Source organism: Oncorhynchus gorbuscha, linkage group LG10 (genome assembly GCF_021184085.1).
Source record: "Oncorhynchus gorbuscha isolate QuinsamMale2020 ecotype Even-year linkage group LG10, OgorEven_v1.0, whole genome shotgun sequence".
In the NCBI taxonomy this organism is placed as follows: domain Eukaryota; kingdom Metazoa; phylum Chordata; class Actinopteri; order Salmoniformes; family Salmonidae; genus Oncorhynchus; species Oncorhynchus gorbuscha.
In genome coordinates, this window is record NC_060182.1 from 33,534,067 (window position 1) to 33,595,014 (window position 60,948).

General features: G+C 44.1%; 1 protein-coding gene and 1 pseudogene across 1 annotated transcript; both read right to left on the reverse strand.

The window, feature by feature from the left end:
- Positions 1-9,030: 9,030 nt before the first annotated feature.
- LOC124045914 (5'-nucleotidase domain-containing protein 2-like) lies at positions 9,031-25,530 on the reverse strand. The gene is made up of 14 exons (XM_046365729.1): positions 24,992-25,530; positions 20,631-20,815; positions 20,428-20,502; positions 20,280-20,335; positions 20,110-20,203; positions 17,855-17,983; positions 17,281-17,341; positions 17,054-17,156; positions 16,493-16,594; positions 16,323-16,404; positions 16,149-16,235; positions 10,179-10,319; positions 9,941-10,005; positions 9,031-9,797 (listed from the first exon to the last, which is right to left on the reverse strand). The coding sequence occupies exons 1-14, from the start codon at positions 25,347-25,349 to the stop codon at positions 9,536-9,538; spliced, it is 1,800 nt and encodes a 599-aa protein (XP_046221685.1). The 5' UTR covers positions 25,350-25,530; the 3' UTR covers positions 9,031-9,535.
- Positions 25,531-34,290: 8,760 nt separating this feature from the next.
- On the reverse strand, positions 34,291-60,329 carry LOC124045915 (annotated as a pseudogene).
- Between the last annotated feature and the right edge of the window lie 619 nt (positions 60,330-60,948).

The window sequence follows — 60,948 nt, forward strand, 5'->3', positions numbered from 1 at the left end:
GTCAGGGAAGGGCCCATTAGGACAACAAAACAAGGTAGGATGTACACTGGTGCCATCCATTAGTGAAACATGAGCCAAGAATCAGGTTAACCTTTTTAACCACAGAGCTCCAAAAAATGTACAGTGTGAAGCAGATGAATCAATATGTTCTGGATTTGGACTCATTTACTGTACATGTAAATACATCAGGAGACCAATAACACTAAAACCCATCATGTACTTATTGGCCTTGTAAAGTTAAAGGGATACTCTGGGATTTTGGCAATGGGGCCCTTTATCCACTTCTCCAGAATCAGATGAACTCGTGGATACAATTTTTCTGTCTCTGAATGCAGTTTGAAGAAAGTTGCTAACTAGTGCTAGCGCTATGACTGGAAGTCTATGGGTATCTGCTAGCATGCTAGTAGATACCCATAGACTTCCAGTTATTGTGCTAATCCTAATTGGTTCACAAAAACTCTAACTTCCTTCATCCTGGACACAGAGACAAAAACATTGTATCCACAAATTCATCTGACTCTGGGGAAGTAAATAAAGGGTAAAAATCCTGAAGTATCCCTTTAACATGACTGTAAGTCGCTTTGGATAAAAGCGTCTGCTAAATGGCATATATTATTATTATTATTATGTACCGCTATATTCATAAACCATACCACTAATGACATTCAGTTAATATTTAGGTGAGGGCTACATAATTCACATACAAGTCCTATGGGACCTTATCAATAAAAAACTCCCTACCTGTGTATGCAGTGGCACCCGCGGGATATGTTCCCTAAAGTTCCCCCTGACAGTCCCAGATCCCTAGAGACACACAGACAGACAGACACAGACAGACAGGAGTCTATTAACAGCTGGCCTCAGGCTACTGTCCCCAGTGTCCGTGTGAATCCACAGGATCCAGGGTGAGAATGGGATTTCCAAGGACACGTTCCTGCAGCTGAGCTCATAGGGAAAGTGCATTTTAAAGAAGCCTTTGTTCCTTTAAGGGGCCAGATAGAACATCCTCATGAATAAACTGAAACCATGCGGGTTTCACAATGCTTTTCAAAAAAGAACATGGGGACATTAAGTAATAACAAACAAAATTCTGTTTTGGAAGGAGCCACATTGTCAACAGGAAAATCTTCCCACACAGTGACAATGATGATGACGATAATGATGTTGCTGAGCTGAGCCATAACGTAACTATGTTAAAAAATAATAGAAGACAGTCTGTTTTTGAGGGAGTGTCAGAGTAGAGCGAACTCACTCTGCCTCCTCCTGAGTGTCCATACAAGCTCCCAGTGCCAACACAGAAACAGAACAAGGAGAGCAGAGCAGAGTCACTCCTGGAAGCATAAGGGATGGAGGGACAGAGGATGGAGGGAAGGAGCGGTGTCCAGTAAGGTTACTGGGTAGAGTGGCTTAGGGGAGAGATATTTCAGAAACCCTGATATGCAGTCACTGTATTCTATTAGCTCCTCAGAGCATTTATTTATTATTTATTTTTATTTCACCTTTATTTAACCAGGTAGGCAAGTTGAGAACAAGTTCTCATTTACAATTGCGACCTGGCCAAGATAAAGCAAAGCAGTTCGACAGATACAACGACACAGAGTTACACATGGAGTAAAACAAACATACAGTCAATAATACAGTATAAACAAGTCTATATACAATGTGAGCAAATGAGGTGAGAAGGGAGGTAAAGGCAAAAAAGGCCATGGTGGCAAAGTAAATACAATATAGCAAGTAAAACAAAACGGATTGCAAAACGGATTGCACTGTGATAGACTGCATCCAATTTGTTGAGTAGGGTATTGGAGGCCATTTTGTAAATGACATCACCAAAGTCGAGGATTGGTAGGATGGTCAGTTTTACAAGGGTATGTTTGGCGGCATGAGTGAAGGATGCTTTGTTGCGAAATAGGAAGCCAATTCTAGATTTAACTTTGGATTGGAGATGTTTGATATGGGTTTGGAAGGAGAGTTTACAGTCTAACCAGACACCTAAGTATTTGTAGTTGTCCACGTATTCTAAGTCAGAGCCGTCCAGAGTAGTGATGTTGGACAGGCGGGTAGGTGCAGGTAGCGATCGGTTGAAGAGCATGCATTTAGTTTTACTTGTATTTAAGAGCAATTGGAGGCCACAGAAAGAGAGTTGTACGGCATTGAAGCTTGCCTGGAGGGTTGTTAACACAGTGTCCAAAGAAGGGCCGGAAGTATACAGAATGGTGTCGTCTGCATAGAGGTGGATCAGAGACTCACCAGCAGCAAGAGCGTCCTCATTGATGTATACAGAGAAGAGAGTCTGTCCAAGAATTGAAGGTATGGTGAGATTCGAAATGGTCGGTAATCTGTTTGTTGTCTTGGCTTTCAAAAACCTTAGAAAGGCATGGTAGGATAGATATAGGTCTGTAGCAGTTTGGGTCAAGAGTGTCCCCCCCTTTGAAGAGGGGGATGACCGCAGCTGCTTTCCAATCTTTGGGAATCTAATAATAATATAATATATATGCCATTTAGCAGACGCTTTTATCCAAAGCGACTTACAGTCATGTGTGCATACATTCTACGTATGGGTGGTTCCGGGGATCGAACCCACTACCCTGGCATTACAAGCGCCATGCTCTACCAACTGAGCTACAGAAGGACCACTCAGACGACACGAAAGAGAGGTTGAACAGGCTAGTAATAGGGGTGGCAACAATTTCGGCAGATAATTTTAGAAAGAAAGGGTCCAGATTGTCTAGCCCGGCTGATTTGTAGGGGTCCAGATTTTGCAGCTCTTTCAGAACATCAGCTGAATGGATTTGGGAGAAGGAGAAATGGGGAAGGCTTGGGCGAGTTGCTGTTGGGGGTGCAGTGCTGTTGACCGGGGTAGGAGTAGCCAGGTGGAAAGCATGGCCAGCCGTAGAAAAATGCTTATTGAAATTCTCAATTATGGTGGATTTATCAGTGGTGACAGTGTTTCCTATCTTCAGTGCAGTGGGCAGCTGGGAGGAGGTGTTCTTATTCTCCATGGACTTTACAGTGTCCCAGAACTTTTTTGAGTTAGTGTTGCAGGAAGCAAATTTCTGCTTGAAAAAGCTAGCCTTGGCTTTTCTAACTGCCTGTGTATAATGGTTTCTAGCTTCCCTGAACAGCTGCATATCACGGGGACTGTTCGATGCTAATGCAGAATGCCATAGGATGTTTTTGTGTTGGTTAAGGGCAGTCAGGTCTGGGGAGAACCAAGGGCTATATCTGTTCCTGGTTCTAAATTTCTTGAATGGGGCATGTTTATTTAAGATGGTTAGGAAGGCATTTAAAAAAAATATCCAGGCATCCTCTACTGACGGGATGAGATCAATATCATAAAAACTCAATTTAGGCAATGACAAATGCACTTGTTACCCCAAAGGACAACCTTGCCCAGGGATGGGTTGGGACCACAAAAATATGAACTCATCATGAAAAAGGGGCGGCAGGGTAGCCTAGTGGTTAGAGCATTGTACTAGTAAACGGAAGGTTGCGAGTTCAAACCCCCGAGCTGACAAGGTACAAATCTATCGTTCTTCCCCTGAACAGGCAGTTAACCCACTGTTCCCAGGCTGTCATTGAAAATAAGAATGTGTTCTTAACTGACTTGCCTGGTTAAATAAAGGTTAAAAAAATGTTTTAAAGAGGGGTCACAGTTGCCAAACTAATTTTATGCAATACTACAATTTTGCCATGGGGTGGAAAGGAAAAATAGCTGTTTTATAGCTAATTTCCTGCAATTTGACACATTATGCCATAGGGTGGAGAGAAATATTTGCAGTATGATATCCGAGTGAGACTGACTAACAAAACCGATTGTGGCCCCTGGGCCGGTAATTTGAACATGATAACAAGTTTGGATAGCTGGCCACTAAACGAACTTAGCAATCTAAAACATGTGAGCTGACATGGGCTAATTGACTGACTATCAGTGACTGACATAAGAGAAAAACTGCTGATGCACAACCAAAATGGTATATTCTACTTGTTTATTCTACTATTCTAACTCGCAGCATTTAGTTAAGACCCCAATCCCTGCCCTAGCCAAAGAGACACATGATGTGCACTTTGTTATGTCATTAACAAAAAGCCTCTCTCTAATTTAAAATTGCTTGGGTAAATCAGGTCTGGATAGCCTAATTCTTTAGATGATACAATTTAGGGAAAAGAAAGATCTTCTTTATGCAACCAGTGTTGCCATCTGGTGCTCCTGGAACGGATGTGTAGACTTCCCTGAGGACATAGGGTTATGGAAAGGGTCAGACATGCAGTCAGTCAGCCCTGCGGCCACACAGAACCATGACACTGAGACCATAATACACATCCTGAGTGTAAAAAAACATTATGTACATCTGCTCTTTCCATGACATAGACTGACCAGGTGAAGCCAGGTGAAAGTTATGATACATTATAGATGCACATGCTAAATTCATTTCAATCAGAAGGAGAGGTGACAGGTTAAAGAAGGATTTTTAGGCCTTGAGAAAATTGAGTCATGGATTGTGTGTGTGTGCCATTCAGAGAGTGAATGGGCAAGACAATAGATTTAAATGTGGGGTGTGAACGGGGTGTGGCAGTAGGTGCACCGGTTTGTGTGCTGCTGGGTTTTTTCAGGCACAACAGTTTTCCGTGTGTATCAAGAATGGTCCAACACCCAAAGGACATCCAGCCAATTTGAGTCAACATGGGCCAACATCCCTGTGGAACGCTTTCAACACCTTGTAGAGTTCATACCCTGACGAATTTACAACAATTTATGCGATAATTAGATACTCAAACTCTTTCTTTCACTTGGATTTCAATCAAAAAAATCCTTGCCAAGAGAGGAAATCACAAATCCAACTGTCAACAGCGAGATACTGGGGAATCTGTTTTTAGACGATGCCAACCAACTGTCAACCGACACAGTGGGCCAAGGGGAACACTGTACTGGCAGCCCATTACCTATGCTGGAGGGTCAACCTGGGAAAACACACACTGCTCAGCTCTGAAGCAGCCTGAAGAGGAAACATTCAGTATTCTTCCCAAATGGCACCCTTTTCTCAATATAGTCCACTGCACTTTGTAGGGAATAGGCTGCCATTTGGGACGCACCCCCAGTCAGGAAGCTCTTCACTCGGAGTCTCACAGAAAGTGTCTCACATGGTCGTCATGGATCGATAGACACCGAGACACACAGAAAATGTCACATCCAGAAAATGCCACATTTTCTTCGGTCCTATACATTGAGCACAATTATCCATGGCAGTGTATGGAAGGAGACATTAAGTCATTTAGTCAAGGAGATGTGTCCTACAATGGCGTGTATTCATGGATGCCAAGGGAAGGGGTACTCCCCAGAAAATGGACCAATAAATTGTTTTCAAAACATAAAATCATGTATATTTCATCTCTCTGTGTTTCACAATTTTCCTACAATTCGTAAGAGGCTGAGTGTATCTCACAGGAGAAAGCATCCAAGCGAGCGAAACAGCGCCCCTCTGTCTCTCTCCGTGTAGGCCATCTATCTGATGTCTGGTCCAAACAAGTATGACATTGTTGCCGTCCCTAGCATTGAATGCAAGGGAAGCCAGCGAGCATCTGGCCTCCCTTGACAAAAAAAGTATAAAACATTAGCCAATCAGCATTGAGCTAAACTGAGCGAGCTGTTGTTATCCTCCGGTGGCAAGCTACTGCAGCCAGCTAGCTAAAATTAGCCCTTTCCAAAATTAGCCATGGATTAAGATAGGGATTTGGACTCCATACTGGCCAATGATTTTATAACACGATTCTGATCCAACCTTTGTTGTGCCCCTGGCCTGAGAGGATGGAAGTTCAATATGTAGCTAGATGTACAGTAGAAGGCTAATGTTAACTAGCTAACGCTGCCCATGAATGAAAGTTTGGCGAGCAAGCAAGCGTTTTAGCCAGGTAGCCTAGGACAACAAAAAATAAAAGTGTCTACTGTATGACAGAGTGATTGACCGTTTCATCAACATGAAAGAGAGGAGGATGACATTGTCGTTTCTCAAGAAGTAGGGTGAGTCAACATATTTTTCTACTTACAAGAACGTGCACACACACACACACACAGAAATCCAAACCATGAGCCTCATCATATTTAGCTTAAGTTGATTAGTGATTTGTTGATGTTGAAATGGTGCTGGAATAGTGGAGGCAGCTCCTGTTTTCTTTGCGACTTGCTGGAACTCTCTGGTTCTAAATCAATAGTTGTTTAGTGGTCCAAAATTTCAGAAAAATGCACTTGCTTGATCATGCTGTAGGTCATGTAACTGTCTGTTACTGTACAGTCCATGTTGCATCAATATGAGTCAAACATTTATCCTACTGTTAAAATTGACTACACAGTGTAAATAGGATCATTTTTGTCACAGTCAGTCTCGTCCAAAACAGAGTTTTGTGGTCCCTAACATAGCCCCGGAGAGTCAGTCAGGTTGCACACCAGCAGGCTGAAGCTAATTGGTTAAATGCTTTGGCTAACTCTTCCCATGTGCGAACACACACACACACACACACACACACACACACACACACACACACACACACACACACACACACACACACACACACACACACACACACACACACACACACACACACACACACACACACACACACACACATCAAACCACACCCCAAAACCAACTTGCGTTTGAATTCAGTCATGGTCGCTAGCATTTCTTAATGAACCAAATCTAAAACATGCCAAATCAGGAAGTGCATTTGCCCTTTTAAACAAACTAATGACATGTTGTACCTCTACCTTGCTACATTGGGGATGAGCCCAGGCGGATGACAGATGAGAATAGCAGGCCAGTGGATCACTTAGAACAGCAGCAGCCAGTGGCAAATTTAGGGATGAGGATGATTTAGGTGGCCCAGACACAGGCCCAAAACAAGTTAAGCTACCCCAGTATCCCCTTGACCATTTTGGATTGAAAAACTAAAAAGACACACCAGATACAGAGACAGCAAAAGAAAAGTAGATGATGGAAAGAGACACCAGACAAGACAAAGATATAGCAACAGAAGATAAGGATATGATGGAGAGACACCAAATAAGACACAGAAAGTGGCACAAGAGATGGAGAGAGAACAGAGGTGGGTTGAGCACACATTAGACTGTATCACTTCAAGCTGTTCTATAGATTCTATTTCATTTTATTTATTTGCACAAATTATAACAGGTGAAATACAGACAGTGAAAAATTAAAACATGGTTTACAAAGAATTTACAGGTGAGGTGGAAAAGCCTTTAAAATTACTATTAAAACTATTGTTAACTGTGACACTTTTTACAACCAGGGCAAGATGAGAGAGGGGGATAGACAAGAGACAGCAACAGAAGAGGGCAGACACGAGGGACAGCAACAAAAAAAAAATTGCCAGGGGAGGATGCCCCCGAACCCCCCTACTGGCTTTGGTGAACATGATGAATGGCCTATAAGCCAGTTTAGTTCCATGATGTACAGCCCCTGTCAGCTCCATGACCGGGTCAATTCCCTTAGAACAGCTGAGACAAGGAGAATATCAATCAATACATCATACATGTCAGAGGAGATAACCTACGCATAACATGCTGCTACAGTCAAAATCAATTTAACTGACATGGGACACAATTAAAAGGCTAATGTGAACAACCCATTCTGACAGATACACCAGCTGGGTAACTACAGCAAGAGTCTTGGGGAATTAAATCAAGGAAGAATATGCCTCTGCTATTGAGAGTTCTGCTTGTGACAGCTCCTCCTTATATTGGTTTACTGGCATGCAACTTCCTAAACCACACCCTGATGTATGTGTTTTCATAAAGTTGTTGTTGTTGTTTACATTCATCTGACACTAATGCTACATGCAATATTTTTGCAGTGTAATTTCAGAAAATGTCCGTGATGCATCTACAGTAATAGTGGAATGATAGTGTTTCACAACATTTTACCCCCACAAATATTTTGCCCAAAATTGCATTCGAATGGTGCAGCCTTCTTATTGGTCAACAGACCGGCTCGTTGTCAACTCAACAACAGACCAGTGAATTCGACAACAAAATATTTTCTGGCCCCAATCAATTTGACAACAATAGTTTTGTTATATTTAGTACCTTTAAATTCAGTTTTAAGATGTATATTTCTCGTAGCTTTCTCCTCTGTGGCAGAAAAGATTAAAATAACTGCGACTCCCATTCTCCTTTGCTACAATTCATACACTCAGTATTAGAACTAGTATGATATTTAGTGGCTATATGAATACAACTTGGCTCCATGGCTTCTATGGAAATGTTCTAGCGATCTATAGAAGTGAAAACAACTGAACAAGAAATGTCGCAAAAAAACGAAACAATTTCAATGTTCAAACATGTTCACTTTCAAATTCTCACTCCATGCCCGTTTAAACTACACAAACACTCTCAAACGAGTATGTATCCTAATAAACCAGATTCAGTACGCAATAAAGCTTTAAATAAGTATCAAACACGCATGTTTTTTGCTTACCTCTTTCTTTGACAGGAGTGGCAGCCAGGAGTTTGCGAGCTTGCTTGGTCTGTCTCGTGCGCAGCTGAGGTGGCACTGGTACCCTCGCGCTGGTGGTGAGGTGCTGCCTAGCGACGTGCAACCACCAGCCAATGAGATCATTATGAAGAAAAATGTGCAAAATAGCCTATGCCTTCAGTTTATATCATACTAGGAGCTTCAAGAACATATGCCAGCTCTTGCCTGGGAACCGTTGTTTTTTCTTTTTTTCTGATGACAGCCGTGAAATTAAATGTAAAAATGCATTATGGAAACATTTCCTGGCAAAATACTTTCATGATAGTAAGTAGCCTAGACCTAGCCTATGTGATAGCTGAGGAAGTGGCAGACTTGGGAAAAGCTCTAATCCATTCAAATAGATGACTACCTCAAAGTTTCATACACATTTCTTAATTTATACATTTCATTCTCACGATGCATAATTCCATTTTATGGACATTCAACAATCATAGGCGACACATGCAACATCACCCCAAATGAAACTACTGGCCGCCTCGTGTTAGATCAGTGATAAATGTATTTTAATTTGGTCATATACTCTATTGAATGTATACAGGCACAAAAACAGGTTTTAAAAGCAGCTACGGTATTTTCAACATATATCATGAACAACATACATTACTAGCTATGTCTTCTCCATAGAACAGACAGTGTCCATTATGGGCACATGCTTTGTCTGTCTTTGCATGTCGGTCATCAAATGCAACCAGCTGTATTGTGTGCCAGTCTCACAGAGATGGGTGTTACCCATTAATTAATAACTAATAATGTACAATGAAGGGTGATTAAGGTTTATAAAGTGCAAACATATTCTTTTGTGTCTATGATTAGTTAACTTACATCAGGTCTGCCACAGAGTAACTCCTATATAGGCCATGATAATACTCACAGTGTTCACTTACAGTAAGAGCAATAACCTAAATGTAATTAATCTACAGTTCCCCCTAGTGGTCTGTTTTTTTATGTCCATGTTGAGAACCCAGTTCTGAGAACCCATTGTTGGCTCAGCGAATGTGGGCCATCTCCTCTAGGAAGGGGGTCTTCATGCAGCCAGTGCAGAGCTGGTCCATCCACAGGGGCGCCTCGTGCTGCAGAGGGGTGCGTCGGGGGTAGAAGGTGTAGGAGAGGTCGTAGTTCAGCAGGCAGCTGATGGAGGCCATGTAGACGTCTGAGAAGCGACACAGGCGGCGGGAGAAGTAGGTGGGGTTGTGACAGGTGCGGAAGATGCTGCCGAACTGGGGGTTGAAGAGGTTCTTTGTTCTTAGTCTGTAATAAAAAGGGACAAGAGAGGAAGAGATAATACAAATACAAGTGGGTCATTTTCAGGCTCTGCAGATATGAAATCCTAATCACTTCAATGTCCAGAGTAAAAGGTACTCAATTAGTACCACTAAATCCATCTGACCAACCTGAGCTCCTCTCTCTCCTTCAGCCAATCCTGCAGAACCTCCCTAGACTGTGAATCCCGATGCATCTACAAAAGGACATGACAAGAGTCAGCTACTCTATGGGAAGAACTTGACAATCATCCTTAAGATGTACAGATACCGCTCCTTATCAAATAATGAATTAAAAAGAGACCTTGTATGTATGTTAATATGGGGAGAAGGGAAAACATGCCAGTGTCTATTCCCCAGAGGAGTGTACCTGCATGCGTTCCAGCAGGCCTGTGAGGGCCTGAAGCCACGTGAGGCTCTGGGCATATTGTTCTGTGTTCACCACCTTGGTCTCCAGATCCAGCTCAGGCACAATGGCTCCCGTACGCCACCCATGACGCAGCATCAGATCCTTGAAGAGGGAGAATAGCATGTAAAGGACAGTAAACCAGCTCCAAGGTTTAATTAGTGAGTGAAATAATATAATACAATATAATCTTTTGTTCACCAAAGAGTGAGCTTGGGTTTCACCTCTCAGCAGGCAGCTTGAACACACATTTAATAATTGTTATAATTGGGTTTATAGGAGTTCAATATGTGTGTAGTATATTGGTTCCTAGTTTATCATTATCATCATTAAAAAATATGGACTTTATGAGCCGGAAGCAATACCTGCTAAAGCCCAAGGATGGCAGTCACCAGAGAACAACTTCCACAAGTAATGATTCGTCACCTCCATCAGACTCGCTCTCCAAATCGTCTAGTCGATTATGAGGTAAACTACGAGTCAAGGAAGAGAACAACATACAGACCACCCCAACGAGGGACCATGAGTAGAGGTCGCTGTGGGAGGAATTACTTTCTCTCATAACCAGACCTGCAGCAGTTAAACTCCTACAAAAGATAAGAGAAGCACCCGCTCTTCTTCCAGAATGCTCACAACGTGCCTGAAGCTAACTGAAGAGGAGAGTGACAAGTTGAGGTGTGAGATAATGGAATTATTAGGAAGAGCTAACCTCATCTGCTTCAATGAGTATCCAGCAGTTCAATTCACCTCCCAGGCTGCGTCGCAACATTGAGGATGGAGCCTCATTCTCATCGGTTGCCAACTCACCAGCACCCCACAGCAGGCACACCCCGACTCGAGGTCATCAAGATCAACGTCAGCCTGAGCTGGCATAGCTGGTGACAACCAGAGAGGACACACTGAGGTCACAAAGGCAGCGTCATAAGATCAAACAGCTCATTGAAGAACTCCAGATCAGAGAGCTCCCCGACCCAGACCAGTCATCATCGTCATCATCAACTCAATCAAATCCTCACTGTCGTGAGCCAACACCTACACCTGACCGCCGCCGTCACCCGACACCTGACCGTCGTCGTCACCCGACACCTGACCGTCGTCGTCACCCGACACCTGACCGTCGTCGTCACCCGACACCTGACCGTCGTCGTCACCCGACACCTGACCGTCGTCGTCACCCTACACCTGACCACTGTTGTCAGCCTATACCTAACAGCCGTCAGCATACACCTGAACCCCACTGTCAGCCACACCTGATCGCCATCGTCAGCCTACACCTGATCGCTGTTATCAGCCCTCACCTGATCACTGCCACTGCGAATACTCACCTGATCGGCGTTGTCACGTACCTGTCCGCTACCGCACACCTTCTCCGCCCAGCTGGGAACGCACCTACCGGAACCAACTCCTAACATCCCCAACTTCGTCAAATAAGACCCACAGGTGTTAGCCCTCGAGAATGTGCTGCCCGTAGATGCAACAGATTGCTTCAAGTTTCATATACTTGTTGACCACCTGAATTTGGAAGAGGCGTTGCTAATTGCAGACTCCTACAGCAACAGCACGTACCCATACAAAACCACCTTGGATTCCCTCACAGAACTGAATTGGCCAGCCCCACCAGTTTGCCCTCCAGCGTATCACAGGACTAATGGACAGTGATGACACCAAGGTATTCCAAAGACACCCATTCCAACCCTACTTCACCTGGCAGAGTGGCTTGAGTACGAGGTGAGTGTAACGACCGTTGGTGGAAGAAGGTGAGGACCAAGATGCAGCATGGTAAGTGTTCATCATTATTTTAATAAACTGAACACTAAATACAACAAGGAACAAAAGAAACAACCGAAACAGCTCTGTCAGGTGCAAAACACACTAAACAGAATATAACTACCCACAAAACCCATGTGGGCAAGAGCTACCAAAGTATGGTTCTCAATCAGAGACAACAGACAGCTGTCCCTGATTGAGAACCATACCTGGCCAAAAACAAAGAAATTCAAAAACATAGAAAAAATAACATAGAATGCCAACCCTAGTCACACCCTGGCCTAACCAAAATAGAGAATAAAAAGCCTCTCTATTGCCAGGGAGTGACAGTGAGAATGCAAGAAGATGGCACGCAGTTCAGCTGCGACCAAGGCAGGGACCACCCTGGCTCACGCAGAGATCAGCGTAAAGACAAGTCTTTCCCCAAGACCACCACCATCCTCCACGGAGGTGATGAGAGAAAGGACAAAGCCAAAGCCTGTACAGTACCAGTCTCCGGTGGAAAGGTCATGGGAGAAGCACTGCCTGTTCAGTACTTCTTTGTGAGCTCTGGTTCACCCAGGATGGCAATGTCTGTCTGACACTCTGGTCTACAAGCATGGTCACATGGAGAAAGCTGGGCCCACCATGCAGAATATATGGAGAAAGCTGTACGAGCCAGTACGATCCACTCAGCTTCATCATCCCATACACTAGAGGTCTTCATGAATCCATCTGGACCCGAATACCTGAGACCTGATCCAGGTCCCGAGCAGGTCCAGATCCAGAATTCTAAAAATGGTCACTAGTCTGGGTCAGATCTGATATGATTGTCACGGGTCTTGGGTATGTATAATTTTAACTGACTTGTCCGGAAGGGGCCATACAGATCCGAACGTGACAGCTGCAGTAGAAAGAGGGAGAGAGAAAAAGGTTATCATTAATGCTGCTGCTGTGGCTTTTCTCAAGAGTGTAGCGTGGCATGTGTAGCTTGTTGTTGGCCAATTATAAGTCATCAAAGCGGCAATAGGCTACAGTCATAGAGCCTCTGTGTGTAGCAAAAGTTAGGAGATATCTAGGCTAATCAATGGAAGATTAAATTAAAATGACAGAATTAAAAGTTAAAGGAGAAGGATAGGCCACAACGACCAAGAGCCAACAAGTAGGCTGCTACTTCACCTCAATTAGCCTAACTAGCTAACGTTAGCTAGCTTAACTAGTTTCTCCCAGGTTTGATGCAGTAAAAACAGGTACTACATAATCATATTTGATTATAAATAACCTAGCTATGGCAGCTATTAGTCTACTATATTATGAGTCAGCTTGGTTGGCTGCTGTCTCTTCCTCCGTTCTCCCTGCTTTCCCTGTCACTCCTCACAGTATTTCCGCATATCGGGTCTAGGTGGGAAAGACCGAAGTCTATTTCTAAGACCTCCATCATACACCACACAGGCCAAGGCCATGGTCCAGAGGCTCTGAGACGAGAAAAGGGGTTGGGATGACCCAGATCTACCTAAAAATCTCCACGCATGGCTTACTTGTGCCTCAGGTCACACTGCCAAGATGGACCTCCCAGACAGCACAAGAAGTGTCCATGTCTTCAGTAATGTTTCAGAGCGTGCGTATGGTGCAGACGCGTACCTCCGCACTGAAGATGCCAATGGGCGGGTCTAGGTGGCATTCCTTGCAGCAATATCAAGAGTGGCTCCAAAATGGCAAGACTCGAGCGCTGCGATGCACTCAGTGGTGCCCAGCTTACAGTGGCCCTCAGAAGAGAACTCACCCTGAAGATCCATGACATCACATACTGATCGGATTCTACAACAGTCTTAACCTGGCTCCAGTCAGACTCCAGCAGGTACAAAGTATTTGTGGGCACAAGACATGCACAAATAGAGGAGCTCACAGATGCCCAGGCCTGGCGTTACATGGACACAGAGAGAAATCCAGCTGAAGCCATCATATGCGGCAAGACACAGTCTCAGAACATGATCATTGGAGTCACTGTCCTCCCTTCCTATGGCATCCTGGCTGAGAAGACCTGACAGGGGCTGTGGAAGCCTACTTTATATGGACTCCTGTCAGCGGACACTAAGTTGTCTCTCCCTGATGTTTCCCAGTAAAGACACTTTTTAGGAGCTAGTGGAAGCCACAATGCAGTCACTAGACGAGGCGGACAGTAGTGCCAAAAGATTTTCAGCTGACAACTTCAAGCAAGCCAAACTCAAAGTTCTCAGACATGCCCAGTCAGAGTTTCCCAGAAGACCTCTCCCTACTAGAAGCAGGTAAAGCCAGTTCCTCCGAGCAGCCATCTGGTGACTCTGGCCCCAGAGTACAACAACGACACCGGAAAGAACCGAATTGGAGGCTTTCGGAGATGTGATTCGGTCACAAGGCTACTAAATTAAGAAATATGACAAGCAGCCACCCAGAGAGGGTGTTTGTCGAGTTACTTCGAGGGATCTGGATTCTGAGGGGGGGGGGGGCAGCTATCTGTCGCTTCCAGCATGGTGATGCCATACAGATATACCTAAGATGGCTGACCTGCCTCCAACCCCACTGCGGTTCTACAAGTCGACGTTCTATACTACATGTGTGGAATGCTTTGGACCGTATGTTATCAAGATTGGCTAAAGAAATTAAAAGAGACAGGGTATCATCTGTACAGGTGGATCTATTGTCGAACATAGGTACAAATTCGTTCCTGATGCTTTTGAGGTGCGTCATCACTCGCAGAGGAAAGCCCTTTTGAGATCTTGTCCAATTGAGGAACACATTTCAAGGGTGGAGAGCAGTCCGCTAAAAAGTGGCACAGGGGTAAGGAAGACCTTGCCGTGGGAAGCGTTGTGATGATCGTGGACAATCAGTCTTCTAGAGCGCTCTGGCAAATTGGAACTGTCAAGTCAGTTATCCCTGAAGCAGGCGGGAAAGTGAGGACAGTGGAGATCCAAGTCAAAGACAGAACCTACGTACCTACGTCAGGCCTGTCTGTAACGGGATTCGTCCTCCTTTAACGAGGAGTATGAGAGATCGGACCAATACGCAGCGTGGTAAGTGTTGATGATGATGTTTAATATGATGTTGATGATGTGTTTAATAGAACAGAACACTTAAATACAAAAACAACAAGAGAACGAAAAATGAAACCGAAACAGTTCTGTCTGGTGCAGACACAAAACAATCACCCACAAAACACAGGTGGGAAAAAGCTACCTAAGTATGATTCTCAATCAGAGACGACGAACGACACCTGCCTCTGATTGAGAACCATACTAGGCCAAACACGTAGAAAATATAACATAGAAAAAGGAACATAGACAACCCACCCCAACTCACGCCCTGACCAACACAAAGACATAAAAAAATCAACTAAGGTCAGAATGTGACACTGTCGCTCGGCTTATTCAGCTGTCCACCCTTCATCAAGAAGCTACTGACCCTTAGCTGGCTTTTTTAGTTGAAGAAAATTCGTTGAACACAATTGGGGGCGGCTGAAAAAACGGCCAGCTTTGTAGCACTCCCTTCTGGTTAGTTTAGTCAGGCAGTTTTCAGACCCTAACCACCTTTAGTTTTCTTTTTGACCAAGGTCACCCCAGTCATTCTTATATTAACCAAACAGCAGCCTCTATTGCCAAGACTTCAGGTTAATTAATTTAGGACCCCTAGCATGGCCGGGCATAAACCAGATAACATTGCTTTCCATCCTGATAAGCACCACCTTTTTCACTCAGCTACCCTTTTCCTCTTGTGGACAATGTCCTTGCTATCTAACATTTTATTATGCATGCATCTAAAATGTAAACGCCTTAAGATCTTTAAGTCCGTTGGTTTTGGAGCTAAGTATTTCCTATTTTTGTATTTTGACATTTATGTTGAGTTTGTTAGCTAGCTCGCGCTCCCGCTAGCATTAGTGCTAGCTTTAGCATTTACATTGAGAATGCATTAGTATGCCTAGTAGCATTAGCTATTTGTTAGTGTTTTCCATTTGTGGTGTGTGTGTGTGTGTTTGTTTTATGTCCATTAAAAAACCCCTAAACTGGAAATACTGTCTCCTCATTGTTTTGGACGGACATTGCTGTAGTGGTTACTACCAACCTGGAAACTGAGTTTTCTATCTATTTGAATGGTCCTTTGATTTTGTAACCAAACCATATTTTTCAATCATAGTGAGATAAAATAGTCACTCACAGCCAAGTCACTGTAGAGATGGTCTCCAAAGTATAGCACACTGGACCCTCTCCAGCCTGTCAGCCTCAGGAAGTCGTACAGGTTTCCCTAAAACACAAACTAAATGCCTCAGTATTCTGTTAAGGGGGAGATGAGGTCATGAGCATTGTAGTTTAATATTGAAGGTGTACACACTTGTTTGTAGATCTGTCCTTTGTCGAGACTGTTTATTTTGTCCCACTGGAGGTCACCATTTCCATCCAGGCGTCTAAATGGTCTGTAAAAGGGGCAACATTGGCGAGCAAATTGAATATGGTCCCAATAAACACATGACAACCTGGTCAACAAGAACACTCCATACTCACTTGACACAGTCATTGAAGAAGTGTGGTTTGTCTGCCTGAACGATGACCACATCAAAGAACTCCCTCCAGTCCTTCCCAACCATGTACCTCATGCCTTTATCCCTACAATCAGAGATATCAGAGTGACTGGAGCACAGGAGGCTGCTGAGGGGAGGGCGGCTCATAATAATGGTTGGAACGGAGCAAATGGAATGGCATCAAACACGTGGGAACTATGTGCTTGATATATTTGATACCGTTCCACTTCAGCCGTTACCAATCTTACGGAGAAAGCAACAGAGGTGTGGCTCATTCCATTCACCAAAATATACTGTGCAGACTGACTGCGAGTGCTTCTGCCCACTCTTCCCATTCGTCAATAGTTTTCTGACTGAATGATACGTCAGTGTTTGTGCTTCCTCTGTCAATCATGTTGGGTAACCATGAAAACAAGTAATTGACATTAGGAGAATGACTCATCCTCTTCCACGATCCATCGTAACTGTGGTCGATTTACCAACCAATCAATACGTCATTCAAACCAACGTGACCCTGGGTCTTCATCCTCAGATGGACACTCACACAAAGCTGAAGGGGCTGTTGGTGATGAGGAACAGTTTCTTCCCGTGGCTGACCAGGCGATGCAGAACAGCATAAGTCTCATCCCTTCCCAGAATGTACTTCTCTATGGATGGGAAATGAGGGGAAAAATAACAACATGAACAAAAACATGTCAAACTTTAACATTCCGCAGGCTTCTGAAAATGAGGTATTTGACTGGACCACAAACAGAATCCAACATCGCTCACCCAGATCTTGCATGATCCATTTGTACATGTAGCCTTTGATGTGAACCATTCCAATGGCTTCCTGATGATAAAAATAACCTGCATTATGCATTATGCAAATAACAAGTGCCAATGAATCTACTTAAATTCAGTTACAACATGTACCTACAGATAAGGATAAATTCAACATGCTCATTGTGCATATAGTCAGGTTCTGAATATCACACTCTCTACTCCAACCCAGTCTAACAGGCAGAAGAGCTTGGTTACGAAAAGGACGAGGGAGGATAAAGTCAAAGCTAGATCACGTCTGTTTCTTCTGGCAGACAAAGTGAATCTGAAAAGGACAAACTGTAAGCTACACCCTTTGACCCCAGTGTGGAATGAGAACAGCTATTGTTCATTAGTCCACATGTCTGAATCCCTGGCAACCTCTCTCTAGGAGGAGGATAGAGATCTGAACCTGGTGCTGAAAACCCCCACTGTGTCCAAACAGTCAAATTAACCTGGCAGAGGGTTTGGAAAACCAGCAAGAGGGAGGGAAAGAACATTACACAAGGTGATAAATGGCATAAGAGTGTGCTGAGACACTCACTGAAACGTCTTTGTAGAGGTGCTCGGGATCGTACTCTATGTCATTGGAGATGAAGAAATCATTGGCCACAGCCAGGAGGGTCATCTCTGGGATGGAGAAGATGTCCATGAACTGCTTAACCTTGGGTCCCTGTGGATGATAAATCAGCTGCTTATTGTATTCTTATAAAAAATATACAGTATTACCATGACTCTAAATTGAGTGTGATTAGAGAAATGCGGTTTCAAAATGTACATGAAATACTTATTTATAAACATTACATTACCACCTAATGCTTCTAGCTCAAATGAGGCACCATGTTTAGAACCAGTTACTTTCCATGGAGGAAAAAATGAAACCAGAGTCCACAGGGAGCAAGGCCTGTACACAGAGTTAATCCCTAATTTATAAAGACAGGGATCCCAGTGCCAGACCCAGAGGATTGTGGGTAGTGGGCGTATGTTTGTGATGGAAGATTAGAAGGCAGGGGAGGCATGGTGTGCTCCCTCCACAGTGCTGCATTCAATGTAGAAGAATGTAAAGAATGTGAACCTGTGTGAAAACATCAAAGCCCCTGGCCCTACAGACTGAACCTGATGAACAAACACTATGCCACAGTCAGACTGTCACACCACATCTAGAGATGTATTAAGATTTGTGCAATAATAACCAGTATTTTTTTTTAACTACAAAAAGGCTTTAACGTTAACATCCTGTAGCGGATTAGCTCTTTTAGATGATTAGTGAAATGTTGCTTGTCAGTTGCTAAAAGAGTAATGACAAAAGTCGAGCTTACAAAATACAATGCTTATATCAAATCAAATTTTATTAGTCACATGCGCCGAATACAACAGGTTACAGTAAATGCTTACTTATAAGCCGTTAACCAACAATGCAGTTAAGACAATACAACAACAAAAAAAGTAAGAGATAATAATAACAAATCATTCAAGAGCAGCAGTAAATGCTCGGTCTTCCTTTTCATGTAGTCCACAATCATCTCCTTTGTCTTGATCACGTTGAGGGAGAGGTTGTTGTCCTTGCACCACACAGCCAGGTCTCTGACCTCCTCCCTATAGGTTGTCTCATCAATGTCGGTGATCAGGTCTACCACTGTTGTGTCATCAGCAAACTTAATGAGGGTGTTGGAGTCGTGTCTGGCCGTGCAGTCATGAGTGAACAGGGAGGACAGGAGGGTACTGAGCACACACCCCTGAGGGGCCCCCGTGTTGAGGATCAGCTTGGCGGATATGTTGTTACCTACCCTTACCACCTGGGGGCGGCCCGTCAGGAAGTCAAGGATCCAGTTGCAGAGGGAGATGTTTAGTCCCAGGGTCCTTAGCTTAGTGATGAGCTTTGAGGGCACTACGGTGTTTAACACTGAGCTGTAGTCAATGAATAGCATTCTCACATAGGTGTTCCTTTTGTCCAGGTGGGAAAGGGCAGTGTGGAGTACAATAGAGATGGCATCATCTGTGGATCTGTTGGTGTGGTATGCAAATTGTAGTGGGTCTAGTGTTTCTGGGATAATGGTGTTGATGTGATACATGACCAGCCTTTCAAAGCATTTCATGGCTACAGACGTGAGTGCTCATGGTCAGTAGTCATTTAGGCAGGGACTACGGTGGTCTGCTTGAAACATGTTGATATTACTGGCAAATGTCAGTGAAGACACTTGCCAGTTGGTCAGCGCATGCTCGGAGTACATGTCCTGGTAATCCGTCTGGCCCAGCTGCATTGTGAATGTTGACCTGTTTAAAAGTCTTACTCACATCGGCTGCTGAGAGCGTGATCACAGTCGTCCGGAACAGCTGATGCTCTCATGCATGTTTCAGTGTTACTTGACTCGAAGCGAGCATATAAGTTATTTAGCTCATCTGGTAGGCTCGTGTCACTGGGCAGCTCTCGGCTGTTCTTCCCTTTGTAGTCTGTATTAGTTTGCAAGCCCTACCACATCCGACGAGCGTCGGAGCCGGTATAGTATGATTCGATCTTAGTCCTTTATTGACGCTTGGAACTGTTCGTCGCAGTGAAAAGCGGGATTTCATATAAGCTTCCCGGAAATCAGGAGGATAGAGTTATGGTCAGATTTGCCAAATGGAGGGCGAGGGAGAGCTTTGTATGCGTCTAAAGGTAATGTCATTTTAAGGACCTGTCCTCATGACTGTTGGCGACAGATTAAAACAAAATACCTTGATCCTGTCAATGGACTCAGAGTGAATATTTTAACAGGCAACTCCAGAGGTAATATATTCTTCAAGGACACAGTGACTGACCTTTCCATAGAAGCCGCTGACCTGTTGCAAGGGGACATGGTGCGTACCCCCATAGAGCCTCAGGACCTCCTCATCTGGAACTGGGTTCAGTCCCCTATAGGGTCAACACAGTTTTAGTACACTGACTGATATTGCAGAGTGTTATTCACCAACCCATAAACAAAACTCACCGATACACAGTCCCCAGCTGAATGTAATGGAAAGCATCTATCTTCATCAGGAGGCCCTGTGGGAAGACAAAACATATAGTACTGTAAACACACTGCACCTTGAGATTGGATGTTTAAAAGAGGGGCAGAACTGCTTCATGGGGTTTACCTTTTGAATATCATAGTGAAGACCGCGTGCAGCAAAGTTGGGGATGTAGTCATATTTGCGGATACCTTCAGGGTACTGTCAAACAACAGCAGAAGATGCTCAGATTAGAAGGGCCCACAACTGTTCTCATACATGGAATTATCAAGAGAACTGAATATACAATATGTGCTAGTCTTTTGGCGGGTTAGTCAGAGAACACACACCTTGAAGTGCTCGATGAGGAAGTCTCGGGCAGTGTTGTAGATCATAGTGTTGAGGGCATCGGAGTAGAGGGCCAGGGTGTAGTCATAGTCAAACCCATAGATGTCCACCTCCGCTAGGCTGACCTCGTTGTTGGCGTAGATAGTGGAGGAGTTGAGCAGGTTGCACACACTTGGTGGGATCAGGTCTGGAAAGAGACAGCACAGAGACATACATTGTAATAGAGAGACAACATAATAGACTGATACTATGTTTATAACTACAGCTTTACACCATTTGGGACTTCAATGTTAAGTACTAATGTTTTTTTAGATGATGCCAATTGCACAGCAGGAGTGCACTGTACCTGAAGCAAAGTACTGAGCTTAGTGAGGCAAGCAACAACAGGATTACAGGGAATTCATAGGGGGTAAAAAATGTGAAACACTGAACAGGATTTAGAGGCAAATTAACTTTTGCACACACACACACACACACAAATGTGTTTCTAATCTAAATCACTGGACATAAAGATTTAGTAAAATCCCTGATTTTCATGTGAATATTCTAAAATCAGCATAAAAACAACATGCCTATTTCCATCAAAATGACTTGATAAAAGGCTGTGTGTGATTACCTTTTGAGGGAAAACTCCCATGGAACGAATAAAGAAATACAAGTTAAATGGGTTTCCATCGAATTTTAAACTTTACGGATGGTTTTCTCACAATGTTTTATAGCGAATGTGCCCAGTCTGGTATTGGCACGTGCGCTCTAACCAACAGCGCTATCTGCGCTTTGTTGGCTACAGCGCACAGATGAGATTATTATTATGGACAAAAGAGCAAGATTATTTTTATTTGTCAAACTGCTGCCAAGCATCGATTATCCTGTCACCAGAATAAGACCCTCGATATGTATTAGAAAGGAGCATCAAACTCATCACCGTGCACTTTCACCACCCAGTGAAGTTTATCATAATTGATTGAATCTCTAGCCTCTCGCAAAAAAAAATATTTTATAGAAACATGGTCAGTGTCTATTTGTGTATTGCTCTGCGTGTTTACAACCCGGTTCTTCCAGAACAATCGTAACAGCCACACAGCAAACACACAGACTCAGATTAAAAAGAGGATCACCAACGGTTTCCCAATCTATCACTAAATCCCTGGAATATGACGACGCTACCGTGTTTCATTTTTAGCTGTCTATGACAGATAAGTGGGCCAAGGTCTTTTGGATGAGACAAGTGAAGACAGCTGGCCGTCAACGTGAAAGACTGACCATATCTAGCTTGTAACCTCATTCTCAAGAGTTGTGTCTCTCCTCTAACTCTGCCTCTACCTACATTACCAAGTACGATCCTTCTTATGTCTTTATAGTGGAGGTTATGGCCATGTGTTTGTGTGCTGACATAATGATGACAATCTAAAGAAGGAGTAGATAATGAATCAGAATATGCAATCGTGTGGCTAGTGGGTAAATGAGAAAGAGTGTGTCAGAGACCATGTCCTGTCCTGTAGGGGTTTGGGATTGGTTCTGAGATTGTTTTTTGAAAATAGCCTGTAGAATTATAGAGTATGTTGGCTACAACAATTTGTCTCACTTTCATTTTTTCAAAACAAGAACAATGACAGGATTGCCATCCAGCTGTCATGCTTGACCCACTTTCAAACCTAGGGAAGGGATGAACTGTTACAGCACTGGCCTAGAAGAGGATGAACTCATATAATCCCTGTGCATACGGTAATGTCTTCAACCAGGACATGACAAGACCATCAGTGGCAGATGGGGAGTAGTACTGAATCACTCCCCATCAGCACCCATCACTATAAGTGTACGCACATCACAAATGATGGGAATCCTTTGAAGTTTACCGTGCTGACATTGAGCGTATTTGTATGTTGTATCTTCTGTAGCTCAGTTGGCTCCTGCCAAGGCAGCAGCTACTCTTCCTGGGGTTTATTATGGGTCCCCATAGTTAGAATGCAGCAGCTACTCTGACTGGGGTTTATTTGGATCCCCAAAGCGTCTGCTAAATGGCATATGTTATTATATTATTATATTATATTATATTATTATATTATTATTATATTATTATTATTATTATTATTATTATTATATTATTAAGGATCCCCGTTGGCTCCTGCCAAGGCAGCAGCTACTCTTCCTGGGGTTTATTATGGGTCCCCATTAGTTCCTGCCAAAGCAGCAGCTACTCTTCCTGGGGTTTATTATGGGTCCCCATTAGTTCTGCCAAGGCAGCAGCTACTCTTCCTGGGGTTTATTATGGGTCCCCATTAGTTCTGCCAAGGCAGCAGCTACTCTTCCTGGGGTGCAGCAACATGAAGGCAGTTATATACAATTTAAAATATTACATTTCATAACCCTTTTCACAACACATTAAGTGTGTTCCCTCAGGCCACTACTCTCCTACTACATATCTACAATACAAAATCCATGTGTACGTGTTTGTAGAGTGCGTGTCTTATCATGTGTATTTGTGCCGGAGTGTCTCTTCACAGTCCCCACTGTTCCATAAGGTGTATTTTCATGTTTTTTTATATCTGATTCTACTGCTTACATCAGTTACCTGATGTGGAATAGAGTTCTATGTAGTCATGGCTCTATGTAGTACTGTGGAATAGAGTTCTATGCAGTCATGGCTCTATGTAGTACTGTGTGCCTCCCATAGTCTGTTCTGGACTTGTGGATTGTGAGAGCTCTGGTGGCATGTCTTGTGGGGTATGCATGGGTGTTCGAACTGTGTGCTGGTAGTTTAAACAGACAGCTTGGTGCATTCAGCATGTCAACACTTCTTACAAAAACAAGTAGTGATGAAGTCAATCTCTTCTCCACTTTGAGCCAGGAGAAATCTACATGCATATTATTAATGTTAGCTCTCTGGGTACATTTAAGGGCCAGCCGTGCTGCCCTGTTCTGAGCCAATTGTAATTTCCCGAGGTCTCTCTTTGTGGCAACTGACCACACAACTGAACAGGGCCTTGTTGTTAAAAAAGTGTTGTTAAAAAGGCAGAGCAGCATTTTATTATGGGCAGACTACTGTTGTATCAACATGTTTTGACCATGACAGTTTACAATCCAGGGTTACTCCATGCAGTTTAGTCACCTCAGCTTTCTCAATTTCAACATTATTTATAAAATATTTAGTTGAGGTTTATGGTTTAGTGAATGATTTGTCCCAAATACAATGCTTTTATATATTTTTGATATTTAGGACTAACTTATTCCTTGCCACCCATTCTGAAACTAACTGCAGCTCTTTGTTAAGTGTTGCAGTGATTTCACTCGCTGTAGTAGCTGACTTGTATAGTGTTGAGTCACCCGCATACATGGACACACTGGCATGTCATTAGTAAAGATTGAGAAAAGTAAGGGGCCTAGAAAGATGCCCTGAGTAATTCCTGATTTAACCTGGATTGTATTGGACAGGCCTCCATTAAAGAACACCCTCTGTGTTCTGTTAGACAGGTAACTCTTTATCCACAATATAGCAGGGGGTGTAAAGCCATAACACAAATGTTTTTTCCATCATCCGACTATGATCGGTAATGTATGTCAAAAGCCGCACTGAGGTCTAACAAAACAGCTCCCGCAATCTTGTTATCATCAATTTCTCTCAGCCAATCAGTCATTTGTGTAAGCACTGTGCTTGTTGAATGTCCTTCCCAAAAGCAATGCTGATAGTTTGCTGTCAATTTGTTTACAGTAAAATAGCATTTTAAGAAAAAGGTTTACTAAGGGTTGATTGGTCAGCTATTTGAGCCAGTAAAGGGGGCTTTACTATTCCTGGGTAGCAGAATTACTTTTGCTTCCCTCCAGGCCAGAGGGCACACACTTTCCTGTAGGCTTAAATTGAAGATATGACAAACAGGAGTGGCAATATCGTCCGTTATCCTCAGTAATTTTCCATCCAAGTTGTCAGACCCCGGTGGCTTGTCATTGTTGATAGACATTTTTTTCACCTCCTCCACACTCACTTTACAGAATTCAAAATTACAATGCTTCTCTTTCATAATTTCATCAGTTATACTTGGATGTGTAGTGTCAGCGTTTGTTGCTGGCATGTCATGCATACATTTGCTATACCTCGCCAAATTATTAAAGTAATTGGCGACATAAGTGGGTTTCGTAATGAATGAGCCATCTGATTGAATTAATGATGGAGCAGAGTTGGACTTTTTGCCCAAAATTTCATTTAAGGTGCTCCAAAGCTTTTTGCTATCATTCTTTATATAATGTATTCGTTTCATAGTATACTTTCTTATTGTTATTCAGTTTAGTCACATGATTTCTCAATTTTCAGTAGGTTTGGGGGAGGAAATATGACAAAGGACGACTGTGAGGTCAGTCTACTACTTACCGTGCACAAGCCGTTTCATCTCATTATAACGTGCCCATAAGTACGTCCTATGATCTGCTTTTGGGGCAGTGGAGGAGTACGACCGTCCAGACACTGTCAACGGCTCCTCGGGACCCTTCTTGCCCCCAACCTGATGTCTTTGAGCTGCAGGTGTAGAGGAGCAAGCGGCAGGTAAAGGCATCGCCGCCGACCTGCAATTGGATTCACAGCTTTGATCTTTACATTTCTTCTCTCCACTTTTCAATTCCCTGCTTGTTGAAAAGTTTATAATTTTCGAAGATCTTGAAAGGGGTGGTGTCCTGCTACCGTTTTGCCACAATGCACGGCCCAGTGTAGTACCCACTTTTTTGCAGGCCATTCTAAGAAAAAACTGCGAAACCAATGCGTAAAAATATACCCGTAGAGTTTACAATTGCTTTAACGGAACTTGACGAATGAACTTGGTACCTGCTTACATAAAATAAATAGCATGCAGATATGAAAGGCCTCTGACTTCTCACTCTCCAAGTACCCCTGACTACAGTGTGCAGTTTGGGCAGGGCTCAATGTGGGCGGAGTCAAACGCTTGACCCCGCCCACTTTTATTTTTTGTCCATCTGAGGTTTGACAGTCAGACACTGAATAGGAACACACACCTTCGTGCAGGGCACACGTTGAATACAAACGTGTTTCATTTTTGAAGATCATAAGAAATATTATATAAAGTGGTACCAGCACATGTGTTGTAACACTTTTTGCTTCATGCTATATTTGAGACAAGCTACTGATATTGTTGCAGTGAACAACATACTTGTTATGTATGTCATGTACTGTTAAAATTGGGTTGATAAATGTTATAACTTTGTCATTATATTATTCCATTGAGCGTATATACACAGTTACTACCTATTCTGATTTATAATGCTATTTACTTTCCTCATGAGAATGGAGACAGACTATACCATATAGACATTCTGACAAGCTGAATGTGTTTTGTACATGAAGTTATACCAGCTCCAGTACAAAGATCAGAGACTCGGGTGACTGCTACGTCATCTTTACTAAACAACACAATTAACAATTGAAACAATTAACACAGCAGACAAAAACAAGGTTTGACCACTCATCAAAAAATGGCTTCACTCCTGCTCCTCTAAAGAGGCAAAAACAGTCATTCTGCCTCCACATAGAACATCTCATCATCTCTCTGTAAGTGGAACGAGAACATGAATGGTTCCTTGAGGAGAATATTTTCCTCTTCATCCAGGCCATCATACAACCGTAGTTCTTTAAGGGTTGTAATGCGGTATTACCCATCCATCCCAACACACTAGGGAGGGAAATAGTGCTTTGAAATGTTTGGCGTTCGCACCACCTTGCTGCCTCTAGGGTGTCCCTTAGAAGAACATCTGCTTCCTTGAAGAAAAAGGAAGAATAAATATTAAGACTAGTGCCTCATTGGGTGATCAAGAGAAATTACACCCCACTTTCACAATACCACCATGCAAACAAAAGCTACTATTACTAAAGGGGTTTTCAGTGATATCTATAACTACTCAACAAGTCATCGCAACTGTTATATCTTGCCATGCATCAAGCATTCAGCATTACACACAGTAGACGACATACCCAGTCAACAGCTCCCAATTCGCCGTGCATTTTGTTTTCAGTATCGTCTAGAAAGGACACAGATTGTGGTCATTAAGTAATGTAAGAGAACCTCTAGGGATGTGTGTACCTGAATGCACTTTACCTTAGCTAATAGCCTATACAGTACCTAATCCTGCAGAGCTGGATGCTGATGTGACATGCTGTGACCTCTTAGGGGGGGGGGGGCTCGTCTTCTACATCATTATGAAATATATTGGAGAGGGGGGGTTTAAGTCTTTAAACATTGGTTTAAATCTATAGCATTCATCATATCGGAGGGCCTGTTGTCCGGGCCTCTGGCAGTCTCTATGAGGGTGCCACGGGGTTCACTTCTTGGACCGACTCTCTTCCCTGTATACATCCATGATGTCGCTCTTGCTGCTGGTGAGTCTCTGATCAATCACTACGGAGACGACACCATTCTGTATACTTCTGGCCATTCTTTGGACACTGTGTTAACAACCCTCCAGACGAGCTTCAATGCCATTCAACTCTCCTTCCGTGGCCTCCAATTGCTCTTAAATACAAGTAAAACTAAATGCATGCTCTTCAACCGATCGCTGCCTACACCTGCTCGCCCGTCCATCATAACTACTCTGGAAGGCTCTGACTTAGAATATGTGGACAACTACAAATACTTAGGTGTCTGGTTAGACTGTAAACTCTCCTTCCAGACTCACATCAAACATCTCCAATCCAAAGTTAAATCTAGAATTGGCTTCCTATTTCGCAACAAGCATCCTTCACTCATGCTGCCAAACATACCCTTGTAAAACTTACCATCCTACCGATCCTCGACTTCGGCGATGTAGTTTACAAAATAGCCTCCAATACCCTACTCAATACATTGGATGCAGTCTATCACAGTGCCATCTGTTTTGTCACCAAAGCCCCATATACTACCCACCACTGCGACCTGTACGCTCTCATTGGCTGGCCCTCGCTTCATACTCGTCGCCAAACCCACTGGCTCCAGGTCATCTATAAGACCCTGTTAGGTAGAGTCCCCCCTTATCTCAGCTCGCTGGTCACCATAGCAGCACCCACCTGTAGCATGCGCTCCAGCAGGTATATCTCTCTGGTCACCCCCAAAACCAATTCTTCCTTTGGCTGCCTCTCCTGCCAATGACTGGAACTACAAAAATCTCTGAAACTGGAAACACTTATCTCCCTCACTAGCTTTAAGCACCAGCTGTCAGAGCAGCTCACAGATTACTGCACCTGTAATAGCCCATCTATAATTTAGCCCAAACAACAACTCTTCCCCTACTGTATTTATTTATTTATTTATTTAGCTCCTTTGCACCCCATTACTTCTATCTCTACCTTGCACATTCTTCCACTGCAAATCTACCATTCCAGTGTTTTACTTGCTATATTGTATTTACTTTGCCACCATGGCCTTTCTTTGCCTTCACCTCCCTTATCTCACCTCATTTGCTCACATTGTATATAGATGTATTTTTCTACTGTATTATTGACTGTATGTTTGTTTTACTCCATGTGCAACTCTGTGTTGTTGTACGTGTCAAACTGCTTTGCTTTATCTTGGCCAGTTCGCAATTGTAAATGAGAACTTGTTCTTAACTTGCCGACCTGGTTAAATAAAGGTGAAATAAAAAATAAATAAATAAAAGTTTTGATTAAGATTCGCTTTTGTTGACACCTTAGATGTGAACCTCAACTTGGGTAACCTTGAAAGAGACTAGTGATGGGTTCTAAGAGCCGGCTCTTGTAGGTGAACGTTGGGAGCCAGCTCGCATATCAGAGCCGAATCTACAGTTGAAGCCGGAAGTTTACATACACCTTAGCCAAATACATTTAAACTCAGTTTTTCACAATTCCTGACATTTAATCCTAGTAAAAATTCCCTGTCTTTGGTCAGTTAGGATCACCACTTAATTTTAGAATGTGAAATGTCAGAATAATAGTAGAGCGAATGATTTATTTCAGCTTTTATTTCTTTCATCACATTCCCAGTGGGTCAGAAGTTTACATACACTCAATTAGTATTTGGTAGCATTGCCTTTAAATTGTTTGACTTGGGTCAAACATTTCGGGTAGCCATCCACAAGCTTCCCACAATAAGTTGGGTGAATTTTGGCCCATTCCTGCTGACAGAGCTGGTATAACTGAGTCAGATTTGTAGGCCTCCTTGCTCGTACATGCTTTTTCAGTTCTGCCCACACATTGTCTATAGGATTGAGGTCAGGGCTTTGTGATGGCCACTCCAATACCTTCACTTTGCTGTCCTTGAGCTATTTTGCCACAACTTTGAAGTATGCTTGGGGTTATTGTCCATTTGGGAGACCATTTGTGACCAAGCTTTAACTTCCTGACTAATGTCTTGAGATGTTGCTTTAATATATCCACATAATATTCCATTCTCATGATGCCATCTATTTTGTGAAGTGCACCAGTCCCTCCTGCAGCAAAGCACCCCCACAACATGATGCTGCCACCCCCGTGCTTCACGGTTGGGATGGTGTTCTTCGGCTTGCAAGCCTCCCCCTTTTCCCTCAAAATGTAACGATGGTCATTATGGCCAAACAGTTCTATTTTTGTTTCATCAGACCAGAGGACATTTCTCCAAAAAGTAGGATCTTTGTCCCCATGTGTAGTTGCAAACCAGTCTGGCTTTTTTACGGTAGTTTTGGAGCAGTGGCTTCTTCCTTGCTGAGCAGCCTTCCAGTTTATGTCGACATAGGACTCGTTTTACTGTGGATATAGATACTTTTGTACCTGTTTCCTCCAGCACCTTCACAAGGTCCATTGCTGTTGTTCTGGGATTGATTTGCACTTTTCGCACCAAAGTACGTTCATCTCTAGGAGACAGAATGCATATCCTTCCCGAGCGGTATGACGGCTGCGTGGTCCCATGGTGTTTATACTTGCGTACTATTGTGTGTACAGATGAACGTGGTACCTTCAGGCGTTTGGAAATTGCTCCCAAGGATGAACCAGACTTGTGGAGGTCTACCATTTTTTTCTGAGGTCTTTAGATTTCTTTAGATTTTCCCATGATGATGTCAAGCAAAGAGGCACTGAGTTTGAAGGTAGGCCTTGAAATACACTGCTCAACAAAAATAAATGGAACACTTAAACAACACAATGTAACTCCAAGTCAATCACACTTCTGTGAAATCAAACTGTCCACTTAGGAAGCAACACTGATTGACAATAAATTTCACATGCTGTTGTGCAAATGGAATAGACAACAGGTGGAAATTACAGGCAATTAGCAAGACACCCCCAATAAAGGAGTGGTTCTACAGGTGGCGACGACAGACCACTTCTCAGTTCCTATGCTTCCTGGCTGATGTTTTGGTCACTTTTGAATGCTGGCGGTGCTTTCACTCTATTGGTAGCATGAGATGGAGTCTACAACCCACACAAGTGGCTCAGGTAGTGCAGCTCATCCAGGATGGCACATCAATGCGAGCTGTGGCAAGAAGGTTTGCTGTGTCTGTCAGCGTAGTGTCCAGAGCATGGAGGCGCTACCAGGAGACAGGCAAGTACATCAGGAGACATGAAGGAGGCCGTAGGAGGGCAACAACTCAGCAGCAGGACCGCTACCTCCACCCTTGTGCAAGGAGGAGCACTGCCAGAGCCCTGCAAAATGACCTCCAGCAGGCCACAAATGTGCATGTGTCTGCTCAAACGGTCAGAAACAGACTCCATGGGCCTCCCGGGTGGCGCAGTGGTTAAGGGCACTGTACTGCAGTGCCAGCTGTGCCATCAGAGTCCCTGGGTTCGCGCCCAGGCTCTGTCGTAACCGGCTGCGACCGGGAGGTCCGTGGGGCGACGCACAATTGGCCTAGCATCGCCCGGGTTAGGGAGGGCTTGGTCGGTAGAGGTGTCCTTGTCTCATCGCGCACCAGCGACTCCTGTGGCGGGCTGGGCGCAGTGTGCGCTAGCCAAGGTGGCCAGGTGCACGGTGTTTCCTCCGGCGCATTGGTGCGGCTGGCTTCCGGGTTGGTGAGGGTGGTATGAGGGCCCTCCATGAGGGTGGTATGAGGGCCCGACGTCCACAGGTGGGGGTTGTGCTTACAGCCCAACACCACGTTTGGCATTTGCCAGAGAACACCAAGATTGGCAAATTCGCCACTGGCGCCCTGTGCTCTTCACATATGAAAGCAGGTTCACACTGAGCACATGTGACAGATGTGACAGAGTCTGGAGATGCTGTGGAGAATGTTCTGCTGCCTGCAACATCCTCCAGCATGACCGGTTTGGCGGTGGGTCAGTCATGGTGTGGGGTGGCATTTCTTTGGGGGGGCCGCACAGCCCTCCATGTGCTCGCCAGAGGTAGCCTGACTGCCATTAGGTACCGAGATGAGATCCTCAGACCTCTTGTGAGACCATATGCTGGTGCGGTCTGCCCTGGTTTCCTCCTAATGCAAGACAATGCTAGACCTCATGTGGCTGGAATGTGTCAGCAGTTCCTGCAAGAGGAAGGCATTGATGCTATGGACTGGCCCGCCTGTTCCCCAGACCTGAATCCAATTGAGCACATCTGGGACATCATGTCTCGCTCCATCCACCAACGCCACGTTGCACCACAGACTGTCCAGGAGTTGGCGGATGCTTTAGTCCAGGTCTGGGAGGAGATCCCTCAAGAAGAACAAGGCCTCGGTCTACCCACGGCTTATTAAAGTCATGACAGGGAGACTGCATAGTGGCCACATCCGTTGCCTCTGAGAGGGTCTTCTCGAAAACGGGACAAATAATTACTGAGAAGAAACCGCATCAGCCTCTCGAAAGTGAAGCAGCTTGCATTTTCTGAATGCAAATCTCACATAAAAGCAAAATATGGTCAGCATTTCTGTGTGCTGCTGGATATAACATGGCAACAAAGAGAGAGAAGAGGTACCAGTTTAATGTTTTAAGTGGGATGCTGCAGTTTTTCACATGATTTATTTTTCTTTGATATGGTGCAATATTATATTATGCTGTTCAGATTGTATTAATTTTGAATGGTCAGACTTATATGTACTGTTTATATACATTAAAAGGTTTTTATATGCAAATGATTAATAGCATTCTTTTTCATAACAAACCAATGCATTTTTAAATACATTGTGGTTAAGGTAGAGTATGATTACATTTCATTAGAATTGTTTTAACACCAATCATAGTCAAACACAAACCACTGCTTTTAACCAGGGCAAGGTGACCCGAAACATGACCGAATACATACAGTGTAGCTATTCCCTCCGTAAGGCAATCAAACACGAACCACTGCTTTTAACCAGGGCAAGGTGACCCGAAACATGACCGAATACAAACAGTGTAGCTATTCCCTCCGTAAGGCAATCAAACACGAACCACTGCTTTTAACCAGGGCAAGGTGACCCGAAACATGACAGAATACAAACAGTGTAGCTATTCCCTCCGTAAGGCAATCAAACAAGCTAAGTGTCAGTATAGAAACAAAGTAGAGTCGCAATTCAACGGCTCAGACACGAGGTATGTGTCAGGGTCTACAGTCAATCACAGATTACAAAAAGAAAAACCAGTCCCGTCACGGACCACAATGTCTTGCTCCCAGACAGACTAAACTACTTTTTTGCCCGCTTTGAGGACAACATAGTGCCACTGACATGGCCCGCTACCAAAACCTGTGGACTCTCCTTCACTGCAGCCGAAGTGAGCAAAACATTTAAACGTGTTAACTCTCGCGAGGCTGCAGGCCCAGACAGCATGCCCAGACCAGCTGGCTGGTGTGTTTACAGACATATTCAATCAATCCTTATCCCAGTCTGCTGTTCCCACATGCTTCAAGATGGCCTCCATTGTTCCTGTTCCCAAGAAAGGTAAGCTAACTGAGCTAAACGACTACCTCCCCGTAGCACTCACTTCCGTCATCATGAAGTGCTTTGAGAGACTAGTCAAGGACCATATCATCTTCACCCTTCCTGACACTCTAGACCCACTCCAATTTGCTTACCGTCCCAATAGGTCCACAGACGACACAATCGCAACCACACTGTGCCAGCCAAGCATTTAACACCAGAATACCCTCCAAACTCATCATCAAGAGACCCTGGGTCTCGACCCCGGCCTGTGCAACTGGACTTCCTGATGGGCCGCCCCCAGGTGGTGAGGGTAGATAACATCTCCACCCCGCTGATCCTCAACACTGGGGCCTCACATGGGTGTGTTCTGAGCCCTCTGCTGTACTCCCTGTTCACCCACGACTGCGTGGCCATGCACGCCTCCTACTCAATCAAGTTTGCAGACGACACTACAGTGGTAGGCTTGATTACTCAGAACGGCGAGACGGCCTACAGGGAGGAGGTGATGGCCCTCGGAGTGTGGTGTCAGGAAAATAACCTCACACTCAACATCAACAAAGGGGATGATTGTGGACTTCAGGAAACAGCAGAGGGTGCACCCCCCTATCCACATCGACGGGACAGTAGGGAGAGGGTAGTAAGTTAAGTTCCTCGGCATACACATCACGGATAAATTGAATTGGTCCACCCACATAGAGTGGTGAAGGCGCAGTAGCGCCTCTTCAACCTCAGGAGGCTGAAGAAATTCAGCTTGTCACCAAAAGCACACAAACTTCTACAGATGCACAATCGAGAGCATCCTGTCGGGCTGTATCACCGCCTGGTACGGAAACTGCTCCGCCCACAACCGTAAGGCTCTCCAGAGGGTAGTGAGGTCTGCACAACAAATCACCGGGGGCAAATTACCTGCCCTCCAGGACACTTACACCTGGCCAAAAAGATCATCAAGGACAACAACTACCCGAGCCACTGCCTGTTCACCCCGCTATCATCCAGAAAGCGAGGTCAGTAAAGTTGCATCAAAGCTGGGACCGAGAGACTGAGAAACAGCTTCTATCTCAAGGCCATCACCACTAACATTGAGTGGCTGCTGCCAACAGACTCAACTCCAGCGACTTAAATAATGGAAAAATTGATGTCAAATTTTATCACTAGCCACTTTAAACAATGCCTCTTAATATGTTTACATACCCTACATTACTCATCTCATATGGATATACTGTACTCTATACCATCTACTGCATCTTGCCTATGCAGTTCTGTACCATCACTCATTCATACATTTCTATGTACATATTCTTCATCCCTTTACACTTGTGTGTGTGTGTGTGTGTATATGGTAGTTGTGAAATGTTTAGGTTAGATTACTCGTTGGTTATTACTGCATTGTCGGAACTAGAAGCACAAACATTTTGACTTGGAGAAAACTGAAAAAAACTGTGTGACTTGAGAAAATGCTAAACATATAGATTTTTTAAAGAGCCGTTTGGGAGCCAAAAGAACCGTCTCTTTTTGGTGAGCTGAGCCGAACGAGCAGGCTCACTGAAAAGAGCCAGAAGCCCCATCACTAAAGGAGACGGGAACGGTTCAGGTTAAACACGTTTTACATCACCCACATTGGGAACTGCACACTGCAGCCTGGGGCTTCTCACTCTACGCCCCCTGGTGTAGGGGGAAGGGCCGGGACTTCTTTCAACCAATCACAATAAGTTGCGTGAATCCAAGGGATCTAACATCAAATTAATTGGCTACATAACGTGCTTCAAAAGTAGCATTACCTCAGCTTCTGAATTGCCAAGTCATTAGGGGAAAGCACTCAAAATACATTTTTAAAAGGAAAACAGTTTGTTTAGAATACCACATGCCCAACGATTACAGACACAGACAGTGGCCGGCCTTTATTCTCCATCACACAATAAGTGGTGCACAGGTCAATAAAATTAACTTACTTTACAGACGCAGAAATTGATGAACACAATTTGGGTTCTATCGACACAAAATCAATTTACAGATGAGACACATTGTCCACATAATACATACTGATGTTGTATGATGATCAGTTACAATACATGTACAAACACATTGGTGAAAGAGTGAGAAAATGAGGGCTCAAAGAGCAGAAAAATGTACAAACTCATACTACTCAACGATGCACCAAAAAAAAGAGCCTATTTAGTTTCCTCAAAAGCAAACAAAGAAAAGCTCCATAATCATACAAATAAAATACACTACACACATCATCAGTTCAACAGTGTTGAATAATACTGTTCATCTTTAAAAAGACTTCGTCTAAAATCTACTGACTGGAGGCAACGGAGGAAAAAAACCAAGGCACTATTTAAAAAATTAGAACCACCTATTAGCATCATGTATTGACCTTCACTAAACACAGGACGGAAACCAATTGTACAGGTTGACCTCAGCCATTTTTTAGATTATTTAAATAAGAAAGAGAGGCCATCTCCAAAAAACATTTAGGTTAGGCTACGAGATATGATCATATGTGGGTCTGCTCAGACCCTGTCATCCCATTGGCTCTGTACTGAGGCTGGCAGTGTGGTTCCTGCAGGGCCCCTGTAGAAGAAGACCCAAGACCACGGCAGCTCTGCTGCCAGGAGAGAGAAGAACCTTCCAATACAGTTCGAATGAATAGATGCCTGTAGTAATAATGACATTTCTATGGAACCATCAGGCTCAGAGGCCCGGCCCTCACGAGGTCCTGAAGAACAGATGTCTGCAGGGTCTTCAGTCTCAGAACAGCAGTGATATCACACAGGCTATGTGGAACCACGTGCACAGTTTGGAATGAAGCATGCCAATCACATATCGCCCAAATCCTTTTCTGAGCTAGTTAATTCAACTGTGATATTAACCTTGAGTCCTGAGACTATGGCTTTGTAATTTCAAATCAGCGATATTGATCTCCTGACTGAAGGGCGTGGCTGGTAGGCCGAAGCCGAAACAGTGAGGTACGTCAAAGAAAGACAAGGATTTAACAGTTATCGCCAGTAGGAAATGCAAAGAGCTAGAGGAATAAACAAACATCAAGACAAGAGCGAGACAAGACTCTTCCCTGTGCTTTTAGTATTTCAATATGGTTAGTAAGGCTGCCATTTCTACAGGGAGGGGGAGGGGGGCCCATGAAACCTGTGTTGATATGGGGCACGTCCGAAATGGCACACCATTCCCTACCTACTGCCCTACTTTAGACCAAATCCCTATGAGCCCTGGTCAAAAGTAGTGCACTAATGTAGGGATAGTGGTCAGGCTATAAGCAGCAGTTGTCTAAGGGGGATGCGGTCTGACACCACTGGGAGAAGCCCGTTCCCTGTCTTGTTGTCAGGCTAAAAGTCTTCACTAGTGTTAAAAAGACATGCAGCAGCATCAAAGTGGAATATAGAACCTTGCATAAATACACATCGACAGCAGGACAAATAAAGGGTAGATAATACTGTGCCGGTCAGGAAAACAGTCCTCGACTTCATGAAAATAAAATGAGCTTTTTTTTGCTTCTTTTACAGTCTTTTACTGGTTGCATGCAGGTAGGCATCTTTGGTCGATACAGAAGGTGGGGAGATGTGTTCGGAGCAGCCAGTCCACTGGGTCTGGGATGAAGAGGATGTCTTGGGAGGAATGATGACGTCAGGAGGTCGACATGGAGAACACAGGGGATTGGGGTGATCATGATGGCTGACTGGTTTCACCGCTGCAGAGACAGGGGGAGGCAGATGCATAAAAACAAAAAAGGACATTTAGTAATAAACCAAAGGACCAGAACAAACTGAAAAAGGATACGGTCACCGATCCAAACAGCACAACAAAACACAACAAATGATTAAGACAACAGGTATGAAGAGGTTGGCAATTGACAATAGGTTTCTGGGGCTATGTGGTGCTATTAGTACAAAACCTATGCCGAGGCTGGGTGTATTGCATTATGCTAGTTTACTTTCTCCAATCTGGGCAAAATTCTTCAGCACTGCTGAAGGTGTGCAAAGGTAGTTGGTTAATGGTTACGACTATTTGAGACTAGAGAAAACTCATGTTGACGAAACGTCAAAGTGTCATTGGTTGCATGAGCGTGATTCACTGGGCTGTGACCTACGACACCTGGCTGGTTGTGGATCACTGGTGCCTCTAGAACCAGGCCTACTCAAACTACTCTGTGATTCTTCAGTGTTTCTATGACCTGGGGCCTGTCTGGTCTTTCTACCAGCTTTACTGGTCTGACTAGGGGGAGAGAGGAGAGCTGCTGTAAGGCACCTTGAGGTTGGAGCAGAATTTAAACGGGAAGAGCTTGTGGATGTCATCTCTGAAGAACTTGATTTGTAAACAACGTTGTGTTGTTTTCTACGAACAGAAACCTCCAAGGTTGGCTTTAACACTGGCTTAACAGTGCCCTGTTGGTCCAATATGTTGACAGAAGGGACACAGCAAGACCTGGAAGAGGCCAGATTCTCTATCGATCTGGAATTGAAAGACTTTACTCTGGAGGCAGAGGACGAGGAGCACAAAGTACGATTGGAGAAAAAGGTGCCTTCACGATTAGGGCCTAAAGCTCCTCTGGCACCACTTACAAAAGCATGGCCAAAGACGGCACTATCCAGGGAGCTGGACGACCCTCTACGGGAGTCAGACTGGGTGTCATCCTGTTCCTCCCAAAGACTCAGCCCTGCTCGGAACACATCAGTGACACTACGACTTCTAATGAACGTGGCATCCCTGGGGAGCTTGGCTGATCTGCGTGGTCGGGGAGCGGTACAAGAGGAAGAGGTATGTAGGGGAGGAAGAGGGTCAGGATGGAAGGAGGTAGTGGTGGAGGAAGACCGGGTTCTTACAGGGCTAGTGTGGATGCTGCGGGTGAGGGCTCGGAGGTGATGGGTGGCGGTGCTGGGCACGTTGTTGGTGAGCACCGGGCTGGAGCGGGGGCTGTTGCGGCGGGGGCTCCGGCCCGTCTTGGTGCCTAGCTCCTTAGCCCTGGTGCGGCGGGGGCTGCTGCCGAGGCCGTGCGGGGACAGAGGGGCCTCCAGGTCCTCCAGGCGCTGGGTCAGGGCCAGCTTTGCTGGATGGCCATGCGGAGCAGGGAGTTCAGGGTCTTCTTCTCATCCTCCGCCACCGCTAGCTGCCTCTGCATCTCGTCCAGCTGGGTGACATACTGGTCACACCTGAAGACACATGCATGTTAGAGCAACACAATCACACATTTAGTAGACACGTTAGACAGTTAAGTATGTTATAGGAACTGTGCAATTAGACAAAACATATCTGAATTATATTTTGTATATCTCAACAGCTATGATGAAAATACAGAGAGAGGAAGATGACAGACACAGAGTACACAAAACATTAAGAACACCTGCTCTCCCATGACACTGACCAGGTGAATCCAGTTGAAAGCTGTGACCCCTTACGGATGTGTAGATGAAGGGGAGGTGACGGGTTAAAGAAGGTTTCAGGTTAAAGAAGGATTTTTAAGCCCTTGAGCCATGGGTTTTTCGTGTGCCATTTAGAGGGTGAATGGGCAAGACAAATGATTTCAAGTGCCTTTGAACGGGGTTATGGTAGTAGGTGCCAGGCGCACCAGTTTGAGTGTGTCAAGAACTGAAACGCTACTGGGGTTTTCATGCTCAATAGTTTCCCCGTGTGAATCAAGAACGGTCTCCCACCCAAAGGAAATCCAGCCAACTTGACAACTGTGGGACGCTTTGTCGTCAACATGGGCCAGCATCCCTGTGGAATGCTTTTGATACCTCAGTCAATGCTCCAACGAATTGAGACTATTCTGAGGGAAAGGGGGGGTGCAACTCAATATTAGGAAGGCGATGAGAAGACCGACAGTAAGCTCACATGAGACAAACCCAAGAGAAAGAGAGAAAGCCAAGAAAATACAAAAAAAGCTGTTTAGTTTCTGAATTCATTGAATAAGTGTTACAATTTCTGAGTGAGGTCAACATGACACTGTGGGGAAGTTGCTCTAAATGTCCACTTGGTGGCACCATTACACAAAGTTCACCAAGTCATTTCAAGAGGGTCTGTGCTCAATGCAGTCAGTCAGAATCAGACAGGGTCTTTCAAATGCTAGGTGTAATCAAACGTCAGCTCATTTATTGCCCCTAGAGAAGAGACAGAGCTTATTGTAGTGTCCATGCCCCAATGAATTGAGGCTGTTCTGAGGGCAAAAGGGGGTGCAACTCAATATTGTATGTTTTGTACTCAGAGTATTATGCAATTCTATGATTAAGCACATAAAAATGTCAAAAGTGCACACACACACACACACACACACACACACACACACACACACACACACACACAGGAGGTCCCGTACTGGGAAGAAATTAAATCTACTTGTACCCCAGCTAAACACCCCCCCTACTTAGGCAAAACCTTAGAAATACAGACACCGTAGTCCCAAACAGTGTAGCCAACATCAAGACACAAAAAACCAATCCCTTTGTCCTGCCACGCACTAAGTAAGGATATACATGCCAACACTCAAATACTGTATCTGCCTACCAACACACAGAGCACCGCAAGTGAGTCAGGGGCATAGCCTGCATGGGGAGGGAGAAGGATCCCTACACAGAGGGGTGGGGAGGGAGAAGGGAACGTTGCGTGGAGTGGCTTGGAGTGGTCGGTCCAGGGCAGTGCATGTGCGTGCTAATCTGCTCGTGAGAAGATGGATTGTTGCGGACTGCAGAGTGGTAAAAGGCCTCTAATCTGATTAGACGACACTGTAGTGACAATGTCTAGTACACGTCCCAAAATGGCAGCCCATTCCCTATTTAGTGCGCTCCTTTAAACCAACGCCCATAGGGCTCTGGTTAAAACATAGTGCAGCATAAAGGGATAGGGCTCCATTTGGGACGTAGCCAAACTTTAGTCTACCATGTCATGACACGTCGGACTGTCTCATCTAAACAAGAGCCACAGGAGCACAGACACTAAGCATGACGATTAACTTTAGCTGATTTAAGCTGGAGAACAATTAGTTCCACTGGAGGGAGCCTGTCCACTGCTAGGTCTACATCTGATCACAGCAGCAGCGGTAGGATAGTCAGGATGTGCAGGCCGAGTGGAAACGAGGCCTAGAACTGTAATGCAAAACAAGGCCGACCACAGGACTTTGGACAAATGTCACGCAATATGTACATTTTTGATTGTAGCGTAACACTAATTGATGCAGAAAGTATAAATACTTTTTCCTGTGTTTTCCTCAGAGATTTGAAATGGAGCGTATCCACTTGCAAGGCTGAATTCTGTTTCAGAAAGAAATTAAAACAGTGCTTCTCCAACTCAGGTCTCTAGATTGATGTTATTCTCTGTGATTGTGAATATATACTCAACAAAAATATGAACACAACAACTTCAATGATTTTACTGAGTTATGAGTTACAATAAGGAAATCAGTCAATTAAAATTAAATTAATCAGGCCCTAATCTATGGATTTCAGGCCCACCCACTTGGGACCCAGGCCCAGCCAATCAGAATGAGTTTTCCCCCCCAAAAATGGGCATTATTACAGACCGAAATACTCAGTTTCATTAGCTGTCCAGGTAGCTGGTCTCAAGACAATCCCGTAAGTGAAGGTGGATGTGGAGTTCTTGGGCTGGCGTGGTTACATGTTGACAGTGGAGGCAGCTTATGGTAGAGAAATTAACATGACATTTTCTGGCAAAAGCTTTGGTGGACATTCCTGCAGTCAGCATGCCAATTGCACGCCCCCTCAAAACATGCGACATCCGTAGCGTTGTGATGTGACACAAAACTGCACATTTTAGAGTGGCCTTCTATTGTCCCCCAGCACAAGGTGCACCTGTGTAATGATCATGCTGTTTAATCAGCCTCTTGATATGCCACACCTGTTAAGTAGATGGATTATCTTGGCAAAGGAGAAATGCTCACTAACAGGGATGTAAACAAATCTGTGCACAAAAAGAGATAAATAAGCTTCTTGTGTGTATGGAACATTTCTGGGATCTTTTATTTCAGCTGATGAAACATGGGACCAACACTTCACATGTAGCGTTTATATTTTTGTTCAGTATGAAAGGAGAGTATATAAAAATGACTGTACCTGCTGGTGAACATGACCCTCAGTGAAGAGAAGGTGGCAGCGTCCTCCTTCAGGGCCTTAAGCTCGTTCCTCAGCTTCACCATGGTCTCAGACACCATGCTCTTCTCTGTCTCGTACTTGGTCTTCAGGTTGCTCAGAGCCAACTCTGCCGTCTGGAATAGAAACATTATGGCTTGTTTGTTTTGTTCCCCAGCTGTAATATCAAGAACAAAAAACACACTTCAAAGTTGACCTCTCATCTGTCAGTGCAACTGAACAAAGAAAACGACCATGATTGTATGGATGGGGCACTGGTCATTTTGGCATTCTATTTAGATGTAGTCGAGTCATAGTCATTTTTAACTAGATAAGTCTGTTAGTTGAATACTGATTTAGTCCATTTGCAGTCAAAATTACAAAAACAGTGGGCCATTTTAGTCAACTATATTCCCTTTCATTTTAGTCGCATCACATTTGAATTGCCTCATTAACCTCTAGTAAACAGAAATCACTGACTGCCATGTGCACAAACTTACATAACCTTGTCCTACCAACATATTGTTCTGCACACCACCCTATTCTCTTCCCAACAGCAGAAATATGACAAAAGTATAAAAATCATCTGCCGATGTAAATTCATAATTCAGCCTACAAAGATATTTCACACAAAAACCAACCGCGCGTAAAGAGAGAGAGACAGCGTCGCAGTCACCAGATGGTGCCGCAAAGTATTATGGGTTGCACCTCCGTCACTAAACTTCAATTCCGAATCGAGTCCAAAGTCCCTGTGCTTGAGTCCAAGTCACGAGTCCCTATGGCTGTCGTCCTGGTCCAAGTGCTCCAGTCTGAGTCACGAGTCCCTATGGCTGTCGTCCTGGTCCAAGTGCTCCAATCTGAGTCACGAGTCCCTATGGCTGTCGTCCTGGTCCAAGTGCTCCAGTCTGAGTCACGAGTCCCTATGGCTGTCGTCCTGGTCCAAGTGCTCCAGTCTGAGTCACTAGTCCCTATGGCTGTCGTCCTGGTCCAAGTGCTCCAGTCTGAGTCACTAGTCCCTATGGCTGTCGTCCTGGTCCAAGTGCTCCAGTCTGAGTCACTAGTCCCTATGGCTGTCGTCCTGGTCCAAGTGCTCCAGTCTGAGTCACTAGTCCCTATGGCTGTCGTCCTGGTCCAAGTGCTCCAGTCTGAGTCACTAGTCCCTATGGCTGTCGTCCTGGTCCAAGTGCTCCAGTCTGAGTCACTAGGTCCACATTAACTCTAAATAAAAGTCATATACCCAGTCAGATTAGTGTAGAATCAAGAGGAATTTAGTCAAATTGTTTGCCATCCTTTTCCCTTTCTTTCTGTGCCACCAAATGTTTGCATATAGGCTACTGGTAATGTCACCAGGGTCACGTTTAGTTGCATAACGTTTTCCAACACTGCAGACAGAAATTCAATGAATCGAACCAACGTTATTCCTTATTCAACATGTCAGAGAGGCATGTTTGTTCTACATAGCCTATTTCTATCTGAATGTTCCAAAACGTTGCGTCCTGCTGAACGTGCCCCAGGTTGTTATCTATAGCTAGCTAATGACGTAACATGACTGAACAAGGTGTAGCCTAAACATATGGTTAAACGGTCCAGTCTGCAAGTAGCCTTGTTTTAGGAACGGCCCGCGATATGCTTTATGAATGTAAAATGCAGGCCTCCCGAGTGGCACAGTGGTCTAAGGCACTGCATCGCAGGGCTAGCTGTGCCACTGGAGATTCTGGTTCGAGTCCAGTCTCAGTCGCAGCCGGCCGCGACCGGGAGACCCATGGGGTGGCACACATTTGGCCCAGCGTCGTCAGGGTTTGGCCGGCTGGGATGTCCTTGTCCCATCGCGCATTAGCGACTCCTGTGGCGGGCAGTGCGCAGAGCACGCTGACAAGGTTGCCAAGTGCATGGTGTTTCCTCCGACACATTGGTGCGGCTGGCTTCCGGGTTAGGTGGGCATTGTGTCAAGAAGCAGTTGGGTTGTGTTTCGGGGACACACGGCTCTCGACCTTTGCCTCTCCCAAGTTGTGCCGGTATTACGGGTTCTATCTTTTGAACGGTAAGGGTTAGAATCAATCTGTTTTCCTGAGGCTTGGCTACAGAACCTGGCTATTAAATGCAGTGGGGAAAGTGGGAGGGCTGAGCGAGACTACAAATTACAAGACTGTTTTTCTCTCCCTTGAGCATAGAAAAGCAGGCAGTCTTCACATTTTTTATAGTCTTACTCTAAAATGGATTAAATAATTTTTCCTCCTCAATCGACACACAATAGCCCCTTATGACAAAGCAAAAACAGGTTGAATTGTTTTGCAAGTGTAATTCAAATAAAAAACAGAAATGCCTTATTTACATAAGTATTCAGACCCTTCGCTATGAAACTCAAAATGTAGCTCCAGTGCATCCTGTTTTCATCATCCTTGAGATGTTTCTACAACTTGATCCACCTGTGGTAAATTCAACTGATTGGACATGATTTGGAAAGGCACACACCTGTATATAAGGTCCCACAGTTGACAGAGAATGTCAGAGCAAAAATCAAACCTTGAGGTCAAAGGAATTGTCTGTAGAGCTCTGGAGACAGGATTGTGGCGAGGCAGATCTTGGGAAGGGTACCAAAACATTTCTGCAGCATTGAAGGTCCAAGAACACAGTGGCCTCCATCATTCTTAAAATGGAAGAAGTTTGGAACCACCAAGACTCTTCCTAGAGCTGGCCAGACGGAAGCCACTCCTCAGTAAAAGGTACATGACAGCCCACTTGGAGTTAAATTTGCAGGCACTTAAAGGACTCTCAGACCATGAGAAACAAGATTCTCTGGGTCGGACTCTCTGCAGCATCATGCTGCGGGGATGTTTTTCAGAGGCAGGGACTGGGAGAATTAGTCAGGATCGAGGGAAAGATGAACGGAGGAAAGTACATAGAGATCCTTGATGAAAACCTGCTCCAGAGCGCTCAGGACCTCAGACTGGGGTGAAGGTTCACCTTCCAACAGGACGACCACCCTAAGCACACAGCCAAGACAATGCAGAAATGGTTTCGGGACATGTCTCTGAATGTTCTTGAGTGGCCCAGACAGAGCCTGGACTTGAACCTGATCGAACATCTCTGGAGAGACCTGAAAATAGCTGTGCATCGACGCTCCCCATCCAGACAGAGCTTGAGAGGATCTACAGAGAAGAATGGGAGAAACTTCCCAAATACAGGTGTGCTAAGCTTGTAGCGTCATACCAAAGAAGACTCGAGGCTGTATTCGCTGCCAAAGGTGCTTCAACAAAGTACTGAGTAAAGGGTCTGAATACTTATGTAAATGTGATATTTCCATTCTTTATTTTTAACATATTTGCAAAATAATCTAAACTACAGTTTTTGAAAAAGTCTAGGGGTATGAATACTTTCCAAATACACTGTAGCGATACTTGTTTTACTATTAAACTCAATACACTAGGCACAAATGTCAAATGTCTAGTTTCGATTTGGTTGTCAACAGGAATTCAACAAGATATCAACCAAGAATTTCACTGCGTCATTGGATTTAGGTTAAATGTTGGGTGAAATACTAAATTCCCTTACGTTGATTACTTTCTTTTTTTCCCTATTAGTTTTCCACATTGATTCAACGTCATCACATTGCATAGTTTGGTTGAAATGACGTGGAAACACTGGTTCAACCAGGTTTTGCCCAGTGAGAATGCTGGGATTGTTTTTTAACCAGGTAAAGGGTAGCTAACTAGAAGGCAGACTAGTTAGCTACGGGGAAGCAAGGGAGTCATCTGCGATGTGTAAAATCAGAGGCGGAGCCTGTCCGTCTGTCTGTAGCTCACCAGCTGATGTAGACTGTGGCGTGGGCTGCGCATCGGTGCTGCTCATATTAATTGTGCTCATCATTGGAATATTCTCAATCTCTCCAAAAACTTTTGTCCTGTCCACTTAGTGCTCAGATAATTTGGTCTAGTCTCATTTTAGTCAACTGAAATGAAAAATAATTTTTGTTTTTTTCTGGTTCTATTTAGCCAGTTATAGTCTTGTCAATTGCCTCTGAAAAATAAGTGTTTCACAAATATTTGTCACCATTTTTATTGACAAAATTAACACAGATGGGACATATTTGTAGCGATGAAAATATCAACCCTTTAATTAAACAGAAGCAATAACTACAGCATCGACCCTGTCAAAGCTTTACTGAATGAAATGACTTTTCTAGCAGTGTGCCACTGTGGGGAACAAAGAAAGCTTAAGCAGAAGTGAAATCATATTAAGTTAATAAATATTATAGTTCTGTCTACATTTCTCACAGCAAAAAAGGAGAGAGCCAGACATCTGAATTCAGTGGCTAACCCATGACAGAGAGGCTACACTAATCGAGCAAAGATTAGCCTTACAGTGTGTGTGTGTGTGTGTGTGTGTGTGTGTGAGAGAGAGACAGAGAGCGAGACAGAGCAAGCGAGAGACAGAGCAAGCGAGAGACAGAGAGGCTACACTAATCGAGCAAAGATTAGCCTTACAGTGTGTGTGTGTGTGTGTGTGTGTGTGAGAGCGAGAGACAGAGCGAGACAGAGCAAGCGAGAGACAGAGCAAGCGAGAGACAGAGAGGCTACCCTAATCGAGCAAAGATTAGACTTACAGTGTGTGTGTGTGTGTGAGAGCGAGAGACAGAGCGAGACAGAGCAAGCGAGAGACATAGCAAGCGAGAGACAGAGAGGCTACACTAATCGAGCAAAGATTTGCCTTACAGTGTGTGTGTGTGTGTGTGTGTGTGTGTGTGTGTGTGTGTGTGTGTGTGTGTGTGTGTGTGTGTGTGTGTGTGTGTGTGAGACAGTGAGGTGTGTGTGCCTTGTGTGTGTGTGTGTGTGTGTGTGTGTGTGAGAGCGAGAGACAGAGCGAGACAGAGCAAGCGAGAGACAGAGCAAGCGTGAGACAGAGCAAATCGAGCAAAGAGACAGAGCAAGCAGAGCGAGACAGAGCAAGCGAGAGACAGAGAGACAGAGAGGCTACCTAATCGAGCAAAGATTTGACTTACAGTGTGTGTGTGTGTGTGTGTGTGTGTGTGTGTGTGTGTGTGTGTGTGTGTGTGTGTGTGTGTGTGTGTGTGTGTGTGTGTGTGTGTGTGTGTGTGTGTGTGTGTGTGTGTGTGTGTGTGTGTGTGTGTGTGTGAGAGCGAGAGACAGAGCGAGACAGAGCAAGCGAGAGACAGAGCAAGCGAGAGACAGAGCAAGCGAGAGACAGAGCAAGCGAGAGACAGAGCAAGCGAGAGACAGAGAGGCTACCCTAATCGAGCAAAGATTAGACTTACAGTGTGTGTTTGCGTGTGCGTGAGAGAGCGAGACAGAGAGCGAGACAGAGACAGCGAGAGACCGAGACCGTGAGTGAGAGCGAGGAGCGGTTTATAGCAGAATCAGGTCAGCCATGTCAGGATGCATACAGAGTAGAGGGGAGAAAGGAGCAGTGTACTGGAAGATCTCTGAGGAAAACGTCATCCTTCTCCAACTACAGCTCTCCGTCTCTACACTCAGACCATCCAATGACGTCTAGCCTACCCCTTCCCCCTCTTCTTAGGGAATATCATTTCAGCTGTTCATGGAAAAAATAAATATTGATCTAAAAAAAAGAAGATTAAAGAGTGAATTGAACAGAGGAACGTGCCCTGCAGGCAGACTGGTGGATCTAGCAGTCAGAGGGGGTTTATTGACAGAAAGCTGGAGCAACACTTTACTGTTGTTGCTATGGGTCAGATACCCAAGGAAATAGAACAGGATGAAAACCTTCACAGCAAGCAAAACAACGGAGAAAGACTAGGGGAAGTCCTGTTAAATGTGCAGTTGTTATCAAGTTAGAATGTTCTCTACAGACTTTGGTCTGAGGATTACAGGTCAGAGTGTGAATGAGAGTCATTCAGCCAGACAAACCCTGGATGGAAGAATAGATCCGCCAGGGAATTAAACTTATTTTCAACACTAAAAGAGACACCACTCATTGATGACCGATTTCAAGATCAATAGTGATTTACGGTGACCTTTTGGAATCTGACTGGTTGTGTGTGTGTCCTGTGTGTGTTCAACTTGGCGTGCCCATTGAGTGATTTGTCTGCAGTGCTGTCTGTACCTGTTTGTTGGCTTTGAGGACCGTCCTCAGAGTGGCGATCTGCTCTCTCTTGGTGCTGAGTAGAGACTTGAGCTTCAGCACCTCCTCCATGAGGGCCTCGCTTTCCAGCTCCCCTCCGCAGCTGATCCCTCCCGAATAGGGCAACGTGCCCCTCTGGCGACACAAGTCCACCGCCACCTGGGGCAGGCAGTTCACAAACCATGAGTGATTGTTCTAGTATCGTTATTAGCTATTACATTCAGTTTCACTAAAGCAATGGACCACTCAGCACAACATGTGTTAGAATTGGTCATCAACCCAAAGCAAAGCAAGGATTCCAAAATGATCCTCATAAAGGAAGACAAATAACCACAAATATTATTACATATGTAGTCTTAGTGATCTACAGATATCCGCTTTCCCGATCAATGCCAAGCGCCCGACAAGCTGCTTAAAAGCTTTCGGAGGCCAAATAACACATTCTGTACTATGGGATCAGAATTCAGCATACTACGACCTTACTGAAGTGGCCATTAAATATGTATGTTGAGTGGAAGACAACATGGCGGCCGCACTCGTACCTGGAGGTGTTTGATCTGGCAGCGGATGACAGCCACCAGGTTGCGGACGTTGGAGGGGTCCCTGAAGTCCATGGTGGGGGAGCTGGGGCAGACTGGGGCGGGGGAGGAGCAGCGTGGTGTGGGGGAGTTGTCACGGGAATCCTGGGGAGTACCAGGCCTGCTGTCTCCATCCCCTCCGTGCACTGCCTTCGCAAACAACTCATTGGAGCGTCGCTTGTTACGTCCGTGATGGGGATGGTGGTGCAGGTGGTTGGACTTCCCTCCACTCCCCCCCCCTGACTGGCCCCTGGCCCCGTCGCGGTAGTAGTCCAGGGTGACGCGTTTGGGCGTGAGGTTGTTGCACACACAGATGTGGTGGTAAAGGTTGGCCAGCTCCTCAGAGAAGGCCAGCAGCTCCTCCTGTGCCACGCTGAGATGACCCTCAGAATCAGTAGCCACTTTCCTCGTCACGCCGATCTCCTTCTCCAGCTCGCTGATGCGCTCCTGGTCCTGCCGGCTGGACTTGATGCACTGGCGGATCTTCTCAGCCAGCTCATGGGCCTCTCCCCTCCACCGCTCCTTCTCCTGCCGGCAGCGCTGCTCCAGGGCCGAGTAACGTTTCCCCGCCTGGGACAGCTCCTCACGCAGCTTCAGCAGCTCATCGCCGGCCGCCTTCATCCGCGCCTCCAGCACCTCTGTGCTCTTCACGTCCAGCTCATAGTCGTAGTCAGCCAACCTGTTCTCCAGGGTCCTGGTGCTCCCGGCCCCCTGGTCTCCCGCTGTCTTCCCCTGGGGCAGGATGTGTTTCTGCAGCTGCACGGCCTCCAGCTGCTGGGTCAGGGAGCCCACCTTGTCTTCCTGCTCACTGAAGGCCTGCTGGGACAGCTCCAACTGCCTCTGGAGGTCCTGGACTGTGTTAGCCAGACCAGTCTTATCCCTCTCAGCCTGGGGAAAGAGACATGGAAAAACAGAAAATAAGACAAAAACATTTGGCTTGAAAGAGGCATTATAGCTACAGTACCAGTCAAAGGTTTGGACACACCTACTCAATTCAATTTACTATTGTCTACATTGTAGAATAATAGCGAAGAATCAAAACTATGAATTAACACATATGGAATCATGTAGTAACTAAAAAGTGTTTAACAAATCAGAAAATATTTTATATTTGAGAATCTTCAAAGTAGCCACTGATGGACATTTTCTACATTTGTCTTATTTTACTTATGATCTATTTATGTGCTGTTCTATAAACCAATTTCTGTGTTCACTTAAGTGGCTAACTGAACAAATTCTCACTATGAGTAGCTGCAAATTGGCAGTACACCCTATTTGGTAAAATATCAAGTACATACTATGGCAAGAACAGCTCAAATAAACAAAGACAAACGACAGTCCATCATTACTTTAAGACATGAAGGTCAGTCAATCCAGAAAAAATTCAATTACTTTTAAAGTTTCTTCAAGTGCAATCTCAAAAACCATCAAGCGCTGATGAAGAAACTGGCTCTCATGAGGACCACCACAGGAAAGGAAGACCCAGAGTCACCTCTGCCGCAGAGGATAAGTTCATTAGTTAACTGAACCTCAGATTGCAGCCTAAATAAAAAAAAATTTTTTAAAGTAACAGCCACATCTCAACATCAACTGTTCAGATGAGACTGCGTGAATAAGGCCTTCGTGGTCGAATTGGTGCAAAGAAACCACTACTAAAAGGACACCAATAAGAGGAGATTTTAGGCCAAGAAACACGAGCAGAATGGACATTAGACTGTTGGAAATGTTTGATTTTTGGTTCCAACTGCCGTGTCTTTGTGAGACGCATAGTAGGTGAACGGATGATCTCCGCATGTGTGGTTCCCATCGTAAAGCATGGAGGTGTGATGGTGTGGGGGTGCTTTGCTGGTAACCCTGTCAGTGATTTATTTAGAGGCACACTTAACCAGCATGGCTACCACAGCATTCTGCAGCGATACTCCATCCCATCTGGGTTTGCACTTAGTGGGACTATAATTTGTTTTTTTTTACCAGGACAATTATCCACAGCACACCTCCAATCTGTGTTAGGGTTATTTGACCAAGGAGAATGATGGTGCTGCATCAGATGACCTGGCCTCCACAATCACGTGATCTCAATTCAATTGAAATGGTTTGGGATGAGTTGGACCACAGAGTGAAGGAAAAGCAGCCAACATGTGCTCATCATATGCGCGTACTCCTTCAAGACTGTTGGAAAATTATTCCTCATGAAACTGGTTGAGAGAATGCCAAGAGTGTACAAAGCTGTCATCAAGGCAAAGGGTGGCTACTTTGAAGAATCTCAAATATATTTTGATTTGTTTAACACTTTTTTGGTTACTACATGATTCCATATGTGTTATTTCATAGTTTGAGGTCGTCACTATTATTCTACAATGTAGAAAATATATATATTTTTTACTAAAGAATAACCCTTGAATTAGTAGGTGTGTCCAAACCTTTGACTGGTACTGTAAATATAAATGCAATTTTCTATTATCCCTTTTCCAGGGCATTTCAAAGTGCCAATTATGCATCAGATTACTCCAGCAAGCATTTGGGTGGCTGAACTAAAAGGCACATTCAATACGCAACAAATGTCAGTAATACATTTCTCCAGGTTGATCCATCTTTGCTGAGACAAAAGCAGAGGTTCTCTCTGAGACGGTACACACACACACATTTCATCATCCAGTGCCTTCAATCTCACTGCGTTATTCATGATGTGGAGCAGCACTCGAGACACACAGCCTCAACATGCTCGTTCAGTAGTCCGGACATCTTCTGGGCCAGGGCGGCAGCATACCTACCCCCGGCTAAGTGCTTTATAAATGATACATTTACACAACTGAAATAGGACAATAAATTATTGGTTGGGACAGAGCATAACTGTGGAGCTAAAAGAAGTGTAGAAAAGTGGTAATTGAATGCGCAATGTGGTGTTTGATAGGCCGTTTCAAACAGTTACTGACAGTACAGTTACACGAAGTGATCCAATGATATCTGTAGCAGGATGTGGTCTACAGCAGGAAGCTTACCTGACTGAAACCTTTACAACTCATATATAGGACATCGCCATGGCAAGAAGTACTGCTGATCAGAGACCTAAAATCTAGACATTGACACACGTAACTACTAGTCTACAGACCATCTCTGTTACAATCTTTTTTCATTCCAACAATTACTTACTGAAAGTGAAGACCGATGATTACTTGAAATGAGTTAGTGTCCATAGAGTATGCACCAGTACAGTACGTACATGGTTTTGATCCCATTGCATACCTGCATGAGTTGCTGTTTGAGTTTCTGTCCGTCAGAGAGGTGCAACTCGCTGAGCAGGTCAGACACCAGGCCAGGGGCAGGCCTCAGGAACATGTCACTGTTCCTGGGGGTGGAGAAGCGCTGGACGTGACCATTAGCCTTGGGGTTAGGAGGAGCGCAACCAGACCCCGGGCCGTCGTTGCAACCACTATCCTTTTCTTGCTCCCGGTCCCCTCCGCTGTCCCCACTGTCATCCAGCTGCATCTCCAGGTGTGTGACCGAGTCGAAGGGGTTGAGGGCTAGGGCCGAGAGCTCCCTCCTCAGGGTGTTCTTCTGCTCCCGCTCCTCCTTGAGGGCCTCCAGGGCCTCGTCCAGTTGACGCTCGGCGATCTCCCTTAGCTGCGCCGCCTCCTCCAGCTGGGCCCGGAGAACGTCGTCTTGCTCCTCCTTGTGGGTGAGCTCCAGCTTCACCGCCTCGAACTCCACCTGCAGATGACAAGACGAGAGAGAGGCCACGTGATTACAGAGACTCAGAGTGTAGGACTAAGTGTTACGGGCAGGGTTGGGGATTACATGTACATTACAACAACAAAAAATGGTAACTGTAATCTGTTACTCGACCAGCAAAGATATTGTAATCAGATTAGAGATACTTTTGAAAATCTTGATTACTTAAGAGTATTTATTACCTTTAAATTCAGAAAGGATCTTTGCGGAATTTGTTGTTGACAGTTTCTCAATGACATTCAAAGCAGCATTGAAAAAAGGAGCAAGTTTAAGTTTGTTCCACCTGAGCGAGTCTGACTACAAATCAGAGACCACTACGATGACACACTAAATACGTTTGATGGATTGTGGGAAAAGAGCAGAAATATGCTTTTGTAGGCTACAGTCCAAGCTGTCTTCCAATGGTGGGACTGCTGTCGGCATCCATAGATTATACAACTTAAATAAACGCTTGGAGGTAAGGATGACTGCAGTGGTGTAGTCTACGGAGATACAGATATTACTTATTGTTATCTACATAGCACATTGATGTGAATCACACTGCTGCTCTCTCATTTAGCTATTTACGGCTTACGGATTGTGGTTGTTGTAGGTGGCTGTTCACAAATCTAAATGTGTATTTGAACCCAATAATGTTTGAACTAAACTAGTTTGAGCTGCCTATCAATCATTGTTTTTGAAACCAGAGGACAGACAACTGAACAATGCGCTCTTGTAACAGCTGCACAGTGAGGATCCCAGCCTATAGAATAAAAGAGGGGCTTTTATTGCTCAATTTAATTCAAGCTGATAAAAAAATAAACTCCATAGGAACTTGCACATTTTTGATAGATTTAAAAAGGGTCATTTGTAGTGGCTAAAACTATTTTTGAACTTACAAATGATATATTAATCGTTTCTTGAAGAATAAGTTATAAATGCCTCATGAGCTTAGTTAAAATGTCACACTCCATGAGAACCCAAAATATAAGCTGCTTTTCCTCCAATGTTTATAAACATTGTAAATGTAAACATTGTCAATGTATAGCCTCATAACATGGTTAAAACAATAATGTTGATATCATGGATAGTCATTCCTTCCATCCATAGCTGTCTATTAATCTGAGAGTGGTTACATTTCTCCAGGCCCATCCCTCAGCTTTTTGTTGATGAGTAAGATGAGTTTACGTCACATTTACAGTATGCTTATGCGTGACCAGGATGAGAATCAAATCTGTCCCGATTGTTCGTAGAGACTTCCCACATCAGATGCCATTGTATCCCATCTGAGATGACTCCCCAACAATGAGTGTGTGTATCAGACCGACAGGGGAAGGAACTGTCAGCCAAACCCAACACACAAAGCTAGCCCTTATTCATGAACCACTTGGAAAGAATCCTCATCACACACCCTCAGAGTCTAAACCCAGTAGGAGACGGAGACTTAATGGACAGGAAGAATAGAAGCCTATCAAACACAATACAGTTATTTTACCTTTATTTTTTTTTAAATGTAAATGATATTCTGCTAGTTTATTTCCTTTGAGCTCAAGGTGCACATTGCAGTTTCTATAGAGAGATCAGATCCAGCCTGAACTGTGTGATGTAGTAGGGAGATGTAGTTTCCAACAAGCCAATATTCTACATAATTACCACATTTTATGCACTAAACTAACTACAATGACCATAATCCATTGCACATCTACTTGTCCATTCTGTGTTTCTTTTACGCCTGTTATGAGAGACCAGAATGTGCGATCATGAGGGATATAGAGAGCAAGTGTCGCTTCCCAAGGTATCTACCTGAAAATACATGATCAAAGTGATTGCTAGTTAATATTCAGTCAAAAGTAGGCCTTATTTACAAAGTACTGATTTTGTCAGACAGCATGGGCAGCAGCTCTATAGAGATGAAATAATAAAGTAATTAAATACAACAAATGTAATATACACAACTGAAATATTTTATTAAAGTAACTTGAATAAATTGTTAATAAGTGATAAGCAGTAATGGGCAGTCACTACCATAATGGGAATGCATTGTTTTATTCTGTGTTACAGCATTAAACCCAAATAATCCAAACAAAAAACAATATATTTCTTTAAATAATCGAACCGACCTAAAAAAAAAAAAAAAAATATAATATTTTAAAAACACTAATTGCTCAGCACTACCACAGAGTGATCTGAAACCCCCCATTAAGAAACTAACACACTCCAGGGCCTCCCGGGTGGCGCAGTGGTCTAAGGCTGTGCCACCAGAGACTCTGGGTTCGAGCCCAGGCTCTGTCGCAGCCGGGAGGTCCATGGGGGGGGACATAATTGTCCTAGCATCGTCCGGGTTAGGGAGGGTTTGGCAGGTAGGGATATCCTTGTCTCATCACGCACTAGCGACAACTGTGGCGGGCCGGGCGCAGTGCACGCTGACCAGGTCGCTAGGCGTACGGTGTTTCCTCCGACACATTGGTGCAGCTCTGTGTTAAGCACCAGTGTGGCTTGGTTGGGTTGTGTTTCGGAGGACGCATGGCTCTCGACCTTCGTCTCTCCGAGCTCGTACGGGACTTGTAGCGATGAAACAAGACAGTAACGACTATTTTTTTTTTAAACGAACACACTCCTAACGTTTGTTATGACGTTGCACATTTCTCAGCGGTTACACAAGGTACTGAGTCAATCGAGGTAGACATTCCATGACCCTTTTGAGAAGAATAGGAGTATTTTGTCCCAACTACTGGCTGTTGTACTGGAGGTGCTGTTGGGAGACCAGGGTTGTGTTCAGTAGGGCACACTGTAGCAAAACTTCATGCAATAGAAAACTAAAAGCAGTGTTTTTACTGGACAGGTTCAGCTTTTTCCTCCCAGTTTCAAAAATATTCTCCCTACTGAACAAGGCCCTGTTGTGTTAACTGAGTATTATTATCAGTGAGGCGAGTGGTTAGAAGGGAGGAGCTCTGACCTGGTTCTCCTTGAGTACAGACACCTGTTTCTGCAGACAGGTGTTCTCCTCCTCCAGCTCACTGTTGTCCTGGAGCTGACGGAGCTCCCGCACCTTATACTCCTTCATCTCATTCCTCATGTGGCCCTTCTCCAGCTCTGAACACTCACACTCCTGGGAAAAACACACACTCTCAGCATACAGTTGAACTAATAACACAATGTTATGGAGCACTGCACACGGCTCTTGACACACAAGAGACTAGCAGGAAGTAGAGTGTAAAATGAGCCTATTTAACGGAGACCTACATTTCTCTGTTAGATGGAGAGACGTACAAATGCTACTAAATAGTTACATTCTTCCATTTAAGTGAATAGTGGTGTGTAAAGCATTAGGTATGTCAGTGAATGATAGCTATTAATACCTTCTTCAGCTGGGAGGAGAGGCCGGCCTGTCGGTCTATCTCAGCGTGAGCATTGCCCAGAGCGAGGCGCGCCTGCCGTAACTCGGCCTGCGACTCAGCCATGCTGGTTGCCATGGCAGCCTCCTTGCTGGCAGTCTCCTCCAACAGGCACTCTTCGCGGGTCTCCCCATATGCTGTTGCACGCTTGTGGCAGGTCACAGAGTCTGACAGAGCCTAGTTGCACACACAGACAAAGCAAAAAGAGCGGAATTTACTTGGGCATCATCCAGAGTCTGCCAGAGACCACAGACAGACAAAGACAACAAAAAAAAGTGCCATTTATTTGGGTGTCCAGATGTTCGTGTGACCACCATATGGTGGTATATGTAAGGCACATTGGTCATCAGTGGGGTGCACCATGAAAGGCAAGCCAGAAATTAAAAAACATGGTGCCAAGTGACACATCTACTTAGACCCAAGACAACAAAGACGTATATCGGTGGCACTGGTAATAGGACTCCACAGACCAGCTGTCGAAACCTGAACAGTCTTGAATATTAAGTACATCCCATGCATATCTTATGCCTACGTGTCATCAGTTGAGAATGTGGTACAAACCAGTTTCATCTGAGACAAGTCAAAGAGGAATACATTCTCTCAAATTACAACTTTGTTCACTTTACCCCACAAATGTAATTTGATAGTTACAACTTCTAAGCAAACAGCCTATACTCATTTAACATCACAACATTATAGGGGTGGTATAGAACCCAAAATCTCTTGAAGTAATGCTGCAATTGGAACTAATTAATATGTCAAATACAGGTATGCCCCATAGCAGCTTTCCTTTCACATGTAACATTGAAGTGAAAAATGTGTGATTAATTTTTTATTTTATTTTTTAATGTGGTTAGTGAATTAGATTTGGTTGATACTGGGAGTGCAGGTGGAGACAGACTCTCAGAGCACAGCAGCAATCTCAACAAGACCAACCTAAAACAATTGAGGCTTACTTCAGTTACGCCTACTCATCCTGATAACTGCAAGTCACTCTGGATAAGAACGTCTACTAAATTATACAATTGAACACCAGGTTGTCGGGTTCTCGGTCATGTTGTTGCAGGAGGTAATGTACAAAAAGAAATGTGCACAAGTCATTCAGTTACATAAAATGTGGTATTTACCCAGAACATGCTATGCATTATATGTACAGTTGGAGTCGGAAGTTTACATACACCTTAGCTAAATACATTTAAACTGAGTTTCACAATTCCTGACATTTAATCCTAGTAAGAAATCCCGGTCTTAGGTCAGTTACGATCATCACTTCATTTTAGAATGTGAAATGTCAAAATAATAGTAGAGATAATTATTTATTTCAGATTTAATTTCTTTCATCACATTCCCACTGGGTCAGAAGTTTGCATGCTACCAAATACTAATTGAGTGTATTGCCTATAAAATTGTTTAACTTGGGTCAAACGTTATGGGTAGCCTTCCACAAGCTTCCCACAATAAGTTGGGTGAGTTTTGGCCCGTTCCTCCTGACAGAGCTGGTGTAACAGTCAGGTTTGTAGGCCTCCTTGCTCGCACACACTTTTTTAGTTCTGCCCACTAATTTCCTATAGGATTGAGGTCAGGACTTTGTGATGGCCACTCCAATACCTTGAATTTGCTGTCCTTAAGCCATTTTGCCACAGCTTTGGAAGTATACTTGGGGTCATTGGCCATTTGGAAGACCCATTTGTGACCAAGCTTTAACTTCCTGACTGATGCCTTGAGATGTTGCTTTAATATACCCACATCATTTTCCTCCCTCATGATGTCATCCATTTTGTGAAGTGCACCAGTCCCTCCTGCAGCAAAGCACCCCCCCCACAACATGATGCTGCCACCCCCGTGCTTCACGGTTTGGATGGTGTTCTTCAACTTGCAAGCCTCCCCCTCTTTTCCCCCCAAACATAACGATGGTCATTATGGCCAAACAGTTCCATTTAGTTTCATCAGACCAGATGACATTTCTCAAGGATGAACCAGACTTGTGGAGTTCTACAACAACAACAAAAATCTGCAGTCTTGGCTGATTTCTTTTCATTTTTCCCATGATGTCCAGCAAAGAGGCACTGCTGAGTTTGAAGGTAGGCCTTGAAATACATTTACATTACATTTACATTTAAGTCATTTAGCAGACGCTCTTATCCAGAGCGACTTACACGCTACGATAATTATCCGAACCTGCTATGTAGGCTAAACAAACCATCTGTACCGACAAATGATCATAACATTGGCTGCCTCCTGGGTTTGAGCCAGCGGCTCCTTTCAAAACGCCAGTTGAATGGGTCCCAAACAAAAGTGACATTATTAAGCACGTGGAGTAATGAGCAGGATTTTGTTTTCACGTGCAAAAGTCATTGCTTTCGATAAAAACGTTTTATCTGCCTTACCAATGAAAACTCTTTGAAAATTCAAACATATTGTAGGGAAAAGAGATGTATGCATCGTGATGTAGACAACATGACCGATCGCAGCAGATTACTGTTCGATTTGAGATTGCGCTCCTCCCTCGCCGCGTTTTCCATCCACAGATATACCTCCAATTGAATCAAATGATGTCAATTAGCCTATTAGAAGTTTCTAAAGCCATGACACCATTTTTGGAATTTTCCAAGCTGTTAAAGACAGTCAACTTAGAGTATGTAAACTTCTGGAATTGTGATACAGTGAATTATAAGTGAAATAATCTGTCTGTAAACAATTGTTGGAATAATTACTTGTGTCATGCACAAAGTATAGGTCCTAATCGACTTGCCAAAACTATAGTTTGTTAACAAGAAATTTGTGGAGTGGTTGAAAAACTAGTTTTAATGACTCCAACCTAAGTGTATGTAAACTTCGACTTCAACTGTACAGCGTCTGTTAGAAGCTAGGCTAGGGGCCTAGTTGGAATGAGTGGTCAAAAACAATATTACCCAAATGTGAATAAATCCAATTACAATATATTCAGATTTCTTTATATGAATGACACTTAATAACCTTTATACAGTGATAATGTTGTGTGCTTTGACTCTGATAGGGGTGAACATACCAGGGAAAAACACCTAATACCATAATGTTGTCTGCATCAGACAAAGCATCTTAGATGAGCGTTGGAATTATACTGAACAAAAAATGTAAAATACAACCATTTCAACAATTTTACTGCGTTAGTTCATATGAGGAAATCAGTCAATTTAAATAAATTCATTAGGCCCTAATGAATGGTTTTCACATGACTAGGAATGCAGACATGCATCGGTTGGTCACAGATACCTTAAAAGAAATGGGCCTCATCTCTACACAGTATTTCTGAGCATTCAAATTGCTTATGCCTGCCCATACCATTTTAAAGTGGTATTTTATTGTCCCCAGCACTGCCATCACGGGGCACTCCGTTCACAAAGTTGACACCAGAAAACCACATAACGCCATACAGGTGGTCTGCAGTTGTGAGGCCGGTTGGATGTACGTCCAAATGTTCTAAAACAACGTTGGAGCGGCTTATGGTCGAGAAATTAACTAATTATCTCTTAAACCGCTCTGGTGGACATTCCTGCAGTAAGAATGCCAATTGCACACTCCCTCAAAACATGATACATCTGTGGCATTGTGTTGTGTGACAAAACTGCACATTTTAAAGTGGTATTTTATTGTCCCCAGCACCTGTGTAATGATCATGTTGTTTCATCAGCTTCTTGCTATGCCACACCTCTCAGGTGGATGATTATCTTGGCAAATGAGAAATGCTCACTAACAGGGATGTAAACAAATGTGTGCACAACATTTGAGAGAAATAAGCTTTTTGTGCGTATGGAACATTTCTAGTGGAGATAAACAGTAACATATCTATACACATCAACATCTGAATTATTCATATAAACACCAGGCCTCGTTTTGAGTCTTGGGGAACTTTCACTCAGCCAAGCTAGTAACATGCAACAACATGATAGAGTATCTTTAAGGGACCTATCAAATGTTCAGTAGGCAATGAATAACTCGCTATGCAACACTGGATTAACAGCTACCTAGCAACATTATGATTGTGATGATTTCTTAGATCAGAACAACTTTGCTAAAAGCTTGTGTACTAACAGCAAGCCCGTTGTTTGGCGAATCCCAGATTGGTTAATAGATAGACATGTGTGACTGGCACTTGTTCACACGGAAGTACTTAATGTTAGCCATAAGAAATGTATGAACGTGTTCTCGTCTCAACACAACCACAGACAATGTCAGCACCATGCACACATAGTAGTAGCTGTACGTGTGCAAGTTAGGTATATATTAGCTATATTGAACATGTATTTTTATGGCCCGATTATAGTGTTTCTGCTTTTTAGAAAAATGACAAGATTGTGCTGACCTCTTTTAGCTGCTGCAGCTCATGTTTGAGAGTCTCGTGCTCCTCCTCCAGCTGGGTGTGCTTCTTCTTCAGTTCGGCGCTCTCCTCTAGCACCACCAGGCCATACCGGGCCGCCTGCAGTTTCTCCTCGTTGGCCTCCTGGAGCTCCAAATTCAGCCTCATCACCTCCACTCTCAGGTCACCGCCACACAGCTCCATCTCTTCATCTCCCTCAGCCCCCGTTGGGCCTGACTCCTCTACCTCCAGCATCCTGTCCTCCTCCTGACTGCTGTCTCCCAATGCACCACAAGGATACCTGCTTCTTCCTTCAATCCTCCTGCCTCATTACTGCTCACTGTGGGAGTGGAGGAAGGAAACACACCGCCCAGGGGCATTTAGGGATCAGCATACTGTTCATTGCCACAAATAGTAACCAATGATGTTACAGTTGAAAGCTCAACTAACCCGAGGTAAAACTATGATTTAATTTGACTCCAAGAGTTGCTGACAGCTGACAACTAGCTAAAATGAAGAGAATACATTTGGCAGCCCAGTCAGTCATCAAGAGTCAGATTAGGTGGTTAGAGGAGTTTAACCAGTCCCTCTGTCACTTTCTTGTTATCTTTGTTGTCAGGGTAAAGGCCCTTGAGTGCAAAGAAAAAAGCAACTACATTTGTAAATTATGTTACAGCATTTGTTTACATGCTCAGTTTTTAGCCTAACATTCGCCCACTTGAGCAAGAAGCTAGCTATCATGTTTTACATTTCATTTTAAATGTAACCTTTATTTTAATTAGGCAAGTCAGTTAAGAACAAATTCTTATTACAATGACGGCCTACACATCATAATTTATACACTTAGAGATCTGCCTATCTCTCGGGATATTGTTGCAGCATCTAACGTTAGATAACTTTTACAGTCAGTCTCCTGCTTTAACGTAGACTGGCTGTCAAATTAATTTAAAGTCTGTCCAATGAATTAACGTTACCTACAATTCCCAGACACTAACGTTACTAACTCATTGGCTGGCTAGATGTCATTCAATCAACGTTAGATAGTCTAATTTGCCAATCATGTTCTAAGCTAGTTAGGAGTCGTTATCGAACTACGATTAGTAAACTAGTTAGTTCAAAATGGATGAACTATGGTTATGTTAGCAGAGTTGAGTCTACCCAACACGAAGATTATCAACTAGCTAACGGTTAACTACTTTAGCAAGCGAGCTAAAACGTTCACATTGTCTTGGTTATCCCTAGCTAGCTAGTTGATTTAGGTAGCTAACGTTAGTTGTCAGAACTGTCCAAACAAAGACTCATACTATAGCTAGTTAGCCATCTGTGGTCAGACTAACTAGTTTGTTAGGCAAATTGGCGTTAGCTATTTAACGATAGCCGCAAGAGCTAAAACAAGTCAAGTGCATCGCTAGCTTGCTAAATCACTCACCTCCAATATCGATGCACTTGTGTTGCCAAAAGTCAACGTTATTTCATAGTCGTATATCGAAATCAAGCTAACCGACAGGGTTCAGAGAATTTGACACTTCCCAGTCTGCGTGGACTAGCTAGCTCATCGTTAGCTACCCACCCAGGTTTCCCGACCAATGTGCGCCTCTTTGGCTTGAGCACGTTGAAAGTCATTGCGCACGGAAGCAACGGGAGTAGACATTAGGGACAGAGCGGTGAAAGACTGCCCCCTACGTCGAGGATCACAGCGTTTGGAAGGTGGAATTAGATAGCTACCGTGCACCCGATTTGTTTTGTTTTACTTTGAGCAAAAATATTTTCAAAATGTCAAATAAAAGTCCAAAATAACGAGACGGATATAATTGCAGACTGCAATTAGGGGAGTTTTCATATGTATGGTTTCTTGGTATCAAGTTTTTTTCTTCCATGTATATATACGTATTTACGGTTTAGTTCCTTGTTATCCAATCCGCACGTTTTTGCAGGCTGCATTTTCAATTACACATGTTGTAATCCAAAATGTAAAAAAACGTGAAAAGTTTGTCAAGAGTGCTGTAAAACCATGATTAAAGATTGTCACTTTGAACATTAATGACATACGGTCTCAAAGCTGGAATTAAAAAGGCTATTGTCAAGCTAAACATATTTGGCATGCCAATGAGTGATAAGGAGTTGTCAGGCATTGTAGTAAAAACAGACTGGCACTCAGGCTAGTTTGATAATCTAACAAACTATTATCATAAATGTGCGATTGTACAATACACGTGACATCACTTCTCTACTTTAATTTGAACTCTGGCAATTTAACATTAGCTACTGTATCTGTCATTCTGTGTTTTGTCTGTGAAAGGAGACCTGCTGTTGTTGAAGTT

What these genes read in the sequence shown, in the direction of transcription:
- LOC124045914 (XM_046365729.1), bottom strand. Translation starts at nt 25,349, where the DNA reads ATGGCCTGCAAAAAAGTGGGTACTACACTGGGCCGTGCATTGTGGCAA. An exon ending in ACCTCTACAAAGACGTTTCA is followed by an intron (nt 17,342 to 17,854) that starts GTGAGTGTCTCA and finishes TTTTATCATCAG; the next exon opens with GAAGCCATTGGAATGGTTCA. An exon ending in AAGGACAGATCTACAAACAA is followed by an intron (nt 16,236 to 16,322) that starts GTGTGTACACCT and finishes TTTGTGTTTTAG; the next exon opens with GGAAACCTGTACGACTTCCT.